This window comes from Brienomyrus brachyistius, chromosome 19 (genome assembly GCF_023856365.1).
Source record: "Brienomyrus brachyistius isolate T26 chromosome 19, BBRACH_0.4, whole genome shotgun sequence".
In the NCBI taxonomy this organism is placed as follows: domain Eukaryota; kingdom Metazoa; phylum Chordata; class Actinopteri; order Osteoglossiformes; family Mormyridae; genus Brienomyrus; species Brienomyrus brachyistius.
The window spans coordinates 7,860,154-7,922,447 of NC_064551.1; the positions used below are offsets into that span (position 1 = coordinate 7,860,154).

The 62,294-nt window shown below is 43.4% G+C and overlaps 2 protein-coding genes and 1 long non-coding RNA gene across 3 annotated transcripts; 1 reads left to right on the plus strand and 2 right to left on the minus strand.

The window, feature by feature from the left end:
• The first annotated feature begins 34,934 nt into the window (after positions 1-34,934).
• Positions 34,935-37,276, plus strand: LOC125715014 (T-box transcription factor T-like). The gene is made up of 4 exons (XM_048986205.1): positions 34,935-35,352; positions 35,773-35,949; positions 36,700-36,832; positions 37,145-37,276. Exons 1-4 carry the CDS (start codon positions 35,229-35,231, stop codon positions 37,164-37,166), a joined length of 456 nt encoding a protein of 151 aa, XP_048842162.1. The 5' UTR covers positions 34,935-35,228; the 3' UTR covers positions 37,167-37,276.
• Positions 37,277-37,450: 174 nt separating this feature from the next.
• LOC125715023 (uncharacterized) lies at positions 37,451-44,137 on the minus strand. The gene is made up of 3 exons (XR_007383918.1): positions 43,805-44,137; positions 41,077-41,134; positions 37,451-39,654 (listed from the first exon to the last, which is right to left on the minus strand). It is a non-coding gene; the product is annotated as an uncharacterized LOC125715023 (long non-coding RNA).
• A 2,722-nt stretch (positions 44,138-46,859) lies between these two features.
• LOC125715016 (uncharacterized) lies at positions 46,860-56,126 on the minus strand. Its single transcript, XM_048986207.1, has 2 exons — positions 50,489-56,126; positions 46,860-50,118 (listed from the first exon to the last, which is right to left on the minus strand). The coding sequence occupies exons 1-2, from the start codon at positions 51,717-51,719 to the stop codon at positions 47,984-47,986; spliced, it is 3,366 nt and encodes a 1,121-aa protein (XP_048842164.1). The 5' UTR covers positions 51,720-56,126; the 3' UTR covers positions 46,860-47,983.
• Positions 56,127-62,294: the final 6,168 nt, after the last annotated feature.

The following is a 62,294-nucleotide window of genomic DNA, read 5'->3' on the forward strand; positions in this document are numbered from 1 at the left end:
ACAGCAGCAGGGATCAGGAAGAGGAATCCTTGAGATCCTGGGGACCCCCACACATTATCAAGCAGCACGAAATGGCACTGAATAATAAAGGTATATGTCTGACACACTTGTCCTTTTTTAATTCCAAATACTCTATTGGGAAATAAAAAATAACCTCCTCCTTTTGCATACAGAATGAAATATTGTTATTTACGTCTAAAATGGAGTAATGGAAGCCCCTAATGTTGAGGTTTTAAGTAACAACTTCCATTAATATTACCTTCAGCAGACCAATTAGAACCAACTTCTATACTGGATTTATCCGTGTGTATGGAGCCACCATTTTCAGAGTTACTGTGTGTTATGTCTGCTGTACAGCCCTGATGTGGTAGCTGCTGAAATCATTCACTGGAGCTAAGCAGAAACAGCAGTGTACTCCAACACCTTAACCTCCAGAAAGAGCCATGCAGTTCAAAGCCCCGCAGAGAAAGTGTTGCATCAAAGGAAGTTCAAAATGCCTGATCGTCATGAGAATTTCTCCACAGGGATCAATAAAGTGTTATTATTATATTTCAGGCTTACCTGGATTAAAGGGCATGTTGTTAGTGTATAGTGCTTAGAATGTTTAATTACTGTTACTTTCTTAACTTGTATAATAGATGAGCCATCATATCCTTAATGTGTATTGATATATGCAAAGGGAGGAGAAGGGAACAGACCCAAGATGCAGAGTAAGAGCTAATGTTGAGTAAAATAGCATTAGAGAAATAAAATTTACAATAAATTCATGGTTTATGTCCATGGTTAATGTCACATTAACTTTATCCAGTCTCCTAGCTGAATATGTTAAGCAGGGTTTCAAGTGGGTTGGAAAGATCTGGAACAGGGTTCTGACGCCTTCATTTAATAAATAAATATATCTTGATGCCAATTTCATACATAAAGTTTGTTTTCATTTGTTGCATCCTGGCCTTCCTTCCAGTTGATGCCATAAAGATCAGTATTTCCCACACAAAGACTTTGCTTGTAGGGCTCCAGACTGGGACAATTTATTCACATTTTGAGATCATTTTTGGAGACAGTGTCACTAAATTTTATAAGAAGGTACAGCAGTGCAAAGTAACATTTGTTTGTTTTTGTCTGGAATACTGTTGCTTTTTTAAATACATTCAAAATATCTTATACCTGAGTGTGATATCTGAACGGTATCAAAAATTAGATATCGCCTAATACTATTAAATCTTTTGGTTATATATGACCCAATCCACCGGATTAAATTATACCACAAGTAAGTGTTACGCGTAGTTACGAAATTCTCTGCTGCTAGAACTAAAAGTTAGTCTTCATGTACAAACGTCTAAGAACTGTGGTTTTCGTAGGTATTACATGCTTATACCCAGATACACTATATGGACAAATGCTTTGGGACACAGGAGCCAGGCCATGTCCAACATTAATGCCTGACCTCACAAATGCTCTTCTGGATGAATGGAAAAAAAATCCCACAGACACCCTCCAAAATCTTGTCAGCCTTTCAGGAACATTGGCAGCTGTTACAGCTGCAAGGGGGGGACCAACTCCACATTGATGCCTAAGGATTTCATATAATTTCCTGTAGGTATTGTGGCCAGATGTCCCAGTACTTTTGTCCATAGAGTGTAGCTGGAAGACTCAGGTTAGGCTCGGCTGATGTGCTGCAGTGTCGGCTTAGTTAGCAGTGGCTTACAGGAGTTGTGCCAAGTGCGGCTTATGCACGGCAATCAGGGTGTTGGCAAAAAGTAAGAGGACCGATTCATTTATGCTACTATTGGCCCAGTTACGCTCAGGCCTATGGTTGCATATCATAAGGCAATCGGTAAGGGTCCATGAACTACGTTTTCCCGTTTTACAACAACTCTGTACATAAGTAAGGAGCCTACCGTCCATTTTGTGTCAATAACATATTTATGCACATTATGATTTTTTATGATGAGGTGTTAAATAAGCTGGCTCCAATTTAGAATGGCTTTCTGTTTTTCAAATATTATGTATAAAATAATAAATTATGTCAATTTTTATTAACATATTAAGATGTTTTGTTATCATATTTATTTTATTTACACTGTAAAAATGTCCATGCTCTTACAAGACAAAGTACTGTATTTTGATTATACTAAGTGTCCATATTATTGCAAATACAGGACTGTTATTTTTTCCCAACTTCGCATGCATTCTGGGTATTGCAAAAGCTGTTGGAGATCACGAGCCTGAAGACATTTTCCGGCTTTACTGTGACAGTCTCCAAACCTGCTGTCAGAAAGAGCATCACCTCTGGGGTAACATGTGTTTCTGTAGATTTATTCATATTATTAGTTGGTCATTAGATAATTATGGTGAACTCTGTTGTTCAATGTATAATATTTAACTGTTAACCCTGCTGAAAAAAACCAACAAAGACCAGCATAGCTGGTAACCAGTATGACCAGCATAATGCATATGATTTTACCAGTATATATTGTATTTTAGTGCCGGGTGACCAGCATCATTAATGAAATATTGCTGGTGGAACAGCTTCAGTTGCAAGTGTGGAAAGAATATTGGACATTGGTAGACCCGGGAGGGGAGGCATATTGGGTCTGTTATGTCTTAGGCAAGAAGAGATTGTCTTGAATACTGCGTGACCTCGCTCCATGATAGCTGCCTGCAGTTAGTTCCACAGACACTGAAGAGAGATCAGAACTTGACAGACAGTGGAGTACAGTGGGGGGGGGGAGCCTGTTCTGGTAAATTGATCAAAATGGGTGGATTTTACCTTGCTGCAAATGTCAACCAATAGAACTTGATTTCTTGTTGTTTCATGACCAATCAGGACTTAGATGTCCTTATAGGGAATTGGCTATTATAGTCTATCAACTGGTTGCTCTTTGTGCTCGGGGTACCTGGTGCTAGAGTGTGCTGGATTGTTTTTATAAAAGAGAACTCTCTCACCAACTGAGAGGTCTGGAGTTTAATTCTAAGTGGCTCAATTAGAGTTATCAGAGAGGTTGATTCATAATTTTCTTACCACACAAGCAGACCAGAATTAACTATCATAGACCAGCATGTAAACAGTTGAATAGGACTGTTGCCTCAGGGTTGCCAACTCTCCCGCATATGGAATTAAACACAGTCAGGCCCTCACGCTCAAGCAAGAAGTCCTACAGCAAATCTATATTATTCTGTTATAAACCAAAAATTAGATACATTAAAAGCATTGGAGTACAGACTATTTAGGTACTGTAATAAATCTAATAAAGACATGTAAAGGTGTGTGCAGACTTGTCTCAAATTGAAAATCTGCGCAACATTTAAGGTGGACCGGAAAATCCGAATAAGACGCTGCGAATAATAAATAAGACTGGTGTGTGAGTGTGCCCTGCGATGGGCTGGCCGCCCATCCTGGGTTGTTCCCAGCCTCGTGCCCATTGCTTACGGGATAGGCTCCGGACTCCCCGCGACCCAGAAGGATAAGCGGATGGATGGATGGAATAATAAATAAGTTACGTGTGATCCCGCTGCAAATAATAATACGTAATACGTTATTTACATGAATGCGCACACATCCGGAGTGCAGAAAAGGTGGAAGCGTAAGAGCAAGATCCGATGAATGCGGTAGGCAGGGGTCTGAAGTCTCAGGCATTAACAGTGAGACACGCGTTTCTCCCATAATGTAATCTATCTTAAAGGTTTTGATGAAACTTGAGAGCCTTGAATAAAATAAGGCAACAATTTGCACCCACATAACTGTTTATTGGAGTAAACTGTTTTTTTGTGAAATACACCCAATTTAAAGAAAATAGATATTTTAAATATTTAACTGTAAAATGTGGAATTCTACACTGTACTGTTTTTTCGCCATACTACCTTTACCAGCATGCTGTGCAGTTTGTACATTCCCACCGTTAAGGCAGTTTTTTTTTTTCATCTTGGATGGACCAATTACAGTGGAGAAATCCACTTAGCCCGCGAAATCGCGGCGGCGATGCGTCAGTTGCTGGAGTTGTTCTTTTTGGCGGAGATAACGGGTGTGTCGGCAAAGACTTATTTTGTTTGTTTGTTAATATAATCGTGGTTTGCGGTTGGAGTTGTGTACAGCTGGCAAAGTTAAAAATTACCAGGAGGATAATGCTAGCTGACCGGGAGGAGCCAACCGCGGTTAAACTAATTCATCTTGCCGCCCCTCCGAAATTCGGTGAAGAAATTCATTCGAAATCGTAGTCCGGTGTTGGACCCACCAGAGACACTGGATCTAAGACCGGGAGACGGATCCCTCATCGTGCTGCTGTGTGCCATGTGGTCGGCTGTAACCAACCTCGCCATAGGATGTTCCCTATCTACTCATTGGAGGTAGTGGCAGGACACCCGCTCCACCTGTTACAGGCTCCGTGACTGAGAGAAACCATTTGTGAGTAACCTACACCTATACTGATACACGCATACGTGTCGCATCGACAGGTCTGGGTTTGAATGTGGAAGCGCTGTAATATCTGCTGGATTTAATTCCTCCAGAGTTGAACATCATTGTGCACCAACAACGGGCCCCGACGACAAGCTCTTGATTTTAATATATATATATATATTTTTCTTTTTGGTTGGCAGCGTGACTGATTCATTTGCTTATGTTAAAGTATGAACGGTTAGGGCCAGGATACAATTGACACAACGTATACGCTACTGCGTGCTTAGTGTACGTTTATCTGGAGGATTAAGGGTCATGTCCACCAGGGGGCAGTGCGAGACAACCATCTTGCTCAGCTCCTTCATTTCCGGTGTCACTTTTTTATTTTAATTTTCAGTAAATTACATAACAAACAAGAGTACACACTACAGACCAAGGAGATTAAGTGAAGGTAGAGAGAACAAGAAACAAAATAAAACAAAAAGTTGTCATTACAATACGGCCGGTACATCAGCAGAATAGCAGGGTTACGTAAACAGATTCAACAGACTGAACATAGAGTATGTCCGGATAGCTTTTCTGTTTTTACACTTTGATATAGTTTGAAGATAAATATTTACCTCTACTTTAAATTACTCAAATACAAGGTGTTTCCTCGGTCTCACTTGTTTGTATGAGGTCGTGGCATGAAATGTGTTGGAGAAGCAGTTTTTTTTAGTCCGCAGAAGGGGCGAACGTTATTGCACTACATAAGATTTAGGATTTAAGACGTTTTTGTATTCATCGGTAGGCAAGGTTCTTAATATTTGTGATTTGTTTTTAATTGCATTTTATGCATTACAATTTATGCATTAATTATGCAATTATTTTTCGTTCAGATCATTTCTTTCATATCCATAAAAACTTAGTTGTACATACAATTGCTAACAACAAAAGTCGTTCCAACCTATTGTATTTCCGTAAGATTTATCTTTCATATGTGTAAAGACTTTAAAATTTGAGTTTAGTATGCTACGGCTTCACCCATTGCAGTGCCCAGGGGTACAAAAACAGTGTCCAGACATGTGCTGGGTTGGGCTTGAACAGGCAATCTTTGGGTCAAAAATGACACTGCCAAAACTCCGTAAACAGTGTTTTTGTGTTAGCACCTTATTCAGCTTATGTTCCATACACCTGTGTGAACTAAGCCTCTCTACTCATGGTTCAAAGGTCACCAGTTCAAGCCCACTGTCAGCGCATGTGGGGGCCCTTGAGCAAGGCCCGTGACCCCCATCTCCCTATAGGTGCCACAACTGGTAGCTACCCTTCACAGTCAAGTTTGCTGTCATTCCCCACAGGGATCCTCAAAGTCTGTCTGCTGTTATTTATTACTGTCATGTTTTAAATAACAAAGCAGTCAAATAGCATGTTTATCTTCATTTATAATGATTAGATGACATATTTTGCGGTTTTGAATTCTTAGCATGTTTAACTGAAATTTTTAAGTTTTTACACATATGAAAGATAAATCATCTGAACAAAAGAAAGTTGGCACAACTTTTATTGTTTGTAATTCTTAGTATTTAAAACAAAAAATCTGATATTTTTATACATATGAAAGATTCCCAGTCAAAATGTCATATTCACTGATTCAGCTAGAACACATTAGACATTTGTGGTTGTCGGTACAAGCAACAGCAAAATGATCAGTTGTCTTTGTGCACTTAAGGTGAAACCACCGCCAGCAAATGACTCATCCCTGTACTCTGGATCAACCTTACATTTTGACTAGTAGCACAGGGCCCAGTTCTTAGTGTTTGTGTGATTTAGCTTTCACCCTTGCAAGGTAGAGTTTAGAGCTGGGCGGTATAACCAAAGGTTTACAGTATATCATGGTATTTTTCAAAGTTATATCGGTTTGACGTTACACAACTGTATTTTTTTTAAATATAATTTGAGTATGACTGGGCGTTTACCACATTTTACAGGACAAATTTTTGTTTTACGCTTTTGTATTGTTCCCACGTTAATGATATTATTTTATTATTACACATTGCATTAATGATAACAGACGGCTAACATGTTTGTTGGCTAACTGCTTATAGATTTCCTTTTCTTAGAAGGAAAATGCATTGCCTGGTTTTTATTACAAAGGCTTTAATGGGCAAATTACCTCAGTACATATGTAGTTTGCTGACATTCCACACCAATACATACAGAACCCGTTCATCAGTTAAGCTTCTCCTTCAGCCTCCCACCACACTCACAGAACCGAGGAAATCCGCCTTTTTTCTTATGAACCACATGAGTGGAATATATTACAAAATACACTGCTCAAAAAAATTTAAGGAACACTTTTTAATCAGAGTATAGCATCAAGTCTACTAAACTTCTGGGATATTGATCTGGTCAGTTAAGTAGCAGAGGGGGTTGTTTCAGCTGCTTTTGTGTTAATGAAATTAACAACAGGTGCACTAGAGGTGCAACAATGAGACGACCCCCGAAACAGGAATGGGTTAGCAGGTGGAGGCCACTGGCATTTTTCCATCCTCATCTTTTCTGACTCTTTTTCACTACTTTTGCATTTGAGCTACGGTCAGTGTCACTACTGGCAGCATGAGGTGATACCTGGACCCTACAGAGGTTACACAGGTCTTAGTCCAACAAAACGCTGAGCATATTAGCTGTTCTTATAAAGAAAATAAAGTCATTATTATGGCTGCAACTATGGATTATTTTAGTACTCAAGTATTCTATGAATTATTCCATCGCGTAATCGGATAAGAAATACTTTTGTCTTATTAAATAGCAATAGTAACTAGTCTTAAAATTAATAACTCATTGGTTTCCGTTTTAGGAACATTTTTAATGATTGAACTCCATACAACAACTGACAAAAGAACTAAACCCTTTTAGTGCATTTATGTATATACTTGTTTTTTTTTTGTTGAAAGAAAACACTCTCTTGAATGCAAAATAAAATAATGTCAAATAAAATTACTGAAAAAAAGGTATACATATGTCTTAAACTAAGGCATAAATTAGAACGGCCTTTACTCTCTGTGTTCTTGTACATTTGTAGTTGGCATAAAAAAGTTCTGACAAGTTTGTATCTCCTGGATGAGGTAGGAATGGTGTGTGCATGTTCATGTGTGTGTAAGTGAAAGTAAGTGAGAGTGTGTGTTTAAGTGTGTTACAGAATGTGTGTGTGTGTAAGCCTTTAAAGGAGCATGTGGCGGTTGGATAATTCAGCGTCTCAGTTTCACTCGGCCAAGGTTGTTGGGGGAAAGGGGTGGGTGGGTAATTTTTGTATTATATTTATATTATAATTATGTAATATTATTCATATTAATCTAAATCTGCAAAACAATATTACTAAAGCCTTGAAATAGATCTAGTTGAGTACACGCCATGCTCCCCTTTAGACTCACCCGTGTATGCTGCAGATATCACTGAGAAAAAGTGTAACGGCTGCTGTCAGCCTGCAGCAAGTTTCCAAATCTAAATACTGTGTCAAACTAAGCTAACAGTTTATCTGCATACAAACAGCTTCTACTTTAACTTGTATAGCTTCACTATAGCCTTGCTGCTGTGGAACACAGACGGCGGTGGATGGGGGTAGCTGAAAACATCGCTTTTCTTCACATTTCAGCTTGTTGAACAGCTGGTTTGATTAAGGACTCTCGCCAGCTCTTTGCCAGTAAAGGTTTAGTAGCGATTACAAGCACTACTGTTGTTTTCCTTCACTCCACCTGAGTTCACCATCTCTGTAACGGAACCGTCTCTTTGCTGTTAGTGTATAGACATGCTCCAGCTCCATGTTAATTAAATTACGACAGCATCATTTTCACTGCTCTTATGTTATCAATGTTTTTATTGAGGAAAAATAGGGGCTGCTTGAGCTGAGTCTCGTTATACTTTTTTTATTCACACATATGTCTATAAATACATTTCTATTGCAGGTCTATTTTAACCGCGAATGTGAGTGAAACGCTCTCGCTAATCTGGTGTTGGTTCCGCTATGTGGAGTGGATGCATAGACTGGGTGCTTTCTGTTGAGATGTTCAATCATTAACGTTGTGCTATTGTGGTAAGCTAATTCGATTTTACAATGGACACACTGTACTGTATGTTCGCTTTTCTTTTGTTTGAAATGGTGCCAAACTTTAGACATTTTTCATTTTTTTCTCTGACTTTCCTCGCTATTTTCCCTGTCTTCCTCCATTGCGGCATCAACTCAAACCTGCTTCATGCAAAGCAGCGTAAGCACACTGTGCGACAGTGATAATCCCCCGAGTGAAACACGCTGATCACTAAGCAGTACATAGTCATGCGGTTTACACGAAGCATCGAAGCAAAGAATTTGCATCGAGGATTTTTTGTAATCAAGTAATTTGAGTTACTCGATGAATCGTTGCAGCCCTACGTTGATGTGCTTTTCACCAGTGCAGTGGATTGACACTGAGCGATAGGGGAGCTTCCTCTTTGTATCTTGGCATCTCCTCCTTTGCCTGGTCCTCTGCATTTTTCAATTTCTTTGCCGAACCTGTAGCAGAGTATGACAACACAATAAATAAGTATGAGTAATGTCACAATAGAATATCATTCTGATATAGTGTTTACAGCAATAGGCACTGAGTGACTTTGTCCGACACCCTTTCATCACAGGCTGCTAGTGAATTGTAACTTTTTAAAGCAAACTTAACACGTCTTTCAGAGATGTTTATGATGAAACATTATGGTAGTTATTTTTTCCAGTGACCTTTAAAGTATTATCAAACTAACCTGCAGCATGTGTTTGACCAAGCAGGTCAGCTAGAGAGCAAGAATGCCTTGATCTCTTTGATGTTACTGCAGAGATATCTTCTTGCTGAGGACAATGATTGCCGTCCATGTCTTTTTCTGGCAGCACATTTACATCAGTTTCTGCCTCTTCAATCTCCACTCCTGTCTCACTCTGCTGTGAAACAGCAATGCATCAATATTAGCTTTACAGAATTAGTAAATATAAGATTAGTAAGTATAAAATCCAAATGCCAGTTGAATTAAATTTACCAGACTTTGACTATCATTCACAAGTATTTATGATTTTTAAATATGGATGATTTTTAAATGAATGGATATTTAAAATGTTTTTAGAATGTAAATTGTTGTTTACAGTAGTTAAACAATGCCATAAACTAAAATATACCTGTAGTGCTCCCTTGCCCCTTGCAGCTTCTGCAATAATTCTAGCATACATGTCTTGGCGCTGGTCCTCTATAAGGTCGGGCAGGACTTCAAGCCTTGGATCTACATCTGAAATTCAGTGTGTCAGCAAAGCATTTAAAATATGGCATATTGGCAAGCTGCGCTGCAATGGTCATGTTTGACTATGCTTTTTATGTCCCATACCTCCACTGCCCCTTTCAACAGCTTGGCGATGTTACCGGCAGTATGGTTCTCACGCAATGCCCTTGTCTGCAAAACACTGGAAATCAGTTGCCAGTCCTCATTAATGAGGTGCGACGTGATCGTAATGTAGGATCCAGTGGCTCACAAAGTCCTGCAGAGAGAAGAGATTTTTTTTTTCTTACAGCTTGCGTTACCTCCTCAACTTACCTCCGTCAGTTGTTTGCGAGTTGGGATCACATAGCACTGCTCCAGGGTGTTGACAATGTACCTGAAGCTGGTGTTTTCTGCCACGCTATAGGGGTGCGAATCCTGATAAATAAAAGACACTACCGATTCTGTAATTTTTTGAGTACGAGGCAAGGTGGATGGGAGTTTGCGATATCGAGCGTACTTTGTCTTTTTGTGTTGATAGGCTTCGGTTGTTGCCGTACTGTATCTGGATGGTGCATGATCAAATGAGCTCGTAAATTGGTTGTGTTACCTGAATATTTTACAGAAGCGTGACACAGCGTGCAAATTGCATTTCCTTTATCCAAGTCCATACTACCTGGCTAATTTTTTAAACAGAAGTGTGCCCACACGTCGGCTTTATATGTTGAAGGGGCCGCTCTAATGACAACCGCTCGGTCTGCCATGTTTTGCGATTTCAATCTGCCAGAAATGCCAAGTGGTAATTCAAAATACCTAGCCGTACAGCGACATCTACAGCAGTTGAGATTGTAGCTGTAGGAAATCCCAAAACGTCCGGTTATATTTTCCATGATTCTCCCCCTTGAAGATATCGATTTTTGGAGTAAGAAATCGATGTAGTATATCATGAAAGGAAAATTCGGGATATATTGATGGATCAATTTTCTTTTTGCACAGCCCTACTGTTGACCAGCTTGGCTCATTGATTTTTATGTGCAGCCGAGGAGCAAATATGTTTTGCCGTTTGTGTTTTTTTTTTCCAGATCAGGTTCTGCCTCTGGGATTCTCACCATACCAGACCACCTAGTATGATGACTGCTGCTGTCTCCCTCGGAATTTGATGTGTGCATAGTCATATCACAATTATCCGTGTTGTCCTGTTTTATAGTGACATTAGGGTGAACTTGGGACATATCATGCAACAGGGAGCCATGCATTTTTGACAGTAATGAATCTGGGGCCGGATTTACTGAGTAATCATAAACTTTTGTTCATGGTTTTTTTTTTCTTCCGGATTTGCTCTCACTTCCTCTACGCCTTTTCCGCATTAATGAAAGGCTGTACTCTGTTTTGTGGAGAAACGTAGTCCAGTACTCATTTCCACAGCCAGAATGTGGAAACACTTCCCTATCTGCTAGGCCAGGAGCATGTTGTGCCGCTGGAGGTATTTTGCAGTACGTGGACTGATTTGTTTGATGGACTTTTAACTACGAACACGCCCAAAGATGAATTCAGACTCACCAGGCCCATCTCAACCACAGTCTTTGCTAAGGAGGTCTGTGACATCAATTGATTGACATGGCCCTTGATTCGTCCAACAATGCTCTACAAGGGAATAAATGAAGGTATCTTAACATCCCACAGTGACCCTCTGCTTTATACTGTAATTTTCAGTGGTGCAACGGATCAAAAAACTCACGGTTCGGATCGGATCACAGTTTTAAGTCACGGATTGGATCAATTTTCGGATCAGCGAAAAAAGACAAGACATATTTAACTCTCCATTTATTTATTTAAGTATTTTTTGCTCATTAAAAAACATTCAACTCAAGACTCATTCCACGCAATTATATAAAAACAAATTAAGGTGCAATATGGGGCATGATAATTATTTCAGCCATAACTTTAGACTATTCCTGCTCATACATGCTTGGAACGATCTTGTCACTGAAGTAGGCATGCGACGGGATATCATAGTGTGGTTCAAGCATGTTCATCATATGTTTAAAGCCCTTGTTTTGCACAATGGAATATGGCCTCATGTCTGCAGCTATAAACACCCCAATGGCTTTTGTAATAACTTCAGCCCGGTCGGATTGGGCAGCAAAGGACTGCTTAAATGGCGTGGATATCAGCAGTTGTTGCGCAGCCTTCGTCTTAGCTTCTGTCACACCAGGGTGATGTCGTTTCAAATGAGCAGTCATGCCCGACGTGTTGCCAGTCTCATACATCTTCCTCGTGCCACACTGTCGACAAACTGTAGTGGTTTTATCCACCACCCTTTTCCCATCAATATATTTAACGGGGAAGCCAAAGTGCTCCCACACATGAGATTTAAGTGATGCTGGAGGTTTCTCGAGCTCCTCTGCTCCTCCACTTGGACCGCTGCCACTGGCAATAACTATGGCTTGATAGAATGACCATGTGCACCATACAGTGGAACTTTTTTTTTTTTTTTCTTCGAATTTTCAGATTACGTGCATGCTGAACCGTGGAGAGGGATCGGTTCGGATCACGGATCAACAGTGATCCGTGGCACCACGAGTACTTTCCCAAACCACATCTGGCTCTTTGAAATTCTAAAAGGATGTATGACTGCATGTAGTACAAAGACAGAACCATTGCATCAACGGGAAGTTCCCTCCACTCATTTTGTGATTTTATCATTTTGTTTATGGTCTCACTGATATTGTTTGTGTTTGAATGCTTCCAATTGCTTGGTGTGGAAGGAGACTATGTTGTCACATAAATATGCTTTCAGATGCTGGTGGAAGTATTTGACAAATTCCTCTGACCACCCATTCACAAATTTGGAACATTGTGCCTCAAATTCATCTCTGTTGGCTGAATCAATGAGAGTGTCGATTTGGTCTTTCAGTACCTTCACACCTTCCCTTGTACCACCATGTTTTTTGACCCAGTGCTCAATGTCGTGCATCACATGATTCCTGCAGAAAACTAGGCTAACGTTGGGAAACCTCCTCTTCAAGGCCCCAACAATTCCCTTCCTCTGTCTCCAGTGACAGGCACTTTCTTGAATTTTTTAAAACCTAGTTTCTTTAGAATAAGAACCAGAAACATTTCATGATGTTGCATGAATTTGCGCTCATGCAGCATGAACCCTACAGGAAATACAGGGTCATTAACTAGAAAAGTGCTTGTTATGGCAAGCACACAAACATAAGTCACCCATCTGAAAGGTTGTGTCATAGCTAAGGATTTGAGGGTAGTTGAACGTAATGGCATCCTCCAAGTTGGCGCGTGCGAAATCCAGTATATCAGGCATCCCAGCAAAAACTAGAAGATTGGGAACACTTTGTACCAGACAAAACCTGGAAGCTGGTACGCCAGTTCTGCAAGTGTTTCAAACTGCATTTTGCAATGTATGTACAAATCTGACATATTTACAAAGCACGTTGAAATAAAGCTGAGTGTAATGCCAAAACAAATGTATAAGAAATAATTCATGGCAAATAAATTAAGTTTATGATATTGAATGAAATGTGTCACCATGACCCCAGTCAGTGAAAGTGTGTTCCCTACCCCTAGACCCGAGAGGGTTAAATTCTGATGATGCCTTGTCATACTGAAGTGTCCTAATACGGTAATACCGCTTCATCACTCTGTCACTGTATTTTAAAATGTTGTTATAATTTGACTAGGGCTGCAAGGATTCATCGAGTAACTCGAATAACTCGATTACAAAAGATCCTCGATGCAAATTCTTTGCTTTGATGCTTCGTGTAATCTGCATGACTATGTACTGCTTAGTGATCAGCGTGTTTCACTCGGGGGATTATCACTGTTGCACAGTGTGCTTACGCTGCATTACGTGTAGCAGGTTTGATTTGATGGTGCAGTGGAGGAAGACGGGGAAAATAGCGAGGAAAGTCAGAGAAAAAGATGAAAAATGTCTAAAGTTTGGGACCATTTCAAACAAAAGAAAAGCGAACATACTGTACAGTGTCTCCATTGTAAAATCGAATTAGCTTACCACAATAGCACAATGTCAATGATTGAACATCTCAACAGAAAGCACCCAGTCTATGCATCCACTCCACAAAGCGGAACCAATACCAGATTAGCGAGAGCGTTTCACTCACATTCGCAGCTAAAATAGACCTGCGATAGAAACGTATTTATAGACATATGTGTGAATAAAAAAAAAGTATAACGTGACTCAGCTGAAGCAGCCCCTATTTTTCCTCAATAAAAACATTGATAACATAAGAGCAGTGAAAATGATGCTGTCGTAATTTAATTAACATGGAGCTGGAGCATGTCTATACACTAACAGCAAAGAGACGGTTCTGTTACAGAGATGGTGAACTCAGGTGGAGTGAAGGAAAACAACAGTAATGCTTGTAATCGCTACTAAACCTTTACTGGTAAAGAGCTGGCGAGAGTCCTTAATCAAACCAGCTGTTCAACAAGCTGAAATGTGAAGAAAAGCGATGTTTTCAGCTACCCCCATCCACCGCCGTCTGTGTTCCACAGCAGCAAGGCTATAGTAAAGCTATACAAGTTAAAGTAGAAGCTGTTTGTATGCAGATAAACTGTTAGCTTAGTTTGACACAGTATTTAGATTTGGAAACTTGCTGCAGGCTGACAGCAGCCGTTACACTTTTTCTCAGTGATATCTGCAGCATGCAGGGGTGAGTCTAAAGGGGAGCATGGAGTGTACTCAACTAGATCTATTTCAAGGCTTTAGTAATATTGTTTTGCAGATTTAGATTAATATGAATAATATTACATAATTATAATATAAATATAATACAAAAATTACCCACCCACCCCTTTCCCCCAACAATCTTGGCCTAGTGAAACTGAGACGCTGAATTATCCAACCGCCACATGCTCCTTTAAAGGCTTACACACACACACATTCTGTAACACACTTAAACACACACTCTCACTTACTTTCACTTACACACACATGAACATGCACACACCATTCCTACCTCATCCAGGAGATACAATCCTGTCAGAACATTTTTTTATGCCAACTACAAATGTACAAGAACACAGAGAGTAAAGGCCGTTCTAATTTATGCCTTAGTTTAAGACATATGTATACCTTTTTTTCAGTAATTTTATTTGACATTATTTCATTTTGCATTTAAGAAAGTGTTTTCTTGAAAAAAAATTACATATATATACATAAATGCACTAAAATGGTTTAGTTCTTTTGTCAGTTGTTGTATATGGAGTTCAATCACTAAAAATGTTCCTATAAAGGAAACCCATGAGTTCATTCATTTTAAGAGACCTGTCTATTTTTTTCTTTTTCGAATAGTTACTATTGTTTTTTAATAACGCAAAAGTATTTCTTCCGATTAATCGATGGAATAAACGATAGAATATTCGACTACTAAAATAATCGATAGCTGCAGCCCAAAATTTAACCCTTTCTGTTTCCACTGCATTTGGTCAAATCAAAATTCCATGATTTTCCTCCATTCAGACTCTTATATAGATATACATCATCCCCCTTTGGCTCCAGGGGGGGTTCATTGGGAATTTGTTGTTGTTCGGCATTAACAAGAATGGGCTCAATTTCGTACAGAGTAAACTCTGACTCTATTCGCATGAAAGACATAATTTCTCAGTTCGTTACCACAACTGTAAAATAGTAAAAATTTTATTAATGGAGACTTGAAGTTTCCCAGACAGTTGCAATAACTCTCATGCCTGGTGGTGTAATTCACAAGCTCTGTGCATTAACTGTGCACATTGGCCCTCACTGGTGCCATGCAGCTGTATGCTAAGCTGTTTGTTTTCTTATTTGTTGATCATTCTGCTGTGTGTGTGACCCCATGCAGTATATTTGGTGGGGGGGGGGGGGTGTAAGGATCGATATAATCTGGTTTATGTGTATGTTAATAGGATACTAAGCTGTTCTGTTTTCCCTCTATACTACATTCACCAGCATGCTGGGCAGTTTGTACATTCCTGCTGTTCAAGATCTTTGTATTATTATTTTGGATGGACCAATTACAATGGAGGTCCAGTACTTGGAGAAGTGTCCATTTTGGCAGAGAAGAAAAACACCCAGTCTGACAGCAAAGACTTCTTGTCTTGTATGTACTTTTTTCTTTTGTTATTTTAATTGTGGTTTGTGGTTGCAATTGTGTGTACCTGGAGTGTTAGAAATTACCAGATGGTTTCTACATGCTGACTAGCAGGGGCCAGCGCCTTTTAAACTGATTCATCTTGTCGCTGCACCCACTGGAGGCACAGGAATTACCTGAGACGGGGAAACTGCTCCCTCATCGCGCTGCTGTGTGCCAAGTGTTTTGGCCATAACTGACCTCGCCATAGATTGTTCTGGAACTCTATTCAGCGGAAGCAGCAGCAGGACACTTGTTCTATGCTGCGGAAATGAGTGAAACCAAAATGAGTGAGTAACCTACACCTATACTGATACGCACACATATCTGTGGCATTGGCAAATCTGGGTTTTAAAGTGGATGCAGTGTAGTGTCTGCTGGATTCAGCTCCAGGAACATCACTGTGCACCAACGATGGGCCCCAACGACAAGCACTTGATTTAAACTTTTTTTTTCTGGTTGTTAATGTGAGTGATTCACCTGCTTATGTTAATATGTGAACTGTGGTATACACACGTATTTGGGAATAAGTGGCTATAAGACCAAGACCTACCCACTACTGAGACCATCCGACTGAAATCAGTGTGGGTGGGAGGGTGGGGTGCTGTAACACCCCCTTTTGCATTTTCGCCAATATCTTCTGAATTGTTAGTTCTGGAGTCGAAATTCTTTTTTTTGGTGGCCATGCCCTACCAATGTGCCAGTGGGACTGGTAAGTTCTGCCTACGAAGTATTTCAGCTGATCAGCAAAATTTCATAAAACCTACTTTTGTGAGGTAGTCGTACCTCTTCTAACCGACAGTTGTGATGTCAGACCAGTCAGACCCCTGAGCTGGTTAATAATTGTTAAAAAAAAAACACGCTCAAACATAACCTTAATCACGACAGTTTTAATCAGACAACTAGAATTTGGTGATGCCTTGTCTTCCCATAACCAAATTTGAAGTCCTACATCCCAACACCATTCTGGAGACACAGTAAAAGGTCGGCTGCATTTTGTCAATAGAATGACAAACTACAACTTGTCTGTGCAAAGGACACACATACAGTAGTCATTTTGAAATAATTAAAAAATAAAAATTACATCTTTTTAAGTCAGACTAACACTGTTTAGGGTATGGTATCACAACTAAAAAATTGACCCAAACGATTTTGTTTAATACAGTACTACTGTCTTCATTAGGTATATGTTTTCTCCTTGTGCTCTGCATGCTCAGTGAATTGGGTTTAGTAATGTGTGGATTCATAGGAAAATTGAAAGGACCTCACATTTAATTCTTTGTTTATTAATTTATTTGTTGGGAAGGACGGGACAAGGAGGGCGAGTCTGCACAGCACATCGAGACTCACTTTGTCACTAATTTGCCACCACTCATTTTGTCTTTGTCTCTGTCTGTCAGTCTGTTCCGGTCTGTGTGCATTTCTGCATTTCTTTGCCAAGACAGGACACAGAGACTTGGCACTTTTCTTCCCCATTCTGAAAAGGAAGAAAAAACGCATTCATGAAGAACTCAAACCTATGAAAGCCACCTGTGTGGCGCCATTAAGGAAGGACCACACTGGCAGAAAAACTGGTTGAATAATGGCCTGGCTGCTGGCTACAAATGCTATGTCGAGCAGTAATGTGGCATTAATGATGAGGGGTGGTGATTTACAGGGGCGGTTCCCCCTTAAACTAAAAAAGTTTTAGGAGATGCCTAGTGTTGGAGGTGAACTGTCTGCTTTTCTGTTTTATGGTGAACTGCCCCTTCATATATACTAGAGGGAGGCTCCGAAAGAACAGTGAGCTGGTTCAAAGCCCTGGCGGCAGCCTACTTGTATTTGATGAGCTAGTTGCCCTGGATCAGTTACGACATCCCATTTGTGATGTGACACACAAAGAGGAGCCAGTTCCTTGGCTGAACTAGGGTAGCGCAAGCTAAATCCCTGGGATCCTTTAAATCCGAGCTAGATAAGATTATAACAACTCTGAGCTGTTAGTTGACTTCTCCCCAAATGAGCTTGACAGGCCGAATGGCCTCCTCTCATTTGTAAATTTATTATGTTCTTATGTAGGTATAAAAATAACTGACCACATGATAAAATGATTTTGTCTAATACAGGACTACAGTCTTCATTAGGTAAATATTTTCCCCTCGCACTTTGTATGGGCAGTAAATTGCCCCTACTTACGTGTGGATTCCTATTAAGAAAAATGCAAGAAATGAACACACATATAGTCAGAATAATTCTCATGTGTCAACTATTGAGTGCAATTCAAATTTTATTGAACAAATCTAATGATTACAGTATTTTTTTGTCAAACTAAACACTTACAATGAACTGTTCCAAATTATTATGCACACCAAAGCTTGCAAGCTGCAAAACACTTTATAAGTTGCAAAGAACTGAAAATTGTCATTTGTTGTGTTTGCAGCATATGTACTGAAATCAAACAGGTCACGTCCCATTTTGACATAGGACCCCTTATTTGATAGCAGCTTCACAAGTCTTGCATCCATTGAACTTGTGTATTTGGACAGTTTCTGCTTGTGAGCACTGGTTAGTGGTGGCCGAATAGAAGGTTTATACACAGTTGCAGTGGAGGACTCTACTGCAGGCACCAGCAGCTTCAAATATCTGTTTGCTGCTACATAATGGCATTTTAGCATGAAAAACACAAACCTATAAAAGGTACTTGTGTGACACTATTAAGGAAGGATCTGACTAGGAGAAAAGCTGGCAGAGTTTAGAAATGTTTAGCGCTGTTTTTCTGGGTAATAAGTGCACATTTTCTTAGAACAAAAAATATAATTTGACATAAGAACATATGAAAATTACGAGTAACACAATAAAAACTAGTATAAATGTCTTCTGTTCTCCAAAAAGTTACTGATATCTACTTGGATAGCTAGATGAACACCACTTCAGTTCCCAAACTTCTCCTCAGTGGCACCCGAACCATTCTATGTATTTATTAAATTTCACCAACAGCTCGCTTAATTAGTTAACTTAATTAGTTAAAAAAGTGAACGAGATATTGGATAGATATATGAGGTGGGCTAGTGGTCAGGTCAAAAAATACATGGGTGTATTGTATGGTTGCTGGAAATAATAGGGTTATTTTAGCAGAGGTTTTGAAATGGCTAAGCTGACGCATTTTGCTAGGCGTAACAGCATAGTTTTACACCAACAGTTATTTGAACATATATATATTTTTTTTTTGGCTGCCTATGACTTTTGAACAGTACTGTGTATAATCTACAGTTTACTTGTTTTATATTTCAGTTGATGACATTGCTGCTGCTTTTTCTTGCCTTTAAGGTCCAACGACTATTCTGAGCTCCAAGGTTCATATGGGTGAAGAATGCAAATTCCTGCTTTGGTTACTGACTTATGAAATTGATGCCATGTTTTGTCGTTCCTTGTTCAGCTGCAAATCTGTTTGAGTGAGCTGGACGAAAGTCTGCCGACAATACAGCCTCCCCCTCAGGGCCTGATTTTGGCTGGCCTGGCAGACCTGAGTCGACCCGCTGACAAGCTGAGTACCATCCAGTGTGCAGTACTGACTGCCACAGGTACAGCACTGGAGTGGGGTGCTGCAATTTTGGTACGTTGTGTACGGGGAAAACGAGGCGAGATTTGGCAGAAGTGCAGCACTCCTTAGCTATGTGACCAACCTGTGATAGCTTACCATGGTGGTGAATGGTGCAGGAATTGTTGATATGAGTTTTTATATCAGCCCATCTCTCACCCAGGCTTCATGTGGGCCAGATACTCTCTGGTAATTGCCCTAAAGAACTGGAACCTTTTTACAGTAACATTTGTTGGTGCTTCTGACAGTTTCCAGCTGTTCAGAATCTGGAGGTGGGTAGGCCTCTGCTGCTGAAGCAGAAGGAACAGGAGGCAGCAGCGCAGTACTGAGCTCCAACCTTTCCATCTGGTCCCATAGACTAAAAGGATATCTGGCCACTTGACTCCACTCCCCTCCAACCCTGTCCAAATCTTTAACCGGAAAATATTTGTTTCAGTGCTTAAACATTGGTCCTTAGTACACCCCTCTCCATGTGCAGACTCCAGGCACACAAGGTACTGCCAGGACCAAGACCAGGATGGGCTTAGCCACAGCTGGCAAAGGCGCCGTCCACCGATGCGCCGGAGTGGGGGGACCTGCAGACGGCCGAGGAGTCGGAGCGGGGGAACCCGCAAGCGCCCCCTCCCCCGAGCCCCAGCCCAGGCAAGAGAGGGCGGACCAGGGGGCAGGGTGGGCGGGACCCGGGCCCTGTGCCCTCTCTCCTTTTGGGACACTGAAAGGTGGGGTTCTGGCCGGGGTCAATCTCTCCGGGGCGAGGGCAGAGGAGTCATTAGGGAGGTCCCCGTGGGATCCCACTCAAGCTCTTCCTCTCCCTCCATCAAGGGAGGAGGAGCGATGATCTGACAGCCTGAGACCTCCTCGGGGACTGGAGCTGGAGCCGAAGCCCCTTTGCGTGGAGCCAGCCCATTAGGAGCGGGTGGAGCCCAGGGCTGGAGCAACAGGCGAAGGTGAAGGCAGAGGGGCCTCAGGCGTAGCAGGTGCCTCAGGGATGGGCGGATCTAGCGCCTCAGAGACGGGTGGAGCAGGAACGGGCGCAGCAGGGACTGGAGGAGCGGGCGAAGCAAGGACGGGCGGAGCAGGAGCCTCAGGAACCAGGGGGCGGCGAAGCTGCAAGCAGCACAGGCAGGGCAGGCACATCAGGCGCCAGGCAGGACAGGCATGTCAAGCTGCCCCTTTAAGGGACCGTGGGACCTGCGGGATGGTGTCCCAAGCAGATCTGGCCCCATTAAGAGCCAGACGAGTCCCTGAAAAGCTGGCTGAGTGATTGCCTGGCTGCCGGCTGCAAATGCTATGTCGAGCAGTAATATGGCATTAATCAACAGATGAGGGGTGAAGATTTAAATGTTCTAGAGGGAGCCTGGTGGGGACCTGCTTGTGTCGGATGAGCCGGCCGGCCACCCTGAATCATCTGCGCCGTCGCATTGGTGACATGACAATTGAAGAGTAGCCAGTTTCTCGGCTGAACTCGATATGAGAACCTCATAAAAATGAGTGAGTAACAGGTAAGAGCTGGAGAGACAGAGATCATGCAGGGGTCAGAGGCCAGAAAGAAGAAGAGCAACCAGCTTGAAACCTTTAAAAGGTCCCTCTGGAGACCCGAGTGACCCAGGGGACGCTCATATAGATGGAAGGTGAGCCCTCTGCCTCTTACCGAAGGTCATTCGACCACTGATTATTTCAGGGCTCTTCCTCATATCCGTCACAGCGACTATGGGCAGACCCCAATTGATTACAGGTCCCCAGAAGTGCCGAAATCAAACAATAAAACACAGAGCTGATCTAACATGCAGCAGGGTGAAGGTGCCATTAAAGAAATTCCAGAGGATTCTTACAATATATTAGTGTGAAATTATTAAACAGTAGTCATAAAATTATATTTATATTAACAAAAAAATCAGTTTGTGACTTTCTTGCCGTGCTTTTGTTGGAAGGATTTTCCCAACAGGTACATTTAGATCTCGGAAAGACAAAGAACACAAACAAAAAAAATTATAAGTGCAATTCTGTGATCACCAGCAGCACTTCTGCAATGATGGACCCAAACGTAAGCAGTGACTTTATGCTTACACCTACAACAAAGCGAAGAGTTTAAGCTCTATATGCACTGAAGGCAATCGACAAGGAAAGTTTACATATAGGATTTTTAAATAAACTGTAAGCGCCTCTGGATGCACATACCTCCTCAGATACTTCTGAAACTCCTTGTTCCTCAGTTGGTTCATAGCTTTTCGAAAGAAATTGCTTGCCATTTTAAAACTGACGTGCCGACAGACCCGTTATCTCCGCCAAAAAGAACACCCTCACTCCAGCAACTGGCGCATTGCCGCCGCGATTTCGCGGGCTAAGTGGATTTCTCCACTGTAATTGGTCCATCCAAGATGAAAAAAAAAACTGCCTTAACGGTGGGAATGTACAAACTGCACAGCATGCTGGTAAAGGTAGTATGGCGAAAAAACAGTACAGTATAGAATTCCACATTTTACAGTTAAATATTTAAAATATTTATTTTCTTTAAATTGGGTATATCTCACTAAAAAAAACAGTTTACTCCAATAAACAGTTATGTTTACTCCCAAAACGTGGGTGCAAATTGTTGCCTTATTTTATTCAAGGCTCTCAAGTTTCATCAAAACCTTTAAGATAGATTACATTATGGGAGAAACGCGTGTCTCACTGTTAATGCGAGGACCCCTGCCTACCGCATTCATCTTGCTCTTACGCTTCCACCTTTTCCGCACTCCATCTGTGTGCGCATTCATGTAATAACGTATTACGTATAAATATTTGCAGCGGGATCGCACGTAACTTACTTATTATTCCATCCATCCATTTTCCAAACCGCTTATCCTTCTGCGTCGCGGGGGCACGAGGCAGGGAACAACCCAGGATGGGGGGCGAGCCCACACACACTCACACACCATCCATCCATCCATCCATTTTCCAAAACGCTTATCCTACTGGGTCGCGGGGGGTCCGGAGCCTATCCCAGAAGCAATGGGCACGAGGCAGGGAACAACCCAGGATGGGGGGCCAGCCCACACACACTCACACACCAGTCATATTTATTATTCGCAGCGTCTTATTCCGATTCTCCGGTCCATCTTAAATGTTGCGCAGCCGAATGCAATGACGCGATTGCGCATGTAGGGGGAGCATTTTAATACCTTCAACCTCTCTGGACCAGGCAAATATGAACTTCTCAGTACACGTCAGGTATCCACAATATAGAATAAGTCACATTGTCCTGGCCCAGACTGATTTAATGTATTAAAATGGGCATGGAAACCTGGCTTCTCATTCACACCTTTGTGCGCTATAGTATGACATGCCTTGTTTCCATCTGATCTTTAAAGTATTAAATCAGTCTGGGTCAGGACAATGTCACTTTTCCTATATAGTAGCATACCTGATGTGTACTGAGAAGTTCATATTTGCCTGATTGGGCATATTTCTGGGCCTGATTGGGAGTGAAAAGACGTTTGCGTTTGTCTCATTTTCTGATAAAATACACACATACTATTACTGAAACTGCCCAGATATATACTTTCCTCAAAGTGGCAACAAGTCAGTATAATCGTGTTCAGTTAATAGGAATCGAAAGCCAAATGAAGTTCTGAATGTAACCCTCGCTAAATGAGCCCCTCTACAGGCGCAATCGCGTCATTGCATTCGGCTGCGCAGCATTTTAAGGTGGATCGGAAAATCTGAGTAAGGAGCTGCAAATAAGGAGCCAACTTCAGCCTTATTCGGGAAGCTCCACTCCGCGTGCCTGCGCAATCCACTAATTCTATATAAGGGGACACGTTAGTAGGCGTTATTCCTTTCGCTGAGTATAGTGTGTGGGCTGGTTGGAATGTGTATGTCTCACGGTCAATGTGTTGTATTAAATTTTACTGATTTATGCAACGAGATTTGACTGCCACATAAAAACTAGTTTTAGGTTAACAGTTAAATTTTGTACATTGAACAACAGAGTTCACCGTAATTATCTAATGACCAACTAATGATGTGAATAAATCTACAGAAACACATGTTACCCCAGAGGTGATGCTCTTTCTGACAGCAGGTTCGGAGACTGTCACAGTAAAACCATAAAATGTCTTCAGGCTCGTGATCTCCAACAGCTTTTGCAATACCCAGAATGCATGCGAAGTTGGGAAAAAATAACAGTCCTGTATTTGCAATAATATGGACTCTTAGTATAATCAAAATACAGTACTTTGTCTTGTATGAGCATGGATATTTTTACAGTGTAAATATCATGAATATAACAAAACATCTTAATATGTTAATAAAAATTGACATAATTTATTATTATATACATAATATTTGAAAAACAGAAAGCTATTCTAAATTGGAGCCAGCTTATTTAACACCTCATCATAAAAAATCATAATGTGCATAAATATGTTATTGACACAAAAATGGACGGTAGGCTCCTTATTTATGTACAGAGTTGTTGTAAAACGGGAAAACTTAGTTCATGGATCCTTACCGGTTGCCTTATGATATGCAACCATGGCCTGAGCGTAACTGCGCCAATGGTAGCATAAATGAATCGGTCCTCTTACTTTTTGCCAACACCCTGATTGCCGTGCATAAGCCACACTTGGCACAACTCCTGTAAGCCACTGCTAACTAAGCCGACACTGCAGCACATCAGCCGAGCCTAACCTGAGTCTTCCAGCTACACTCTATGGACAAAAGTACTGGGACATCTGGCCACAATACCTACAGGAAATCCTATGAAATCCTTAGGCATCAATGTGGAGTTGGTCCCCCCTTGCAGCTATAACAGCTGCCAATGTTCCTGAAAGGCTGACAAGATTTTGGAGGGTGTCTGTGGGATTTTTTTTCCATTCATCCAGAAGAGCATTTGTGAGGTCAGGCATTAATGTTGGACATGGCCTGGCTCCTGTGTCCCAAAACATTTGTCCATATAGTGTATCTGGGTATAAGCATGTAATACCTGCGAAAACCACAGTTCTTAGATGTTTGTACATGAAGACTAACTTTTAGTTCTAGCAGCAGATAATTTCCTAACTACGCGTAACACTTACTTGTGGTATAACTTAATCTGGTGGATTGGGTCATATATAACCAAAAGATTTAATAGTATTAGGCGATATCTAATTTTGCTTCCATGTCCCATTCTCGTCAGTGTGGGGAAGCAATAAAAAAGGCCAATAGGATGTTGGGGTATATCTCCAGGTGTGTGGAGTATAAGTCAAGGGAGGTAATGCTAAGATTATACAATTCCCTGGTGAGACCTCACCTAGAATATTGTGTGCAGGTTTGGTCACCATATCTTAAAAAGGACATTGTGGCCTTAGAAAAGGTGCAGCGTAGGGCCACAAAAATGATTCCTGGTCTTAGAGGAATGTCATACGAGGAAAGGTTACTTGAGCTAAATCTGTTCAGTCTCAAGCAAAGGAGACTGAGGGGGGACATGATCCAGGTATATAAGATTCTAACAGGTTTGGATGCTGTTTAACCAAATAGTTACTTCAGCATTAGTTCAAATTCATGAACTCGTGGCCATAGGTGGAAATTAGCGGGAGAACATTTCAAACTGGATTTAAGGAAGCACTTCTTTACACAGTGCGTACTCAGAGTATGGAATAGTCTTCTTGATAATGTAGTGCAAGCTAAATCCTTGGGTTCCTTTAAATCAGAGTTAGATAAGATTTTAACAACTCTGAGCTATTAGTTAAGTTCTCCCCAAGCGAGCTTGATGGGCCAAATCGCCTCCTCCCGTTTGTATAGTTCTTATGTTCTTATGTTTTGATACCGTTCAGATATCACACTCAGGTATAAGATATTTTGAATGTATTTAAAAAAGCAACAGTATTCCAGACAAAAACAAACAAATGTTAAGTTGCACTGCTGTACCTTCTTATAAAATTTAGTGACACTGTCTCCAAAAATGATCTCAAAATGTGAATAAATTGTCCCAGTCTGGAGCCCTACAAGCAAAGTCTTTGTGTGGGAAATACTGATCTTTATGGCATCAACTGGAAGGAAGGCCAGGATGCAACAAATGAAAACAAACTTTATGTATGAAATTGGCATCAAGATATATTTATTTATTAAACGAAGGCGTCAGAACCCTGTTCCAGATCTTTCCAGCCCACTTGAAATCCTGCTTAACATATTCAGCTAGGAGACTGGATAGAGTTAATGTAACATTAACCATGGACATAAACCATGAATTTATTTAAAATTTATTTCTCTAATGCTATTTTACTCAACATTAGCTCTTACTCTGCACCTTGGGTCTGTTCCCTTCTCCTCCCTTTGCATATATCAATACACATTAAGGATATGATGGCTCATCTATTATACAAGTTAAGAAAATAAGAGTAATTAAACATTCTAAGCACTATACACTAACAACATGCCCTTTAATCCAGGTAAGCCTGAAATATAATAATAACACTTTATTGATCCCTGTGGGGAAATTCTCATGACGATCAGGCATTTTGAACTTCCTTTGATGCGAAACTTCCTCTGCGTGGCTTTGAGCTGCATGGCTCTTTCTGGAGGTTAAGGTGTTGGAGTACACTGCTGTTTCTGCTTAGCCCCAGTGAATGATTTCAGCAGCTACCACATCAGGGCTGTACAACAGACATAACGCACAGTAACTCTGAAAATGGTGGCTCCATACACACGGATAAATCCAATATAGAAGTTGGTTCTAATTGGTCTGCTGAAGGTAATATTAATGGAAGTAGTTACTTAAAACCTCAAGATTAGGGGCTTCCATTACTCCATTTTACATGTAAATAACAATATTTCAATCTGCATGCAAAAGGAGGAGGTTATTTTTTATTTCCCAATATAGTTTTTGTAATTAAAAAAGGACAAGTATGTCAGACATATACGTTTATTGTTCAGTGCCATTTTGTGCTGCTTGATAATGTGTGGGGGACCCCAGGATCTCAAGGATTCCTCTTCCTGATCCCTGCTTCTGTAGTCTGCTCTGGATGGACCTGCTGTCTCCTGCTGACTGGGGCCCATCTTCAGGGCGGCCCACCACCTGAAGAGCCTCAACAGTGTGCCTCAACATCCCTTCGGAGAAGCTCAGATCAAGAGCTTATGAGACCAACCCGGTGTCTCTGCTGGGGGGGGGGGGGGGCACTGACTAGGGGTTAGCTGGCTTGTATTCCTCTGTCTAATGTTGACCAGGAAACATTCAAGCTGCATTTAAGCTGTAATATGCAATTATCTTAGCTGCAGGGTTAAAGTTATGAGTCTGCTCTTCCTCATGCTGAAAGTACTTTTACTCACTGAACAGTGTGAGGAAAGCAGCCTAAGGGAGGGCATGTAAGCTACCTGGGGCTAGTTAGCCAGGTAACATTCCCTTGTTCACCGACAAGGGCGGATCAAGAGAAATTTTCTTAGGGTGGCATGAGGGTGGCATGGAAATCAGTTGGGGTGGCAAAATCAAAGCCGTTTCTTTATACATTTGCAGGTGTTACATTCTCTAATACTGCATGTACCATATATGGTTAAAATACATCAAATCCAGGGAACTCACAGTCTCTCCTCCCTAGCACCTCAGCTTTGGAGTGTATGTCTATTCATACTTCCTCTGCTGCTTACCTGTTTCATCTTCTTGCCCTGGCTCAGCTTGATCTTCTTCTTCTTGCTCCTTCTCCTCTTTCGCCATCCGCAACTACGTCTGCTTTTCCTCCCTGATCCCTCCTCTTTGTGTTAAGAAACTAGTGATGTCATCCTTTCTCTTCATACCTCTCAGTAGTTTCTGAAATCATGCAAATGCAGATTTAACATTCCTGTTAATACTTACGATTACCGCATTTTGTTTTTGATGATAATCACAGGTTTCAGCCTATACTATAGCACAAAACAACACTAAATCATACACATTGACTGATAATCTCCCTGCACTTCATGTAGAAAATTTTAAACCTCGTTTTCATTATTTATTGGGCTAATAACACTTATCTTGATGCCATTGCCAGAGTGTAACAATCAAACCGTCTGTGTTGAAATCTGAAATGCCCCCGGTGTTGATTCCAAATGTTCTCTGTCACCAATCTTAGGTGTGGTCATAGGTTGCTAATGGCAACAAGAAAAAAATAGGGTGCGTTCAACTTCATGCAGCCACTTACAGCGCTGTCTTAAAGCAATGCATTCTGGTCCTGATGCAATGCATCATGGTTTGATTTTTTTCTCCGGCCCTGCAAAATGTCACCACATGTCACCATGTCACATGGTACAAAAACCTCGCGAGAGCAAGATGACTTAAGACAGATTGTGCAGCCAGCACGCAAAGGGTACTGACAGTGCTGCACGATCTGTCTTAAGTCATTCTGTTCCAAGAATGCGTACCCATGCGCACTCGGAAAGATGACATGTTGCTGCTTGATAGGTCTCATGTCGTGAAGGACTGTCGTACAAGACTTCATGGCACAGTCGGATCTGCGTTTTCTGTTACAGCGAATTACTGCATTCAAAGCCAGCGAGAAAGTCAATGTTTATTCACCCCCCCCCCCCCCCCCCCCAAAAGTAGAAAAAGCTGAAAAATTCCTCCAAAGTTGAATTATGATTTACGTGTGTATGTATGTATGTAGGGGCGGCATGGTGGTGCAGTGGTTAGCACTGTTGCCTCACACCTCTGGGACCGGGGTTCGAGTCTCCACCTGGGTCGCGTGTGTGTGGAGTTTGCATGTTCCCCCCATGTCGCCGTGGGGTTTCCTCCGGATACTCCGGTTTCCCCCCACAGTCCAAAGACATGCTGAGGCTGATTGGAGTTGCTAAATTGCCCGTGTGAGTGAATGGTGTGTGAGTGTGCCACGAAGGGCTGGCCCCCCATCCTGGGATGTTCCCTGCCTCGTGCCCATTGCTTCTGGGATAGGCTCCAGACTCCCCGTGACCCAGAAGGATAAGCAGTGCACTGGAGCATTCATCCTCATGTCCAGAGGCTGGAATGGAATGGTTGGATGGATGGATGGAACCATCATCGATTGTGCACAGCAGGAAAACAGTCAACACGTCATTTATGGATGCAAAATTAACACGAAGGAAGTGAAGACCTTCTCCAGGTTTGTTTAAGGAGGAACTATTTTAATCTTATGTGCTGGTCTTAAAAATCAACATAGCTGACAAGTAACTAACAGTCGTCATTTATACTTTACATGTGAAGTTATAGGATACTAAATGGGTGTACACCGCTTTACTTCTGTAATAGACTGAATCCTTTATCAGTTCAATATGTACTGCTTATTAGCAATGAAGAGATGCACAGGACATATTATGAGGAGTCCGGAGTCTAATTTGCCGGTATAGAAACAACTAAAAACAAAGTGCGTAAAAATACAACTCACCATCCCGCAGAATTAGTGGCAGCCCTGAGCTTGTTTCTCTCTTACGAGCCGGGTTGGGGGTGGGAGCGGAGATGTGTAACAAAGATACTGTAATGAGGTGCGTAATATTTAACTACACTAAAATCCCATTATAACGAACTTCAAGGGACCTGGCACAAGAGTCTGTTATATCCAAAGTCCATTATATCCAGAGCTGCTGTATGCCCAGAACACAACTACAGGACACCATTTACTCATGCCACACCCCAGCAGACACACTTGTGGTATAGATTAGGCCTATTACGTGTACTAATCCAACTTTACCTGACCAGATGCCTGACTATTAATAATAGTTGCTTTAATTATGTAAAGTTGACTTTAAGTATTAGCAATAAGGTTGTGCCATGTCAATCGTCCACCATAACACTAGTATACATTGTTTTGTGGTTAGGTTAAGGGTTAGGGTTAGGCCCCCTGGTGGACATGAACTATAATTACAAAATACTAACTTACTACGAGATATCTAACAATATACATTGTAACATTTAACATGGGGTAGCAAAATCATATGTGGCAGAGCAGAGTATGATGTGGAGCAGTGGTTAGAATACAAAGAATGCAGCAGCAATATTAAAAAACGTGCAACTCAATCACTGTGGAGGCAGCGACTGTACCTCATTTCATGTCACAACATCATACAAAACAAGTGAGACCGGAAATGAAATAGCCAATTTGCCGATTTTCTGGCATTGCCCCTGGTGGATAGACGTAATCTACACGTGCAAGTAAAGTCAGTACATTGCTCGCGTTGCGTGTGAGTCCTGTTGCTTGTGAGTCGTGTTGTGAATACGTCGCCTTGCATGAAGTATATCGCGGCCCTAACAGTGCAGCAGTGAGGAGGGGCTTAGGGTACCGGAGAAGGTCCCTACTGGCACTTCCTCCTCAGTCTGAACCATGCTGGCGGCCACCTGGCTCTGCTATCTGCTGCGTTTAACTCCAGTGTTCTTGTGTTGACCTGACATCACACCGGGCTCTCATTCCTCACATGGGCTCTGTGAAGGCCAAGTGAGTGAAGGAGAGATGGCGATCATTCACTGATCCTACCAAGACTCCACTGTCACTAAGATGCATTGGTACAGACAGAAGCCCAACAGAAGTCCAAAGAAAACTTTTGGACAGCCAGTGTTAGAGGAATAGTGGAGTGCAGATCTGAATAGGAACTTGAAGTCTCGGGTTTTGAACATCTCCAACACAGAAATAGGACATTGAAATAATTATTACTGTGCCTTGGAGACACAGTGGGCCAGTTGCAGGAGAAAGGATAATTCTGAAGACTCATCCTGCATCTTTTCTGAGAACAAGACCACCTCACTACTTCTGACTGAAATCAGTACGACAATTCAGATGCTATTTAGGTTACTTTAATCTTGCTTTCATGCTACATTTCCATAACAATCCACCAGTTAATCAAATGTAGCCACCTTCACCCAATGAACGGGACTTTTATTCAAGGAAGGGCGGGAATTTATTTTGCAATTTACTTGGAAACAACAAATGGTATTTTCTGATTGTCTGGTAAGTGGCTTTTAGCTCTGTAAATTGAATTCGGCAGAAACTCCACTCTGCATGCCTGCGCATCATCCAGGTATTCTATATAATGGGACACCTTGGTGAGCGAGCAAGCAGGAAGCGGGGAATCACGAGTCGGGCAGCCTTTGATTCAAAAGACGGGGCTTTAATGGGGAAAGCATGAACTACAAGGACCACAAGGTACAAACATCAATGACAGACCTGGGGAAACAGACCTGAAGACACAAGACAAGCCGAAATAACAGGAAACAGGTGATCACAATCGGGGCAGCACACACGGTTAATGAGGGGGCGTGGCACACACAAGCATTGGAAGAGCTTGGCGTGACAGAACCCCCCCCCCCCCCCCCCCCCCCAAAGGCGCGCACTCCAGGCATGCATCAGGGGAGGCGATAGACGAGACGAGACTGGGGACACAGGACCATCAACCCGCAGGCGCCCCTCCACCCCCCCCCCCCCCCCTCCGAGCACCAGCCCAGGCAAGAGAGGGCGAACCAAGGGGAAGGGTGGGTGGGACACTGGCCCTGTGCCCTCTCCCCTTTTGGGACACTGAAAGGTGGGATTCACAGTAGATGTTAGCCACAGCTAGATCCTGCTCTTTCCCATCATTCCAGGAATATTTAGATCCTAGAAAAGCAGAACAGAGAAAATGTTGCAAAAAGCCTGCGTGAGAAGCACTGTCTTTTTACTTTTGCTCCAGGTTGTCACGGTCCATTTTTGTGGGGCTGCCCTTGAGCAGCACTAAATCCTCCCCTTACATGATGGAGGCCGTCAACTTCAAGCCCAAAGCCTCTGTCACCAGCTTCTCATCAAAGGTGGAGAGCTCGCCAAGGCCCAGGTTCTTCTCAATTCCATGTCTCCTAAGGAGGAGAGGGGTAGAGAAGTATTTTCACTTTCCTCAGACCTCAGAAACACACACTCCACACCCCCTCTTTGTCATTCATAGCATCCAGAAGAGAGAATGTGAATCCTGCATATGCCATCCAGAGTTTACAGGGTTGGTTCAGGGCACTTGCTGACACAGGCGTCAGCCAGGGTGGCCATGATGGTGGTGTTGGTGTTAAAGAGATCATCGTGAGTCATTCTGGGCTTTCTGTGCATTCCAGCAGGAATTAGCACAACTTCACACCCCTTCAGAGCAGCATCGAGTTGATCTGGGCCGATGTAGCCAGTGACTTGGGACCTGGTCTCAATGTGGCTAAGGTCAGCAGCAACACTGGGAGTGTAGATAATATCATAGAGGGAGAACTGGCTCACCAGGGGTCCTGGCCGATGCACCCAACATTGCCACCTTGGCATTGTTCTGGATGGAGGTGGACAAGTTCCAAATGATGATTTGTGCTGATCTTGCAAGGCGGGAAAACATTCTGAGTACTGATTTGCTAAGTTTAAAACAAAACGTAAATTATACAGATTCATAGATAATCCTTGCTGTGGAAAATGTCACTCTGAGATGAACATCTGACAACATTATGATTTAAATTCCGAATGTAGCTTACGTAACTGTTCCAGCATCTCCTTTGAAACAGACCGGAACTAAATGGAAGAATGTCATTTTCTGGACAAAATGCATTTCATGAATGAAAGAAAGTAATTTTGTGGGTGAAATCGATTCTGTATAATTATGCAATGCCTTTGGAACAACTAAATGCATTTCTTCATTTGCCAAGTCACGAAAGGCACACAGTAGGCATTTCCTGTGGGGAGAGTAGTACCTTTCAATGACCAGAAGGTGGAGCGGCAGCTTTAATTTTTCAGACTCTTGTAATTACATTTCACTTTCATTTTCAATGTAATAAAAATGTAATTAAAATAAAAAAAATAATAATAAATATTTCCTGGGCTCATACTTTCACTGTTATATTACTCATTAGTATCACTGTTTTTATTACATTTTAAATATTTTTCAGCCAAGCCAATGAAAAATCTTGGCGCAGATTCCCTCCTGTTGTAACGAATCCTACTCTGTCACTTTTTCTAGAATAACAATTACACAAGGGTGTCCAATCTTATCCACAAAGGGCCGGTGTGTATGCAGGTTTTTGTGGTAATCTGTAGGTCACACCCAGGTGTGAGGACTCTTCAGCCAATCAGTAATCTAAATAGGGAGTTGCAGCGAAGACCCGCATCCACACCTTTGTCTTTATTAACAGTCATTTAACTCCTTTTATTGTTGTTGTTAATATTAATAGTTGCATTTCCCTATTGTTTGCCCATGTCATGTGTATACCCGGTTTGATCCTCACGTGTTTTTAGCGTGTGTAAATCATCCACTGCATGTGCATCTTGCAGTGCAGCATCTGTGAATTTGGGTTCGGTGCTTGTTGGTTGCCTGTTCTGATCTTTCTGTTTACAATTGAAAGCGGGGCATGCTGGTACATGCGCTCTGCCGGTGCTACACTAGCATGAAAAAGGAATCTGGTCCAGGAATCTATTCGTCAAGCGAATTTTGTGCGCGAATCAATGCATAATTTTCCACAACATTTTTTGTCGCAAACCAAAAGACCGCAGCATTCATGAACCGCAGGTACGACTGTATGTATATCCATCCATCCATTTTCCAAACCACTGGAATTCTACTGGGTCGCGGGGGGTTTGGAGCCTATCCCAGAAACAATGGGCACGAGGCAGGGAACACCCCAGGATTTGGGGCCAGCCCATCGCAGGGCACACTCACACACCATTCACTCACACATGCACACCTACGGGCAATTTAGCAACTCCAATTAGCCTCTGCATGTTTTTGGACTGTGCGGGAGAAACCGGAGTACCCGGAGGAAACCCCACGATGACATGGGGAGAACATGCAAACTCCACACACACGTGACCCAGTCGGAGACTCGAACCCGGGTCCCAGAGGTGTGAGGCAACAGTGCTAACCACTGCACCACCATGCCGCCCCCTGTATGCTATTTCATTGTATAAAAAGAAACTTACTGTACTGTACAATAAAGTATTTCACCACTGCTTCTTCCTCAGCTCCCACTGTTTGCTAGCACATGCATCTTTTGATTTCTTAGTGCAATCTGTGCTTTATTTATTTTTTGTGAAATGTAAGTGCAGTATCTGTTTATTAAGTGCTGTGGTTTAATATGTACATTATTATTTCAGTGCTGTGTATACTGTCCTTAATGTCTTGCCTCTCTCGTATAACATGAGATACGCCCAAATTGACTTGCAACAAGTGGTCCTGGTTCCAAATCCGGACGTCGATGGATACCTGTATTTTATATGCTGTAGTGTGCTGGGTGTCAGACATTGCAATGCACCTTGCTTTGATTTTTACCCGTTAGATCAGAGGGAGGTAATCTTATCCAGAAAGGGCCGCTGTGTATGATGGTTTTCACTGCAACTCTCTGAACAGCGGTTATCCCAATACCTTGATCTTGCTAGCATATCTAAATGTGTACCTATTCAGGAATAGAGTGGTGAAGGCATTCAGAGGAGGACTGATGATTATCAGAGGGAACAAAGGGGCTGGGTACTTGTCAGTATCCAGTAGAACCACCAGACTCCTACACTGAATGGTTCTGGATGTGGCACAGACGTTAATCCCTCTGTATTAGGGGATCTGTCTCCAGTTTGTACTCTTCCAGTTAATAGATAGATTATCAGACAGATTTTCGCCCTAGTCCAATACTCATTGACAGCCTAATACACCATGTTTCAGTTTCTCTTGATAGTCAATACATGTCACAGGATGTACATTACTCTGATGGGCAGGCCCTCTTACATATGATGGAAACACTACAACAACTTAAGAATAAGGGTCAGAAGAGTGAAATACATATAATGAGTGTGTAGCTCAGCAGACTAAGACTCTGTGGCTGTGATCAGAAGGTCGACGGTTCGTGCTCGGAATTGGCAGAATAGCCACATGTCCACAGGCTTTTGAACAAGACCTGAAAACCCTGGGGGCCTCAAGGTAGCAGTCTCTTCACTGTGACCCCCAAGCTCGTTCTTGCCTTTATGGAGAGCAAGATGGGGCAAATTATTAATACCATGGGGCCTTAGCAGAATTACAAACCAGTACAAGGAAAATAGTTGTTAATTTTACATACTACCTTCTGCTGGCCTTATGAGAATATTCAGATTATCATTTTCCCCCATAATTGCAATTTTGACATTAAATTGATGATTTTCCCACGGTCCTGTGGCCGCTTTATATGGTAATTATTGATGAAAACTTTTTTGGAAAGTGAAACAATATTAAAATTGCTTTATTGCGTAAAAAAACTGTTTTTGTTTAGTAAAATAATGTTTTTTCGCTCTTTATAGCGCCGTCTTGTGGCAAAATTTGAATACTGCAGTTTAAAAACAATTAAATGATTTCTTCCCGAAATTGCAGTACCTACTTTAGGCCACGAGATGGCAGCAAGAAAATTTAAAAATTATTTTCCCAGTCTACTAGCAGGTTGTGGTTTTTTTTGCCCATTTTTGGTGTTAAGTCTTCATTAAAATAGTTTGACTTGGTCCAATGTATTTTTAATATAAACAATTGCCACACAAAGCTGCTAGTACACTGTGGGAAAATAATTTTTGTATTTCGGGAAGAAATCATTTAATTGTTTACAAACTGCAGTATTCACATTTTGCCACAAGACGGCAGTATAAAGAGTAAAAAAAAAAAACGAAATTGCAGTACCTACTTTTGGCCACGAGATGGCAGCAAGAAATAAAAAAAAAATAATTAACCATCTGTGCAAGCAGGTAAACATTTACCATCTATATAAGTATTGCACATTGCACATTGCATAGAGAGTGTCCAATCTATGTTAAAGGTGATTCGAAAGAAGTCAGACTTCAGTAAAGACTGTACATTGGCAGCCATAACATAAGCCGTAAATAATTACCAAATGAGTCATCCCCTTTCAGAAACATTTATTGATATTCCTTCATAACACACAGACATAAGATTTTTTTCCAACTGTCAGCATCTGATCCAAATGGGATTCCCATTTCCTTTCTGTGGGATCCAACAGAACACACCATCAGTCAACATGCCTTCAACCATGCAGGACAGGACCCAGTCCAGGCCAAACCTCACGGTGCTGGTGTTGATAAAAAAATGTAAGGAACATGCAGCTGCAGCTCACCCACAAACACAGTCCACAGCATCCTGAAATACTTTATTGTACAGTACAGTAAGTTTCTTTTTATACAATGAAATAGCAGGGGGTGGCATGGTGGTGCAGTGGATAGCACTGTTGCCTCACACCTCTGGGACCCGGGTTCGAGTCTCCGCCTGGGTCACATGGGTGTGGAGTTTGCATGTTCTCCCCATGTCGTTGTGGGGTTTCCTCCGGTTTCCCCCCATAGTCCAAAAACATGCTGAGGCTAATTGGAGTTGCTAAATTGCCCAGAGCGATATTTATTACTATTGTTTAGATTAAGTATATAACTGTTCAATGATTGAATATAACTTGATATTGTTGTTTGTGTTGTTTAGTTTGAGGTTCTAGTTTCTGTCTTTATCCGCTTTCGTTTCAGTAGGCAGCTGGTTCATCCCAGGCTCAGGGTCTCTCTGCTCTTCATCAAACCCACACCCCCAGTTTGGGAGCACCCTCTCCCTCTCCTCCCCCCACAGCTGTGACCGTTACTCCTCCTTGAGGAGTAACCGCTCCGCACCCTATCCCAGCCCCTATACCCACAGGAGTGCATCACCCAGTGAGCAGCCGCCCTGCCTATCCCCTCACACAAGCGCACACTGAAATCATGGTCCTAAGCTTTCTCTGTGGGTCACCACGATAGTACAGCACACCGACGATTACCCTCTGACTGAATCAGAATCAGCTTTATTTGGCCAAGTATGTCCACACATACTGGGAATAGTCAGACATTTAATCAAAATAATTAAGACAAGACATACACATACAGTTCTGTTGATATGCGACGTATATAACCTCTGCATTCGCAGCCCTGCTTCAGTTATCGATTGAAGAGCAAATTTCCAAAACTCACTCAGTCCGATAACCTAAAGTAATAAGTCATAATCCTCTTCATACGTTGCAGTAATGGCAATGAAATCTCACTCAGTGTTTATGTAATCGAGCGATGGAATTTCGTGAAATTTCCAAAAGTCCACAGAAATCTTCTGAAAAACATTCCTGCGGACTGAGTTTTTGATATTTGCTTTTCAATTAACACAATTCTCTTCAGTCTGAGGTTTAACAGAATTCAGCCATATGCTGTTCAAAAGAAACTCAGCAGAACAAAAACAGAAAGGACTTTACATCTGTCTGAAAGGAAAGTTGACACAGGCTACAGCAGTGAACAAATCAATCAATGTATTAAAGTTAGGCATTAAGTAACTGGAGGTAGTATATACATAACATGATGACATGCCTTTTCTGTACTGACCATATTAAGGACACTGCCCACCACATACCTGCTTCATTTATTGTTTTATACTTGCAGCTGCTTATTCAGACACCTCGTCTACCTGTCTGTCCATGTTGCCGTCCCATGACAACTGGTCCAGCCTACAGGTGCCGTCCCATTCCGGCATGTTACCCATGAGTCATAGCGGCACCTCCGGGAGCAGCTCCAGGTGAGCCCGTGCCTCCCCTCCCCCACCTGCCCCCATGCTGAGTCTCGGGCCCCCGTCTTCCCTCTTGTTCTCGCCTATACCCACATCCCGGCCTGTGTCTGCATCGTCTCACCTCGTTAACAGGTCTTTCACCTTCTTCTGTCCTGATCCATTCAGGCCCATCACTGCATTCTGGGACATGCTTTGATTTATTTCAGCATAGTTACTCTTTGTTTTCCTTTGTACTTTGCACTCTACAAGTAAAATGAATAAAAAATAGGCATTATTTTGATATTGTTTTAGTACAGTGACACTATTTGTTGTTTTTTCCAGGCAACACTGCATGCTGATTTAACGTCTTTCCTTAATCTCCACCCCATTGCTCACACACAGCCAGTATCCCGGTTTGTGGTCAATGAGCTCCTCCTCGCTCACTCCAGTTTCCCAGTCCAGTGGAATGTACAACAGCTTGGGCTCTCAGTTCCTGCGCAGCTCTACCACTCATTACCCAGGGCTCTCGCACGCGGCCACAGTGCCCCTCTAAGGCTCCCCCCTGTATGACAGCACTGCCCCATCGGAAGTTCATAAAGCCTCACAGTACGACGCCTCTCCCCACGCACGCTTAGCCACCACCTGGACTCCCATCACTCCTCCTTCCCTGTAGGGCGGCGCACTTCCATTATTATTGCAGTTTCTATCATCGCTCTGTTGCTTTTCTTGGTGCTGGACTTTTGACAGATAAATACAACATTATTTGTTGCATTCAGGGACAAAAGTAAGATTGGTCTGTTTAACACCCTCAGTCTCCACCCTATGAGCCCCTTGTTGGCGGCAGAATCAGGAAGATGTCGGAGAAAGCAGAGGTAAAGTGAATAGTCACCTCGACAATAATGTGGAAACCGCTTATGGTGATCATGCCTGTGTGGGTGAAATGGATCACTACAGTATAAGCGGATGATGATTATAGCCAGTTTTTCCCTTTTTTTCCCCAATTTTTCTTTTTATGCACTTTGAGATGTGTCTAGGTCAGATACGACCAAAATATTTTTCTTATTGCAGAAGTGGAAAAAAAATATTGCTCTCAGATTCTGTTCAGTTGTATCTTTTTAAAATAATGTACCTTGATTTGTGTTTGTTTAAAATGCCATTACCTGCTGCTTACTGGGCCGCTGAAAATGTCTGGCCCAGCTAAATTTCTTGGTTTGAAAATCTGGCCCAACTGCTTTCCAGACCCGGACTAGCCCTACTGAATCAAACGCTAATGTTATTCTGTTGTGTGGGCTGTTGTGATAGGGAGATTTACGGGTGGTGTCCCTGCTGCAGAATGCCCTGTCTGAACCAGCACCAAGAGACAGTGAGGGTTGTTGTTATCGCCTTAATATTGTATATACGTAATCTGTTATTTCTTAACTAATTTAATTGTGATGTATTCTTCTGATATGATGTGCACAGCTAACAAAAAAGAGAAAAATGCAAAACCAAAGGAAGGCTTTCTTTTCTCTTAAAAGTCTTTTTTCTAAACCAACTGAGAGTCAGTTAGAGGGGTGTTCATTATCAGTATTGTTGCTGGCATTTCTGAAAACGTGCCAGTTTTAGTCAAGTGGCTACTTTTCAAATGCAGTCCCTGGCCAAGATGAAGAAAGCCATTAAGTCGGGTTAAAACAAAGTTCATGAAGACTACATGATAATATTAAGCACTGACATAACATACAACATTTTTATATGCAAAATATACAGGAAATATACACTGCAACAGGCTAGGATAGACAAATAACCAAATACACTTGCAAGCCTGACCACTTTAGACCCCAGATTAGAAACTGCTGGTGAATGAGCATATATTTTTTCCAAGTTTTGTTTACTTTGCTGAAAGCAATTTAATGGCTGTCAAGTTCTCACAAATAATAAAAAAACAAAGATTTTCCCACTATAGCCAGATCCAGTTTCTGTGGGGGGGGGGTGACAATTTGTAGTAATAACTATTTCCTGCTGAAAAACACTGGTAAACTATCCACATGTCTCTGAATATCTGTGAGTCCCGAGACCTCCATGACACATAGATATAAGCTGCCAGTGTTGATCGGCAGGAAATCTTCTCCAAAGCCCCACCACCACCTCACACCAATCCACCCAGGGCTGTAGATGAACAAACTTCAAATGAATTTGCTGTTAATACAAACCGGATCAACTTGTGGTTTGTGTCCACGTTGTACCAGAGACAAGGGCCCTGGTACAGAGTACATTCTGCGTACAACACAGCCAAGACTTGACAACCTTGATATGATGCCCATGGAATCAACCCTATGCATGGAGGCTGCAACTCTTCTCCACCGAACCCTGTAGCCCATTGACTGCAGCCTCCCTCTGACCATCTTGTAGCCTGCATTTGGTAGATCATTCTTGACAGAAGAAACCAAATTGTCAAGTTCCTCACCACGGATGGAATTATATGTGTCCCTAACACAGAGCTCATACTCTTTCATTCCTCTTAAGATTGTTCTTCTTGAAACACCCATCAGTGTGGCTATGCAAGGCACAGCAAGTTGTGTATGGAGCATTTCTTTCAAACGTTGTTCTTCAATCAAAATCTTGGGTCGTCCTTTGGTGGCAGTGACTTCTTGTGTGACACATGGGGCTGGACGTTCCAGATGTGCCCTCACAAGGTCAAAGAGCTCTTGCAAAGCCAGGGTGATAGCAGGAGGTACTTCAATGTGATTAGACAGGGCCTGCAGAAGATACAGCTCCTGATGACAAAGGAACTCCAGGTAATCCAAATTTAGTGGAGTCGCGCTGAATCCCATTTCTATTTTATGCAGAAGACTTTCGAGAAGGTGGTATCTGAGCTGTTCACAGAACAAATTATAGTTAATGAGGTGTCAAGATCTTGTCTCTGATCAACACACTAGGCCTACCATTGAAAAGTTTTAATTATGAAAATGAAATGTTTTTGTTTTGTGAGGTGCTTGTTCATGTATGATGATACATTTTATATAAAGTTAAATAAAATCCACCAAAAACACTCAGTGGAGATTCCAATGTAGCAGGCAGACAACTTTATGGCTTTAAGGCCACTTAAAAAAAAAAATTGGTTCTCGTCCCCGCCCGACCCACTGAAATGCCTCCGACCCGAATTAATTCTTTTTTTCTTCGTAAAAATCACATGGAAAATGCCCCAGAATGACGAAATTTGAATTTCCCGCGCATTCCACATCAACGATTGATCCACATTGTGTAATCCTAGTCTTGGAATGGTTTAATGAACCTAAATTTGACTCTACCTGAGATGGGCTGGTGCAAAGATTTAAATCTGGGGAAGTTATGTGGTACATGTTCTTAAGTACTTGTTTGTAGAGTTGCATTTCCTTGTTCAACCATTCAGGTTCCTGTATTTTGTAAATTCCTCGTGTTTTAAGATGTTTTAATACACTTTCTAGATATATATTTTAAAATCTTGGTTGTTCATTTAGAATGGGAATGACAAACAGAATATTGGTTTCAAATAGTATCATTTTTATATTCACATGAAACATCAGCATAAAGTATCCAAATCCATAGTTGGGAAGGCATTTATGAGATACATTTACATTCTTGTGTTTTCTTACATTTAATATATTTGAAACGCAACAAACTGGAAGAACTGAGGAGGCGTACTAAGTAGGTCTGCTCTCTTCTGTATGTATTTTCAAATATGTATTTTCTTACATATTTGAAAGTTCAAACAATTAAAATTTGTAAAAATAAATAAATAAATAAATAATCCCTCCCGCCCGACCCACCCTCTCCAAAAAAAAGGACGAGAACCAATTTTTTTAAGTGGCCTAATAATGAGTGTATTTAGCAGCTACAAGGACAAAAGATATTAAAAACCTCTCCATTCTAATGCTAATTTAATAAACATTAACAGATAGCACTTAAGGTGGTTTCGCCTATAGTCTGTTAACACTAACCCGAGAACTAATATCTGAGGAGCGCTCTTCCCAGGATTTAAATTTATTAAATTGGCTTTGTGATGTTGTATTAAGAAATGTTATTCACAATGCAATTTACCGTACATTGGCCTATTCTTTTATATACGGTAAGACGAAGCGGGAAATTCCCAAATTATGATAGCAGACTGTGAATAAATAATATTGCACGAGATACCAGCTATACCGCATTGAATTTCAAGCTCTGCTTTAATTAAGACACACGCGATTCCAATCCTTAACGTGGAATATGAAAACAGAATCTCTAAAACATGTGAACATGTGAAGTGTAAGACTTACTTGCTCCGACATCATGACAGTGTGAATCCCACATCCATTGGTCAATTATCTTTATCTTCTACCAAAGCAAATAGCAAATAGTAGTCAATATTTAAAAAAAAAAACAATCAAATAAGCGGAGCCATTAGCCACTGTTCCCGCCTCCAAAGTGTCAAAATTCTTCCTGTCTAGCGAGCGAGCGCTGAGCAGACACGAGCGCGTAGATAGGGTCCAGCGAACGCGCGCGTAGAGGGGATGAGTTTTCAGCACGCGAGCGCACACACGCGCGTGGTTCGACTTTTGGCACTAATTTAACGCCGAGCGAGCGAGCGAGCGAGTGCTGTGCAATCGCGAGCGCGTAGAGAGCATGGATTTTCTGCTCGCGAGCGCATGCGCGGCTGGTTTTTATGCGCACGACTTTTGGCACTAATTTGACGCCATACTTAGTATAATCAAAATACAGTACTTTGTCTTGTAAGAGCATGGATATTTTTACAGTGTAAATATCATAAATATGATAACAAAACATCTTAATATGTTAATAAAATTGACATAATTTATTATTTTATACATAATATTTGAAAAACAGAACGCTATTCTAAATTGGAGCCAGCTTATTTAACACCTCATCATAAAAAATCATAATGTGAATAAATATGTTATTGACACAAAAATGGACGGTAGGCTCCTTATTTATGTACAGAGTTGTTGTAAAACGGGAAAACTTAGTTCATGGACCCTTACCGGTTGCCTTATGATATGCAACCATAGGCCTGAGCGTAACTGGGCCAATGGTAGCATAAATGAATCGTTCCTCTTACTTTTTGCCAACACCCTGATTGCCGTGCATAAGCCGCACTTGGCACAACTCCTGTAAGCCACTGCAAACTAAGCCGACACTGCAGCACATCAGCTGAGCCTAACCTGAGTCTTCCAGCTACACTCTATGGACAAAAGTACTGGGACATCTGGCCACAATACCTACAGGAAATTCTATGAAATCCTTAGGCATCAATGTGGAGTTGGTCCCCCCTTGCAGCTATAACAGCTGCCAATGTTCCTGAAAGGCTGACCACAAGATTTTGGAGGGTGTCTGTGGGATTTTTTTCCCATTCATCCAGAAGAGCATTTGTGAGGTCAGGCATTAATGTTGGACATGGCCTGGCTCCTGTGTCCCAAAGCATTTATCCATATAGTGTATCTGGGTATAAGCATGTAATACCTACGAAAACCACAGTTCATAGACGTTTGTACATGAAGACTAACTTTTAGTTCTAGCAGCAGATAATTTCCTAACTACGCGTAACACTTACTTGTGGTATAATTTAATCTGGTGGATTGGGTCATATATAACCAAAAGATTTTGGTTAACCATGGACAAAAACCATGAATTTATTGTAAATTTTATTTCTCTAATGCTATTTTACTCAACATTAGCTCTTACTCTGCATCTTGGGTCTGTTCCCTTCTCCTCCCTTTGCATATATCAATACACATTAAGGATATGATGGCTCATCTATTATGTAAGTTAAGAAAATAAGAGTAATTAAACATTCTAAGCACTATACACTAACAACATGCCCTTTAATCCAGGTAAGCCTGAAATATAATAATAACACTTTATTGATCCCTGTGGAGAAATTCTCATGACGATCAGGCATTTTGATCTTCCTTTGATGCAACGCTTTCTCTGCGTGGCTTTGAGCTGCATGGCTCTTTCTGGAGGTTAAGGTGTTGGAGTACACTGCTGTTTCTGCTTAGCCCCAGTGAATGATTTCAGCAGCTACCACATCAGGGCTGTACAACAGACATAACGCACAGTAACTCTGAAAATGGTGGCTCCATACACACGGATAAATCCAATATAGAAGTTGGTTCTAATTGGTCTGCTGAAGGTAATATTAATGGAAGTAGTTACTTAAAACCTCAAGATTAGGGGCTTCCATTACTCCATTTTAGATGTAAATAACAATATTTCAATCTGCATTCAAAAGGAAGAGGTTATTTTTCTTTTCCCAATATAGTATTTGTAATTAAAAAAGGACAAGTGTGTCAGACATATGCGTTTATTATTCAGTGCCATTTCGTGCTGCTTGATAATGTGTGGGGGACCCCAGGATCTCAAGGATTCCTCTTCCTGATCTCCTGCTGACTGGGGCCCATCTTCAGGGCGGCCAACCACCTGAAGAGCCTCAACAGTGTGCCTCAACCTCCCTTCGGAGAAGCTCAGATCAAGAGCTTATGAGACCAACCCGGTGTCTCTGCTGGGGGGGGGGGGGGCACTGACTAGGGGTTAGCTGGCTTGTATTCCTCTGTCTAATGTTGACCAGGAAACATTCAAGCTACATTTAAGCTGTAATATGCAATTATCTTAGCTGCAGGGTTAAAGTTATGAGTCTGCTCTTCCTCATGCTGAAAGTACTTTTACTCACTGAACAGTGTGAGGAAAGCAGCCTAAGGGAGGGCATGTAAGCTACCTGGGGCTAGTTAGCCAGGTAACATTCCCTTGTTCACCGACAAGGGCGGATCAAGAGAAATTTTCTTAGGGTGGCATGAGGGTGGCATGGAAATCAGTTGGGGTGGCAAAATCAAAGCCGTTTCTTTATACATTTGCAGGTGTTACATTCTCTAATACTGCATGTACCATATATGGTTAAAATACATCAAATCCAGGGAACTCAGGCAGTCTCTCCTCCCTAGCACCTCAGCTTTGGAGTGTATGTCTATTCATACTTCCTCTGCTGCTTACCTGTTTCATCTTCTTGCCCTGGCTCAGCTTGATCTTCTTCTTCTTGCTCCTTCTCCTCTTTCGCCATCCGCAACTACGTCTGCTTTTCCTCCCTGATCCCTCCTCTTTGTGTGTAAGAAACTAGTGATGTCATCCTTTCTCTTCATACCTCTCAGTAGTTTCTGAAATCATGCAAATGCAGATTTAACATTCCTGTTAATACTTACGATTACCGCATTTTGTTTTTGATGATAATCACAGGTTTCAGCCTATACTATAGCACAAAACAACACTAAATCATACACATTGACTGATAATCTCCCTGCCCTTCATGTAGAAAATGTTAAACCTCGTTTTCATGATTTATTGGGCTAATAACACTTATCTTGATGCTATTGCCAGAGTGTAACAATCAAACCATCTGTGCTGAAATCTGAAATGCCCCCGGTTTTGATTCCAAATGTTCTCTGTCACCAATCTTAGGTGTGGTCATAGGTTGCTATTGGCAACAAGAAAAAAATAGGGTGCGTTCAACTTCATGCAGCCACTTACAACCCTTTCTTAAAGCAATGCATTCTGGTCCTGATGCAATGCATCATGGTTAGATTTTTTTGTCTAGCACTGCAAAATGTCACCACATGTCACCATGTCACATGGTACAAAAACCTCGCGAGAGCAAGATGACTTAAGACAGATTGTGCAGCCAGCACGCAAAGGGTACTGACAGTGCTGCACGATCTGTCTTAAGTCATTCTGTTCCAAGAATGCGTACCCATGCGCACTCGGAAAGACGACATGTTGCTGCTTGATAGGTCTCATGTCGTGAAGGACTGTCGTAGAAGACTTTATGGTACAGTCGGATCTGCGTTTTCTGTTACAGTGAATTACTGCGTTCAAAGCCAGCGAAACCTGGGACATATGTGAGCTAACTGGAGTTGCTAAATTGCCCGTAGGAGTGCATGTGTGAGTGAATGGTGTGTGAGTGTGCCCTGCGACGGGCTGGCCCCCATCCTGGGTTGATCCCTGCCTCGTGCCCATTGCTTCCAGGATAGGCTCCGGACCCCCCGTGACCCAGTAGGATAAGCAGTTTGGAAAATGGATGGATGGATATATATATATATATATATATATATATATATATATATATATACACACACACACACACACATGCACAGTGTACATATATGTGAGTGTGTGTGTATATATAGAAAATGTATATATATATACTAGATAGATAGATAGATAGATAGATAGATAGATAGATAGATAGATAGATAGATAGATAGATAGATATGATATTAAACTAAAAAATTACTAAAAAATGGATTTAAGAAATAAAAAAGGATACTCAAATCAGGTCATTTAGAAAAGGTAAATAGTTTAAAAACAAATAATACAAAGAAAGAACTTAAACTAAATTAGCACAATGCTTGTGTCCATATAAAAAATTATATATTTTTTAACAGTTTAAATGGTGATGCTACAAATATAAACATACAATAAAAAGGTGGTTTGACAGTGATTTGAATCATATCGTGATATATATCAATATTGGCTGATAAAAAAATATCGAGAGATTTTTCCCATATCGCCCAGTCCTACATGTAACACATGCTTGCATACTATTGTTTAAACTGGAGAAGCTTAAGACCTCTACATAAGCAGATGCAGTTTGGTTATAATTTTGCATATTACAGATGGCAAATTGTTGTCTATGGAGGAATCTATGGCTTTAGTCATCTTATTGTTTACCTTAATGCTGCAAGGAATAACGAAGCCTAAACGGTGATGATCATGAAGCAGCATCTACGAGGAGCCCTCATGAGAAAGGTCTGACTTGGGCAAAGAAAATATTGAAGTTGCACGCTTCATGGTGTCGACCAGAGGCCTGAACAGGAATTCCCATCTTACTGGCAGCAGCACGCACAGCCAGAGGCAATACAACTTTGAAAAAAAATTTATAATATCTTCATTACTTTTAGATATGAACCGACTGAAACTATAGCTTGACCAAAAATGTTTTACAAGCAATATATACAGATTCATTCTGTATTTAGTGTGGTCTCTCACTGGTATTAAAAGCTACGAACATGAAATGTTGTAGGAAATCTAATTTGGTGGCAGGTTTTATCCTTTTCTGTCTATCTTTCATTGATAACCACACAACCTCAGCAACAACTTGTCTATATTTTTCTTGTTTTCCTCTACTTATTTAGAATAAAGAGACTGTGGAGATGTCTTTGGAGGAGTGCTGGACCTTTTCTATACAATGTTCTGCAACCTGGACAGGACAGACCAGCTCAATTCAGAGGAAGAGATCTACATGTATGCACTGCACTGGAGCTTTCTTCCTCATGTCCAGAAGCTGGAATGGAATGGATGGATGGCTGGAACCATCATCGATTGTGCACAGAAGGAAATCAGTCAACATATCATTTATGGACGCAAAATTAACATGAAGGAAGTGAAGACCTTCTCTAGGTTTGTTTAAGGAGGAACATTTTTAATCTTATGTGCTGGTCTTAAAAATCAACATAGCTGACAAGTAACCAATATTCATCATTTATACTTTACATATGAAGAGTATAGGATACTAAATAGGTGTACATTGCGTTACTTCTGTAATAGACTGAATCCTTTATCAATTCAATATGCACTGTTTATTAACAATGAAGAAATGCACTGGACAAGAGAAACCTACTGTATATTATGCTTTCTTTGCTTATTAGATTTTGTAAAAATAGTTACAATATTTAAAGTTTAACATCTGCAGATGGATGATGGACTACTTAAATAATTGCTCCCAAACAGTTCAGTTAGGAGTGTTAATATAAAAACATACACACCTTTTAAGTTAAGCAAATAAAGCTTCTATTTTCAACTGAGTCGCCATCTTCCCAGTGCCTTCTTCCCGGTTTTCACACATGCGTGCCAGACACTGCCACCCTTCCTTGCCTCCAAAATAAAAGTTTCCTTTTTTGTTGGTACAAGTTAATTTGCTAGGTGATACAGATACTGTTGGAGTTAGACTCCACCGAGTCCGTTGATGAGGGAAGGATGCAGTCTGAGGCGAAGGTTGGTTGCAAGTCAGCTCTCTTTAATGACGTCACAGATTGCAATCAGGGAGCACACTTAGATGCACAAAACAGTACATACCAAGAGTAGCTCAATATCTCTTGTCAGGGTCTGGTTTTTATACCCCGTTTAGGGCGTCTACTGTTCTTGTTGGTATTTTTCCAGTTGGCGTAACATACAAGTGTTGTTTTGAAATTACTGGCGTTAGTCCCCACACCCGTTCCCTTTTACCTTGTCTTGTTATGTTGCAATTTAGCAGCGTCAGCGACCCCCTCCCTTGTTATGTCCCCGCATGTCAAGCATAAGCTTAATGTCACCGCGACCCTGTCAATGTACCTTCTGCTTTTCTAAATTTACTTGCACTTCGAGGAGGGCCGGAGCCCCCCTTTTTGTCCTGCCTATGTTCCAGTTCCAGTTAGTTCCCCATTCTCAGTGTGACAAAGGTTAGCACGCGGCCTAGCCCCCCTTCAATTCCCCCTTTTGATCTCTACTAAGAGATCATTACTGGTTTTAATGATTAAATTGCTTTGCGCGAAAATTTGTGGTATCCCCATTTTGATCTCCGCAAGGAGATCACTACTTACAGCGGGCGCTCCAGACTAACCAGAGACAGGCCGATGACCCCCTCCTCAAACTCCCCCACCTCTTTAATCGGCAGCAGAGGCATCATGGGCACATACGTGTCAGGGGGTTCCTCAGCCTTTTTCTCTATGGCGGTGGTGATGAGTCTGACAGCGAGAGCCCGCAGGCAGGGAATACAACAACATCCACAGGTAACGGTTATTGCGAGAAACGTAGCGATTGATATAAGTAGCGAAGCGATTAGTCCCTTAACTTAGAGGCGATCCAGTCCTCCCACACGTGCACGATACCAGACTGCTCATGTAGGGTGTAAGAGAGGGTGTGGAGACCTTCTAGCGCCTTAGTGACAGAACCGTACATTTTCACCATCGGCATGTTAGTCACGTTATACGTCATACGCATTACTTGCTTTCCCCCAAAGTCCCCCTTTTTATCTTGATCATCATCATCATCCTGGTCCCGATCTTTCTCTGGTGGATGAGGTGTAGTCGTCTTCTTTCAGTCAGGGGTGGACTACCCTGCTGGTTGCTTCAGGTCAGGGGATTATTCTGCCCCTACTGCTGGGACCTGAGTTACTGCCAGTTCAGCCGAACCGGGTTGCTTTGCGCTGTCGGCGAGGTCCTCCTGGATCTCGGCAAATGATCTGCTGGGCTCTGCTACCGCTGCGCACTGGCTCCAATGGTACCAGGTTTCACCTTTGCCTTTCAGCCGCACCGCGTGAGACGTCCGTTCCGTGACTTGGAAGGGGCCGGTCCACCTGGGCTCTGACCACTTCCTTTTGATGACCTTCAGAAGGACCCACTCCGCTGTATGTGGCTTGGCTGGCTGGGCCCCTGGTCTCGTTTCCTGGACCTGCTTGGAGAAATCTGTCACCAGCACCTGTAACTCCTCATAATATGCTTTGGCCGTGCTTACCCCTCCTTGTTCTGGTTTTCCCTCGAGTCCTCCGTAGGGCCCGGGGAATTGTCGTCCTGTCTGCAACTCGAACGGAGTGAACCCGGTTCCCCGATTTATGGAGCACCTGATTGACATTAGTGCCAGGGGTAATGCCTCAACCCAATTCAATTTAGTCTGTGCACAGATTTTTGCCAATTTTTGTTTGACCGTCTGGTTCATGCGTTCCACCTTCCCCCGGGACTGAGGATGATACACTGTCTCGAACGCATGTTTAAGTCCCAACGCCCTTTCTGCCTTCTGCAGATCCTCGCTTTTGAAATGTGAACCATTGTCTGACCTCACCCTCTCGGGGAACCCATGCCTGGGTATATAGTGGTTTACTAGGAACTTCACCACCGAGGCCCCGTCTTCTCTCCTAGTGGGCCAGGCTTCTGGCCACCCTGAGAATGCATCCACACACATCAGTACATATCGCCTCCCCCGCACCGGTATTATCATGTCGGTGTAGTCTAGGACTATTTCCTCTCCAGTCCTATGACATGCTGGAAACTGACCCTTTTCTGGTTTTAGCGTGGGTCTCGGGTTGTGCAGCGCACAGATCTCACAGCTTCTCACAAACTCCTTTACCATATCCTTCAGGAACGGATGCCACCATGCTCTCAAATTGTGAAGCATCTGTCCTGTCCCTACGTGCCCCACACCGTGTGCCTCCTCTATGACCTGTTGCCTAATTCCCAGAGGGAGGGCTGGCTTCCCCTCCCTGTTACACCACAGGCCCTCTGTTTCTATGCCCCCCTTTTCTGCCCACATGTTCTTCTCCTCTGGGGAGGCTTGCGCCTGCATGACTCGGATCCTGCTTGAGGTCAGCCTGCCCTGTCCCTCCAGTTCCTCTTCTACTGTAACCATCTGCCTGCTTACCTCATACCCCGCTGCCACTTTTGCTTCCGCATCTGCTGCTTGATTGCCTTGTGCTATCACTGTCCCTGACCCCTCATGTCCTTTGCACTTTACCACAGCTATTTTCTCCGGAAGCATCAATGCCTCCGCTAACTCTCTCATATCTGCCTCATGCTTAATCGGTTTGTTTCCTGCCGTTAAGAACCCAGCCCTCAGCCACTGGCTGAGTTCCACATGCACAGCCCCCACCGCATACGCTGAGTCTGAATAGAGGGTGACTGCTTTACCTTCGGCCAATTTCAAAGCTTCAATGACTGCCCTGATCTCCGCTCTCTGGGCCGATTGGGCCCCCTCCAGTCTTTCTGCTTTCAGTGTCCTGAATCCCAGGCCTTCTCTCGCTACCACTGCAAAACCTGCTTGCAAACTTCCACTCTCTGTTCGAAAACAACATCCATCGGTAAACCACTCCTCCGTACCTTCTATCTTTTCGGCTGTTAGGTCCTCCCTGACCTTTTCCTCTTTCCTAACCCTGGCCTCACATTCGTGGGGTGCCCCTCCCCCCATTCGATCAGCCATGTTGATGCCCTCATGGACAAAAGTTAAATGTGGTGCCTCTAAAATTTTGCTGAGCCTCTGCTGTCTTAGAGACGTCATTGTGAACGTTTGTGAGTTCACATAGGCCACCACACTGTGCGTGGTCAGGATGTGTAGGGCATGGCCCATCACAATGTGTGCTGTTTTCTGCACGGCTTTTGCCACTCCTGCCACATGTCTGGTGCATGACGGATGTCGCTGTTCTGTGGTGTCGAGTTTGGTGCTAATATACATCAATACCTTCCTCTCTCCCCCCTTTTTCTGAAACAAGACGGCGTTCACAGGGGGCGGCATGGTGGTGCAGTGGTTAGCACTGTCGCCTCACACCTCTGGGACCCGGGTTCGAGTCTCCACCTGGGTCACATGTGTGCGGAGTTTGCATGTTCTCCCCATGTCGTCGTGGGGTTTCCTCCGGGTACTCCGGTTTCCCCCCACAGTCCAAAAACATGCTGAGGCTAATTGGAGTTGCTGAATTGCCCGTAGGTGTGCATGTGTGAGTGAATGGTGTGTGAGTGTGCCCTGCGATGGGCTGGCCCCCCATCCTGGGTTGTTCCCTGCCTCGTGCCCATTGATTCCGGGATAGGCTCCGGACCCCCCGCGACCCAATAGGATAAGCGGTTTGGAAAATGGATGGATGGAAGACGGCGTTCACGACGTCTCCAGTTTCAGAAACATCTAAATGAAACGGGAGAGAATAATCAGGTAACGCCAAATCAGCTGCTTGGGCCAACCTCTGCTTGAGAGAGATGAAAGCCTCCTCTGCAGGTTGATCCCACGTCAGAGTGGCGCTGAGGCTCCGCAGGCCATGTGGCCGCACCAGAGCCCTCAGGGGTTGCGTCAGACCTGTGTAATCTGCAATGTAAGTTCGGCTGTAGCCGGTCAGTCCCAAAAAGGACAACATGTCCTTCACAATAATTGGTTTGGAGTGATTCAGGATGGCTGACCGATGGGCCGGAGAGAGCCCTGTTCCCTTACCTGACAGGACCCTCCCCAGGAAGGACACCACCGTCCGGGCCACCTGTATCTTATCCTTACTGACCTTAAATCCTTTTTCTGCCAGCCAGAGGAGCACTGACCGCGTTGCCTCGAGCGCCGCCTCCGCTGTCGGGGCCGCGATAAGCAAGTCATCGACGTACTGGACGAGGGTGACCCCATCAGGGAGATGGCAGCCCTGCAACGACTGCTTCAACACCTGGTTGAAAATCCCAGGAGACAGAGCAAATCCCTGTGGGAGTCGCGTGTACCTGAACTGGCATCCCCTGTACGTGAACGAGAATACATCCCTGCAGTGGGGTGCTAGTGGTACAGAAAAGAAAGCATTAGCCAGATCAACGCAAGTGAACCATGTTTGGGACGGTGTAAGATTGGTGAGAGCGACGTAGGGATTAGGAACCGGAACAGTGGGAGTCAGCAGCAGCTCATTGATAGCGCGCAAGTCGTGCGCCATACGATACTTGCCTGTTCCTGCCTTCTCTACTGGGAGTATAGGAGTATTCCACTGAGAAGTGGACCCTTCTAATACACCCGCCCGTAAGAGACCGGCTACAGTCTCTGCTATCCCTTCCTCTGCCGCTGGTTTGTGTTGATATTGCTTGACCCAGAGGGGTCCAGCACTGGGGTGCAGTAGGAAGTCGACGGGCGTGCAGTCCACCAAACCAACATCAGTGGGGCTGGTGGACCACAGTGAGTCTGGCAGAGAAGCCAGTAGTGCTGCTGCACCGGGATGATCCATCTTTTCCCTACCATGGTCCCTAGACAATTGTTCATGCTGTAACATGGCTGTGTCTGTCACCTTAGTTTGAATACAGTAGGAACTGCAGGAGGGGGAGTACGAGATTTGAGGGATCTGGGTGAGAACCCAGTCCGTAGCCGAAATGGCTCTTTTCACCATTGGGCCTGATGCTTAGGATGTAGGGCGAGTGAGACGTGTGGCACCGTCTCCTCTCCCATCCTGTACCAGGGCAGTTGCTCCGGAGACAGGTGGACTGCTGAGGCCACCCCCTCGGGACCTGCATAAATGTTTTGGGAAGCAACTTGCCACTCGTGGCCTTCCAGTTGCTCAGAAAACAGGTCCCCATACCATTCTGTGGAATTTCGGTCATAAAACAGTGTCACATGTGGGGGGTCGGGCGGAGGAACGTAGGGTTCCAGGAGGGAGATCCAGGAGCGCCACGCGGAGTACACCGCCAGGATACCCGCCGGGCTAGGCTGCAGGAGGCCCCAGTAGATGTCAGCCACCGGGTGTTGTGACACAGGTTGCATCAGCCACTGCCCGGTGCCGCCTGTCGCTCCGTCACATGGCAGGCGGGTCCCTTCGGGGAGGGTGACAACCAAACCATCAGCATTACACAGAATTGAAGCCCCCAGCTTCACCAGCATATCCCGCCCCAGAAGGTTCACAGGCACTGCAGCGGAGACCACAAACAGGTGTAGAAAGGTCTGTCCCCCCAACCGCACTCTCACAGGCTTAGTCACTGGCAGTTTCTGCTCTTCCCCGGAGAAGCCCACAACGGTCACTGTAGTGGTGGAAAGATGTTGTTGGTTAGGCATCACATTCAAAGTCGAATATGTGGCCCCTGTGTCCACCAAGAACGGCAGTTCTTTGTCCATGACCATTAGGGACAGCATGGGGTCTGCCCCCCCTGCGTCCCGGGCCACCCGTGGGCACCGTCACTGGGAGGGGTCTCCCCACTCCCAGTCCTCGGATCCGGTGAGGGTGGGGTACTGCCCTCCTCCGGGAACAGCCTGTGGATTGGGTGCAGTCGCTTGTCCTGCTGGGGGTCCTCCTTGGGCCTGTCCTGCCCCGCACTCCCTGGCCCAATGACCCACAGCCCCACACCGGAAACAAGCTCCCTGCGGTGGCCACCTTTGCGACATACCCCGGCCCCATCCCCAGTTCCCGGCTCCCCGGCCTCGGCCCCCACGGCCTCTTCCCCATTGCTGGGGACCCCAACCTCGATTACTGTAATTGGTATTTTGTCCGACCCATGGGCCGAACTGGGGTGGTGGTGCTCCTGCCACCATCTGTCTCCCCTGCCCTTTCTTTTTGTAAGTCTGTGCTTTTTGTCTCGCTTCTCCCACCTGCAGTTTCAACAACTGTGTCTGTAAATCTTTCAGACCTCCTTCCTTTTTTGTGGCCTCGTCCCTCGCTCTCTGAAGATGATGCAACACATGTCTATCCCACACGGGGGACTCAGCGCCTGGGAGGTCAGGATTAGCCAAAATAGCTGCTTTCACTTGCTCAGGGACACCTTCCAGGACCGCTCGCCGGAACCACTCCTGCTGAACCCCCGCCTGCCCCGGGTGACACCCAGTTCTCCGCGTCCAATCCTCCTTACATTTATCCAGATATTCTCTGGGGGGTGTTTTAGGGTCCCACGAAAATTTTGGCATGCTAGCCCCACTTGGGGCGGGGAACATCTCCCGCATGGCTTCCCCCAAGCCCAGCACTACGTCACACTGTCACCGCGAGTGAGTGTCCCTGCCATTTCCTCTATTTCCTGCAGAGAATGTTTAGTGAGGCACCTCGCAGCCACTGCTCTGAAATCACCCAAGGCCAACTTTGTTCCCTGCGTCAGCTGGTCTAATTTATCCATCCAGTGACCTCCCCCGTCTGCAGGGGGGCATCTTGTCTGCTAGTGCCTGCACGTCCCCCAAAGAGAACGGCTTGTATCTCTCTGGGCCCCCTGAAGCCCCCCTTAATAGGGGAAACTGCTTAGACTTCAGGCTAGGTCGCCGCTGTAGAATGCGGGACCTGAGAATCAGTTTCCCTGAGGATTCCCTTCTCTCCGGCTCTACCCCCTCGCATTGTTCACCGTCCAAATCAATCAACACTTTCTCATCCTCATCTTCCTCACAATACCCCGACAATTCACCGATAATCTCAACTTCCCCTCTCCTAACCCGTGCCCGGTCTCGGAGAGGGGTGAGGCTGCCCCGATTACCCTGGGCTGCCTCCTCCTTTTGCTCTCTGATCACCCTTTCCTGGAAGGCTTGCTTAGTGCTGCCTTTACCAGGGGTGCCCGTACTTTCTCCCTCGGAATCCCTAGCGGTTTCACAATCCGAGTCTCTTTCCTCCACACTACCGCCATCCCTTCCCAGGAGGTTCCCTTCCCCCTGGGTTTGAACCTGAACCGTTTCCCCGGTAACATGTATTACTGGACATATGTGCGCCGGGGGAGCGGTGGGAAATCCCCCACGGCTGGTGTACGCCGGGGGTTGTTTGTCACTTTTCCTAGTTCCCTGCCCCTCTGGGACTGGGTCACAGTTATCGTTATCTCCACTTTCCCTATGCAGGTGATCGATCCCTTGCCAGAAAATGGCTAGGTGAGCCCACACTTGCCTCTCCTACTCCTGTTTCTCTCCCTCTTTTCTCCACTTTCCCCGTTGTAACACCCCTGCTTTGTCCAGCTGACATCCTGCCTCATCTTTCAGGCCTCTATGCTCCCTTTCCTTACGCCATAAAAGTGCTCCTAATGATTGTCTATCCTCTGGCTTGTATCCAGCACTTTTCACTGCAATACCCATACGCTTCCACGCATCTGCCTTCTCTCTCTCTGCCCTTTTCCTGTGCTGCTTTACCCACTGCTATTTTTAGCAACTGCATTTGTTCAGACAGAGGCTTCCACCGCCCGCGCACTGGTGGACGCCAGCCTCCGTCATCCAATTCTCTATCAAATTCGTGATCCATATTTTACCTTAGTCGACCTATCCACACTTAGTACACCTTTTCGCTGTCACTGAGTGCCCCACCAATAAACACCACCAAAACATAAACACACACACAATTATCAAGCCACGGACAACAGTAAACAGTAAACAGTAAGTAATCAATCGTAACTGCAAAGAATAAATGGCTCTATGTACACCTTATCTCACACCAGTTCCCCACCAACCCCCAGTCACCAACTCGCACTAAATACACTTTATTTACAAGGGTAGCTTCGAGGACTCTATACCTCGGGCCTACAATGACCCGTTTTCGGGAGGATGAACCTGACTCCTCCAGCCAAACGAGCTGCTTGGGGGTCCTATATCCCCGGGCTGCTCAGTCCCAGCTGTCCTACTACCTGCCAGCAGTAGGTGGGGTGCCAATCCACGGACGGGTCCCAGACCCTTGCCAATAGGTTCTGTGACGGAGGTCCCTGACCCACCGTCACATCTGAGAGCCCTCTGTTTTACAGGGTCCCTGACCCCCTGCGAAGGCTCCCAGGTCCCAGACCTTCTATCACAGCGCTTTCCTCACGGGTCCCAGACCCTCCTCAACAGTACTTCTCCCTTCTCTCCTCCAGGGTCCCCGACCCTTCCACACCGGTGCTTTCCTCCTGGGTCCCAGACCCTTCTACAACAATACTATTCTCACGGGTCCCAGACCCCTCTACAACACTACTTTACTCAAAGGTCCCAGACCTCTCCACAACGATACTATTCTCAGGGGTCCCAGACCCTTCAACAACACTACTCTACTCAAAGGTTCCAGACCTCTCCACAACGGTACTATTCTCAGGGGTCCCAGACCCTTCAACAACGATACTATTCTCAAGGGTCCCAGACCCTTCAGAGCTACACCCCCAACAAACCCTCGCCCCAATATTGGTTGACAGATCCTGAGACACTTCCAGCCACTTTTTAGGAATAGCCAATATGCAGAGTTTGATAAAACAGGCTCTGCCTACCTTTTTCTCTGGGCCCCGTGGCTGTCCGCGTCCGCAAGACCCCGTCTCTGGTTCCAATTAGCACAACCTCCTCCTCATCCCGGACGAGCCCCCAAATTGTTGGAGTTAGACTCCACCGAGTCCGTTGATGAGGGAAGGATGCAGTCTGAGGCGAAGGTTGGTTGCAAGTAAGCTCTCTTTAATGACGTCACAGATTGCAATCAGGGAGCACACTTAGATGCACAAAACAGTACATACCAAGAGTAGCTCAATATCTCTTGTCAGGGTCTAGTTTTTATACCCCGTTTAGGGCGTCTACTGTTCTTGTTGGTATTTTTCCAGTTGGCGTAACATACAAGTGTTGTTTTGAAATTACTGGCGTTAGTCCCCACACCCGTTCCCTTTTACCTTGTCTTGTTATGTTGCAATTTAGCAGCGTCAGCGACCCCCTCCCTTGTTATGTCCCCGCATGTCAAGCATAAGCTTAATGTCACCGCGACCCTGTCAATGTACCTTCTGCTTTTCTAAATTTACTTGCACTTCGAGGAGGGCCGGAGCCCCCCTTTTTGTCCTGCCTATGTTCCAGTTCCAGTTAGTTCCCCATTCTCAGTGTGACAAAGGTTAGCACGCGGCCTAGCCCCCCTTCAATACCCACTAGAGCAAATAATTATAATGCAACCAGTGCAAGAAAGTTGTCATGCCCGGCGCGTCCGCTCCTCGTGTGTGCCACGCCCCCTGATTACCCACGTGTACCTCCCTGATCTTCTCCAGCTTTGTCCGCTTACTTTGATTAGTCTCTGTGTATTTAAGTCCTGGTCTGACTCGTTTCCCCTGTCCGTCATTGTAGTTTGTTGTGCTTATGGTGTGGTGTAGCGTCTCCTGCCCCCATTTCGGTAATAAACCCCAGTTTTGCCCCGTATTTGCCAGTGTGCCTGCTGCTTGCTCGCCGCACCCACACGATCGCCGTTCTGCTCGCTAGTGATCGTGACAAAAGTAATTGTCTAGTTTTAAATCAGAAACTTAACACTATGCACCTTCTGTTTGCATAAACATTAAAATAATAACATAGCCATTACCTTATGTAACCTTAACCGTCAGGAATTTTACCATGGTTTACCATGAACCCTTTTATCCCTAATTCCACCCAGCCCTGGAAACTCTGGTAGGGCTCTCTGAAAACTCTCCTGCAACGTCTTTTGTCAGACAGAGGGTGGTGCAGGAGACTTGCAAGCATGGGCATCTTCTTATTTTTGTCCAGTCTTCTTATAAGACTCTAAAAGAGCTCTAAAAGCTAAAATCACTAATCTGCAAGATTGAAAGAGTCTTATTATTAAAAGTGAAATTGATATAGTTAATAAGTTTAATGATTGTTTTGCATAGGTATCTGTAGAGCAGTGGTCCCCAACCTTTTTGCCACCATGGGCTGGTTTTATTCCATTATCATTTCCCCGGACTGGTTGGGGACCGTCTTGTGACGTGCGTAAACGCACAATGGTCCCCAACCTTTTTTGTGCCATGAATCAATTTCATGTAAAACAATATTTTCACGGGCCGATATAGAAACAACTAAAAACAAAGTGTGTAAAAATACAACTCACCATCCCGCTGAATTAGTGGCAGCCCTGAGCTTGTTTCTCTCTTACAAGCCGGGTTGGGGGAGGGAGCAGAGACGTGTAACAAAGATAACGAGGTGCGCAATATTTAACTACAGTAAATCCAGTTATAACGTTATAACTTCAAGGGACCTGGCAAAACAGTCCATTATATCCAAAATCCGTTATATCCAGAGCTGCTGTATGCCCAGAACACAACTACAGGACACCATTTACTCGTGCCACACCCCAGCAGACACATTTGTGGCATAGATTATTATATTGTACATGTACTAAGTATGGGGCGGCACTGTTGCCTCACACCACCTCTCGGACCCAGGTTTGAGTCTCCGCCTGGGACACATGTGCATGGAGTTTGCATGTTCTCCCCATGTCATCGTGGGGTTTCCTCCAGGTACTCTGGTTTTCCCCCACAATCCAAAGACATGCTGGGGCTAATTGGACTTGCTAAATTGCCCGTAGGAATGCATGTGTGTATGAATGGTGTGTGAGTGTACCCTGTGATGAGCTGGCCCCCCGTCCTGGGTTGTTCCATGTCTCGTGCCCATTGCTTCCGGGATAGGCTCCGGACCCCCCGCCACCCAGTAGGATAAGCGGTTTGGAAGATGGATGGATGGAATTTAAGTATTAGCAATAAGGTTGTGCCATATCAATCGTCCACGATAACACTAGCATACATTTGTTTTGTGATAGAAAGTGTCATATCGCTATTTCAATGATATAGCGATGCGATTAGGGCAGCCACTTACAACAATATTTTTCTGTAGGTTAATTTATCAACTATTTTACTGATGGTTTGATTAATCTATGTGATTATTTGTTCTCCAGAAAATCATACTGACCGTCTCATTTAAGTTAAGTTTATTATGACAGCAACATACTGTATGTTATTGTAGGGCATACGTCATGGATGCCGGAGTTTCACCACTATGTGGACATTTATTTACGCCCACAATTGTATGAGCCAGAATTGTGACGGCCAGAAGTTAGTAATCTGCATGAATTCGTCATATCCTTATGTTTATTAAATTCACTTTTATAGAAGCGATAAGCATGGAAGTCATAAGCTTTGATGAGGCTATATTTGTCATTGAGAGAAAATGACTTTCTTCTTCCCATCATATTTTCCTTGCATGCCACATTGGCCTCAGGTAGCTAGCCAGAAGTAGGTAGGTCACTGCAAGACAAAATAGGGTGATCAAGGTACTGTGACGACTGTGAGCAGTAGGGAACGGGGAATCAGGAGCAAGCAGACGGGAATCCAGGAAACGAGGTTTATTTAAACAAAGCGACAAGGCAAGGCACACACGGTAGGCAACGCCAATGACCGGGCTGGGGAAACAGACTTGAACGCAGACTAAATACACAGGACTATTCAAACTGACAGAAAACAGCTGGTTACAATCGGGGTAGAACACATGGTTAATAAGGGGGCGTGGCACACACGAGGATAATACAAGCAGGTTATGACAGGTACAGTAAAAAAAAAAATATTACAGTTTAAATTTTTTCCATATGTTCTCATGTATAAGAAGACCCAAAATGAATGCTGTAAGTGGACTACTTGATTACTATAAGCAGATTATTTAAACATTATTTGTACTGGAATGATTCTGTCCCATAATAAATCACCCATATATTTATGAAAAATAAACAAACATCTGTCTTTCCAAAAAACTTGGCACAATAATCCATATGATTGTTTGTCACAGCAGAGCTGAACGGCAGGTGCTACTCTATCACAAAACCCAGTATGATCCCGATTTCTCTTGCAAATAAAAAACTGACATTTTTAATGTAGTATGACTCGATATATATACCAAACATTTATCATGAGAAAAAGTGGAGTGACATGATTTTGACCTAATTAAGTGCAGAAGCAGAGATAAGCCTACTTTGTAACCTCCAGATTGTGCTGCTTCTCAGCTAGGTTGAGGTTATGTATAATTTCCAGCAAAATTACCAAATCTAAAACTAGTCAGATGTGTGTGAGTGAATGATGTGTGAGTGTACCCTGTGATGAGCTGGCCCCCCGTCCTGGGTTGTTCCCTGCCTCATGCAAATAGCTTCCAGGATAGGCTCCGGACCCCGTGCGACCCAGAAGAATAAGCGGTTTGCAAAATGGATGGATGGATAATCATTGTGAGTGCACTCATCACCGAGGATGCTGATCACTAGTTAATTCATGAACCTGGACATGTTTATTTTAGTAGTAATTAGGGATGTCCAGATCCGATCACGTGATCGGAAATCGGGCCCGATCACGTGGTTTCAGACTCGATCGGAATCGGACGTTAGCTCCCGATCAGGATTCGGATATATATGTATATATATTCTCATTATTTTTTAACACATCTATAGTTATGCGGTGGCCCAGAGTTAGACCTCTTGACTCCACACAGAAACAGCAACGCGTGCGGCATGACATCACTTTGTTGCAGAGACGCTATTGGTTAAATGCCGGCAAAGTAGAACACAGAAGCAGCTTGAAGCGGAAAGCGCGAGTATGTCTGCGGTCTGGAGGTATTATATTAGTTGATGACAACAACATTGCCATAGCAAACTGTGAGATATGTAAACTTGGGATTGCAAGTGGTGGAAAGGAAAAGGCTACATTTAACACAACAAACCTAATACAGCACCTCAAAAACAAACACCCGACACAATACAGCGAGTTTACCCAGGCAACCCAGCCGAAGACGAGTCAGCTCACGCTGCAGGAGAGTTTGAAGAGGAGAGAAAAAATGCCCCGTGACAGCGCGAAGGCACAGGACATCACAGCCAAGATAGCACAAATGATCGCAATGAGTGACCTGCCATTCGCCTTTGTAGAGAACCCTGGATTTCTTATGCTTATGGAGCACGTAGAACCTCGATTTGAAATGCCGTCTCGCCACTATTTCACCGAGAAAGCTCTGCCAGCCCTTTATAAGAAGATTTCTGACAAACTACTTGTCCTGTTATCAGATGTACCCTATGTTTTGTTCACCACAGACATCTGGAGTTCGTCCGTAGCTCCCATGTCTCTACTAAGCCTTACCGCACAGTGGATTGGCTCAAGTTTTGTTTTACGCCGTGCGATCCTACATGTCCAGGAATTTCGCGGATCGCACACCGCAGAGCGCATCCAGCAATCGGTGGAAAAGATGATAAACAACTGGGGAATTGACAAGCAACGGGTCCACGTAATTTTGCGTGACAACGCGGCAAATATGAAGAAAGCTATGAGGGATATGGGAGTGCCGAGTGTGGGCTGTGTCGCCCATTCCTGTCAACTCTGTGTGCATGAGGGCCTGCTGTCTCAGCGCAGCGTGACGGAGACCCTGGCCAATGCAAGGAAGATTGTAGGCCATTTTAAACACTCCCCGTTGGCCTACTCTCGACTAGAAGACATACAGATGGACCTAAATATGGATATCAAGCGCCTACAGCAAGATGTACAGGTGAGATTCCTCTCGTAACTTTCTTTAATGTATTTCTATTTTATTATTGTTTCCCATACACTTGATTTAGTAAGCCACTAATACATTATGTGCTCTGCACCTAATTTGCACAAAAATAAAGTGAATCATGTTCTCTTATGTGCAGACGATGGAACAGCAGCCCCTACATGCTGCAGAGCCTACTGCAACAAAAACGTGCTCTTAGTGTCTTTGCAGCTGAGTGCACTCTACCAGCAACACTGACAGTTCACCAGTGGGAGCTGATGAATAAGACTGCTGATCTGCTATCCCCCTTTGAAGAGCTGATCAGAGTGTGAGCAGGGAGACTGCAACTGCAGCTGATGTGATCCCTGCCATAACAGGTAGTTTGTATTTTTATTTATTACTTTATACTGTAACATTTATTGATGTTATTTAAAACAAACTATAATCCCATGCATTCATTAAGTCATTCATTTACTCATTAGTCCTCAGACGTGTTCTGTCTCGGGAGGATGATGATGACCAGGGAATAAAAACAATGAAGAGGACTCTGCTGGAGGCAGTGCTTCAGCGCTTGTGAGTACCACATCAGCAGAAACTCAAGTGCAGATCTACCTCTCAGAAAAAAACACCCCTAAGAAAAGCGACCCACTTCAGTACTGGAAAGAACATGCTAATCAGTTTCCCTCTATGGCTGCTGTTGCAACCCAGTATCTCAGTGCCCCCTGCAGCTCTGTGGACAGTGAGAGACTTTTTAGTGCCGTTGCAAATGTCCTTGATGAGAACAGAAACAGGCTCAAACCTGACAAGGTAGAGATGTTAGTTTTCATTAAGAAAAACATACATTTCCTTCTGTGAAACTTACTACTGTGATGACAGTAAGAGTTAGGAGTGCAGTTCCTAAAAGCACATTACTGTCTTTGCAAACACTGTGGCACTTTTATTTTTTTTATTTGTTTACATGCCTGCCAGGTATTTTAAGTTGAGGTGCTATTTGTTTTTATATTAGACTTTTTTTTTATATTTACTGTTGCACTAGTCCAAAAGTGAAGAATTTATGTTATTTATTACATGATTGTTCAAGCTACTTTAAAGAAGTGCTCTGTTTGTTAACAGAGTTGTTGAATGTTAAAATAAGGTGAAATAAATAAAAAATAAGGAACATCCTTTCCTCGCTCTTCTTTATTCTTTTTTTTATGTATTATAGAAGTATCGGATCGGGACTCGGTATCGGTAGATACTCAAAATCAAATGACTCGGACTCAAGGGCAAAAAAACCTGATGGGGACATCCCTAGTAGTAATACTAGTCAATGAAATCCTCTGTCAGCATATTTACAGCCTTGTATTCTTTGTTATTTATTCATAATTTTGTTCATATTTTATTTAGTTATTTATGTTGCTGTGGGAGTGGAAGCATCAAAAGTTGTTCAGCCTCCTTTGATTAATTCACCTGAGGTAGACAAAGATGTACTGACATACTGCCCTAGTATTACTAACTTATACTCTGTGTGCCATTATGTACAGCAGCCAAAGAAAGGCTCCTGAACTTCTGATTCAGGCACTTGATAAGGTTTCTCCTAAAGGAAGATTCTCAATGGATATGAACAGAAAACAATGTCTCACCAACCTCTCCATCAGTGACAGTAGGACAGAAGACACAGCTGTGTATTACTGTGCAGTGAAGCCCACAGTGACACAGAGTGTGTGTCTGATGGTACAAAGATATTATATTATATTATGAAGATATTATAAAATGAATGCATGGTATTGGA

Bases quoted from the DNA above. Each gene is read 5' to 3' on its own strand.
- LOC125715014 (XM_048986205.1), top strand. From the start codon at position 35,229: ATGGGATTCCCATTTCCTTTCTGTGGGATCCAACAGAACACACCATCA. The intron at 35,353-35,772 runs GTAAGGAACATG...CTTTCGTTTCAG, and splicing joins GCTGGTGTTGATAAAAAAAT to TAGGCAGCTGGTTCATCCCA. The intron at 35,950-36,699 runs GTGAGCAGCCGC...TTATACTTGCAG, and splicing joins CCACAGGAGTGCATCACCCA to CTGCTTATTCAGACACCTCG.
- LOC125715016 (XM_048986207.1), bottom strand. From the start codon at position 51,719: ATGGTGAAAAGAGCCATTTCGGCTACGGACTGGGTTCTCACCCAGATC. The intron at 50,119-50,488 runs GAGACGTCGTGA...GCACCACCATGC, and splicing joins TTTAGATGTTTCTGAAACTG to CGCCCCCTGTGAACGCCGTC.